The sequence below is a fragment of the Mesoplodon densirostris genome, chromosome 3 (assembly GCF_025265405.1).
Source record: "Mesoplodon densirostris isolate mMesDen1 chromosome 3, mMesDen1 primary haplotype, whole genome shotgun sequence".
In the NCBI taxonomy this organism is placed as follows: Eukaryota; Metazoa; Chordata; class Mammalia; order Artiodactyla; family Ziphiidae; genus Mesoplodon; species Mesoplodon densirostris.
The window spans coordinates 45,268,564-45,340,652 of NC_082663.1; the positions used below are offsets into that span (position 1 = coordinate 45,268,564).

Below are 72,089 nucleotides of genomic sequence, written 5' to 3' on the forward strand. Positions count from 1 at the left end.
ATGAAAGTGTGGGGCTTCCCTGGTGGCGCAGTGGTTGAGAGTGCGCCTGCCGATGCAGGGGACACGGGTTCGTGCCCCAGTCCGGGAAGATCCCACATGCCGCGGAGCGGCTGGGCCCGTAAGCCATGGCCGCTGAGCCTGCGCGTCCGGAGCCTGTGCTCTGCAACGGGAGAGGCCACAACAGTGAGAGGCCCGCGTACCGCAAAAAAAAAAAAAAAAAAAAAAAAAAAAAAAAAAAAGTGTGTATAATGAAATACCCAATTTACAGAGGACATGAAATCTTTGATAAGTCAGAGAAGCAGCTGGCTCAAAAAGCATACCACTGATGGAAATTATGGCCAAAATGGGTAAGGTCTACAAGTGACTAGATTATTCTGCTCCCACCCACAAGGCTCTCCTCCCTCCCCTAAAAGACTAAAGCGCTATGCTCTTATATGGCGTTTGGCTGCCCTCTTGGCTGTATTCAAAACACTGGTCCTTGTACCTCCTTTGAGGGCACTTCTGTGTATGTGTCCACCAGATAGCCCTGCACATTAAGGAAGAAATGTGGTTTTAGATAAGCAACTGAAGGAGAGACGTCAAGGTTTTTATCCTCCTCTTGTCCTTGTACAAAATCTGGACATTATGTGCAATCTGATCACTGCATATTAAGAATGGAACTACAGAGAGAAAGCTCTGGTCAGAGCAAGTGAAATATGGGGACAAACTTGTGAAATTAGGCTAAGGTGAGATATTTGGCTTGAAAAGATGAAGACTTACGGAAGATATTTCTAGAGTCTACTAAACTATGAATATTATGATAAGGCAGACTAGTTTACTATAAATATATTGTCAAATAATAACATCTGATCAGATTTCAGATTTCATGTCTTCCTAAATGACAACAGTTACTGAGAACCTTGTTTGAAACATAAGACATTCAATAAATACTTCCTGAATGAAACTAAAAGTACGTACAATCCCCACTTTGGGATAACTAGAATTTTATTATAGATGGAAATTTATTTTAGAGGAGTTAAAGAAAACTTATTTTATCTACCAATTTTATTACTTACCTATCAAATATCTTATTTACTACATCTAAAACCAACTTAACAGTGGTTAAATATCTACCCATGTGTTATAGCTTAAGGATTATTAAATAAAAATCTATTTGTGGCAAATACTCACACGAACCAAGAAAAAAAAAAGATTTCCAGATTTTTATTTCTGGAACTGTACACCAGGTATTAAAGTACAACAAATACAAAATAATGCTCAAAAAAATCAGTGTTTATGTACAAATATTAAAATCAATGCAACAATAGCAACTTCCTCTTGAACATCTGATACTAAAACTTGTTCTGATTGTCACTAATCAATCTCATACTCACAGCGTACTTATTTCAAACTGGGACAACTGGAATCACTGGTCATCTAAGAGGAGTTTTTTTTTTTTTTTTTTTTTTTTTTTTTTTTTCTTTTTTGCGGTATGCGGGCCTCTCACTGTCGTGGCCTCTCCCGTTGCGGAGCACAGGCTCCGGACGCGCAGGCCCAGCGGCCATGGCTCACGGGCCCAGCCGCTCCGCGGCATATGGGATCCTCCCAGATCGGGGCACGAACCCGTATCCCCTGCATCGGCAGGCGGACTCTCAACCACTGCGCCACCAGGGAGGCCCTAAGAGGAGTTTTAATATCTACCATATTTAACAATAAAACTAAGAGTTTCCTCCTTTTAGTGAAAAAATTAAGAACTTTTTAAAAAACATAGTAATGTCAATATTTTTATAAATTATTTCAATTTCCATTTGTAGACAATGTGCTTTGAAACTCTGGGCAAACAATCTCCTTGGTGGTCAGGTTTATTTGTTGGTTTACATTCAAAGTTGAAGTATTCACTAGAGACTTTGGTTAAATTAAAGAGTATCACTATGCTCTATTAGATCTGACGTTCTCAAATATTATGACCCTCAATTGTAAAAATTAAAAAGGAAACAATTGCACAATTCTTTGACCTAATTGTACACACTTTAGTATTGTTTAAACAGTATTCTACATCCTTCAAGTAAATTCAGCAGTTGACCATGACAAGAGGAAAACTAAACACTGAAAAAGCTAGCATGGAAAAGTGGAGTACAACTAACAAAAGTAAAGTATTGCTATAATCACAGCACCAGTTTCACTTCTAAATGAATCCGCTGTCCTCTTCAAACCCCCTGTACATAAAAGACACATCAGCCAACCCTGCAACTGCTCACCATGGATTTTTGGTTTGTTCATACAAAAATAATATGGCAAAGGAAAAAGAAAAAAGAATTTATCACAGTTTGTTATAAGAATTGTGCTTAACACTTGATAATAAAGGCATTACTGTTTCTTCGTATGACTGCAAATCAGTTATTTTCACGCTCTCAAACGCAATTCTTCTAATAAACAGTAACAAATTCTCTGTCAAGATGCTTAAACGGAAAGGAAAAAACCCAGTAAATCCAGATTTAAAAGGAAATTCAATAAATAGCTATTTTACATGAATAAAGTCATAGTGGTACAATTCATGAATGTCACATCAAGCATGCACAAAAATGGTATTATACATGGAGGAAGCAGTCAGAAAATATTTAATTAGATCTAAAAAGAGATGAAGACTTTACATATATATACAAAAATCTTGCAAATTATTGCCTCATTTTAACAAGGAATTAAAAGTAAACGTTACCAGCTAGTTAGCGCTCTCTAAGAGGCTAAAATCAGATTGGCGTTTAAAAATCTATTAAACTAGCTGGAAATTAGTTTTCTCTCATATCATTTCTGGATTTTGGTCAAAAACCTTTATTTAAATAACTAAAGTGTCCATTCAACTTGCTGATAATCAAAACTTTAGATAAGAAACACTGTTTCCATCTTATATCAAGATCCCAGCAATGCATAGATAAACTGAATATATTACTGCATCAGCTATTGAGAATGGGCATGTTCATTTAAGTGCAACTGGTATTAGCATTCAGTCATCTTTGTGTAAATTATTTTATACAGACCAGCCGCTGTAAACCCAGAGTAAAAATTAAAGTTATAACAATGGAAGATTATGGCCAGTATCTTACTAAATTATAGGTGTATTCATTTTTAACAAAAGAAATTAGGTTCAAAGTTTAGCACGACACCACAGCAATAAGAAGCTGACAACTTGGAAAAAAATATCTGAAAGCAACATAGAACCCAGGCTACCCATTATTTACTGTGTGCATACAGGAATGCTAGACTTTAGATGTATAAATTAGAGACTGACTTTAAGTTATTAATTTAACTACTTTTCGTCCACTGTGCTAAACTAGCTTTTATAGTAAATGTGCTAATGCGTAAACACTTCAAAGCAATCTTCATTAAAATGCTGCAAAGAAAAGAATACACATCATCCAAAACTAAGGATGTCATTGCAGTTCACAGTTTGTATAATAAATACCCTCCCTTTCCATCACTACTAAGGTAACTACATTCTATCTATTCATCAGCACAACCTTGAAGCGACTTATACTTACAAATATCAGCAATGTAGCCAAACATTTAAGTTTCTGAAAAGCAAGACAACTAGTAGAAATTGAAAATTTTAACTGACAGTGCAAAAAAAAAAAAAGTAAAATTCTGTGTTTTAACTGAACTATAAAAGCAAAGCTTATCACATCCTAATACTGCATTACATATTGTTTGAATTCACCTTATAACTTAAAGATGCATGTCTATACAGCAAAAATGGCCTAAGTTTAAGACAATGGCTTCTCATTCACAATGTTTGGAATAAAAATAAAACTGAGTTTGAGATGCAACTGAACGTCAATCACTTTTTAAAACTTAAAGTGGTAACGTACCATTCTATTTCAGATAGGAACTCACATTTTTCTTGCCAGTAACTGTTCAAGCTAAACAGAAAAGTTTAAATATACTTCAAGGTTCTACTGCATTTTATGTCTAAAATCTAGAAATCCCTCCTAAATATTAACACTTTGAACTGCACCGCTATAAAAAAACTTAAGAGGTGTCCCAAAATGTAAACCAATGAGTGGCAACATCCTAGGCTTTGTAGACTGTGCCCTGCAAGTCAACTGCCTCAGGATAAACTAAATTATCAATGACTGGTATGATTTTTATGATTACAATCTTGATAATGGTGGACAAAGCCCCATCTAAATACCACACCTTCAAATGCCAAACTTTTAGCCAATAAATGAAGTTACACAGAAATCTTCCGGCAGTAAAATGACCAATTCTGTGTAAGGTAGCCCTGGTCTAGAATTCTGAAACAGGATCCAAGCAAGCGTCTTCATAATTTGCACGCAGTTCCTCGTGCTGGCTTCCATAAAGATGGACTTGCTGTTTTGTAAACTGAAGTGCTCTAGTTGAACAACATGAGAGAAGTTTCCATTTTTAAAAAAATCCTTGCATGTTTGTGCAGTTTAAAGAAACCTACCCCTGCTTTTATTTAATTAAGAAAATAAAACCAAAAAATGCTACATTGAGCAGGGATCAGGATCGGTACCTGTAAACATTGTTATTCCACTGCATCCATTACGGCAAAAGGAATTTACATGAATAGAAGCCACTCCATTCAGTTCAGAACATCTGTGCTGGTTTTGAGCTGGTGGCCTCTGTCTACAGGTTTTAAAATTGGGAGTGAGGGCAGTGGGGAACAGAAAAGAATAGAAAAAGAAGGGAGTGGGGAAGAGGTACTGGGGATGAGGAAGAGATAAGCAGAGCTTAAAGCTGCACCACAGAGTTCAATCTTAGTCCCCAACTCTGCTGATCATAGTTCATTTCCACATTTATGGATTGAAAATGAAAATACTCTTGATAAATCAAGATATAGTTCTATACATACTGACATCACTGATGTCATACTGAAAAAAGTTCAAACTTCCAGTGAAAGACTAAGCAAACCTGATACTTTCCTGGTACTGGTACTGCACACCCACTGTTTCTGGGCCCCTCACTCCGATCACTCAGAATGCAGGGCGGCATGCTGATGCAGAGCGTGGGCGCTGAGGAAACCATTGGTCTCGTTGGCAGACAGACTGCCAAAGTCAGCCACAGACACGGCCATTTTGGCACTGGTGATGTGATGTGTGTGATTTTCAAAGTCCACACCCAAATTATTTGCAGAAACCTCATTCATAAAGGATTCAGGAACAGCAATGCCCATTTTCAATCTCTTTGCTGGTCTTTCTGACTCTTCACTGCACATGTTCATGGGGTTTAGCTCCGAGTGATAGAATCCAGTCTCAAATAAGTTAAAACAATCACTTTCCCCGTTGCTGGGCAGGGTGAGTAACTCCTCTGTTCCAACAGGCACATGATTGACTTGTCCACGAGGCGTGCTGCCCAGTGGAGGAAAGCTATCATCCAAACAACTCACATCCGCTGGATCGCAGACGGTCGCTACACTGCTGGTCAAAGCTAAAAAAGAGACAGAAAATGGTTTAAGTAAGCAGTCTGACATCACGCCACAAAGAGAATATAAGTTTGCCCCAAGCTATGGTAAAAAATGCAAAAAGATGCTCATGTTACCTGTCAAGTCACTGGCAGTGAAAGAATTGAGAATATTCAGCTGTTGATCAGGAACAGGCTCAGGTCGGTTAGATGTTAAGGCTGAAGAATTTACTGTCCCACCCAGAGCTTCTGTTTCATCTACCAAACGATCCATATAGTCCCTAAAAAACACAGCCCAATAATTTTATGACTGCTTATCACAGTTAAAAACAAAAATCCCAGAAGTCAATCCCACAGTACTTACGTAACTCCAGGGTGATGGTTGTATCGTTTCTTTCCAAATCTTGTCTGTTGAGCGAAGTAATCATAACGTTCCGATTTCTTCCACATATAGTAGAATGCTACACATTCAGCAACTGTTCTAGTTCTCACCTAACAAAAAAAGTTGTATTTTTAAAAATCAACATATTCTATGCATTTTTTAATAACTATTTTTTTACAACCCATAGGTCTTATTTTCTATCTTCCCAATTATGAAATTCTGAACTTTTTATTAGTGAACTGTCATTACATTTACACTATTTAATAATGAGACTGCCTTCAAAAGCCCAAGGCTTTTTATTTAAATCAGAATGTAATAATAATAATAAATGCGTATCCAGAAATTATCTTACACCTTTACTGAAAATCTTAAAACACTGACATCCTTTACTTTTCTTCACTGAACTTTCACTGTGATTCTGACTGTAGCAGGGGTCCTTCTTAACCCTGAGGGATCCATGAATGAGCTTCACTGGGATCTATTAATTCCCAAAATTTCCTGCAGGTACACTTTTCTCGGGGGAAGGGTGCAGCTTCATCAGATTATCAAAGGGTTCCATGGCCCCAAAGAGATTGAGAACCGTCTGCAAAGGGATCAGTACTCTACCGCATCTGGAATTTAAGATGATTGCCAGATAAAGGCAGAATTTTTTTCCTTTAACATGCACTTGGCTCTTAGCGCCAACAGAGTTTGGTAAGAAGAGCAACAACAATAAAATTTGAGCCTCATTCAACTTGGCTCCACATGCAGACTAGGGCTCTTCTAACTATATATAGCTAAAGGTATGAGTTCAGATGTACAGACAAAATTCTGTGTCTTTACCCAATAAACACTTTCTCCCCTGCTTAATCAGTACCCAATAAGGAAGTTTCAGAATCTCTATCCTGATTAGTGAGCATGTTGTGATATAAGATCATAATGTAGGAACAAGCTTTTTTAAACCAAGAAATAAGGCATACCTTTCAATAAACACATTAGCCATAAGTCTTCAAAAAGAATATAGGCTTCTTGGGAACAGAGACCTTTCCTGTCTTATTCACTGATGTATCTCTAGAGCTTAAAATAATATCTGGTAAATGATAGAGCTTATTTGTGAAATAAATGGATATATTTCATAAATTATTGCAAAACTGAGGTTTTATTTTGACTTAAAAGGGCAACTGTTTCATCTTTCAATAAATTAAACACTTAATCTCATCTGTGAGAAAACAATAGGTTTTCATACATACAAAAAAGCATTGAAGTATTCAACATCATACTGGAAGATCTAGCTAAATGCAATAAGAAAAGAAATAAAAGGTATACAGATTGAGAAGAAAGAAATAAAACTGTCTGTTCACAGATGAGATGATTGTCTATATAGAAAATCCTAAAGAAGCAACAAAAAACCCTCCTGGAACTAATAAATGATTATAGCAAGGTTGCAGGACACAAGGTTAATATGCAAAAGTCAATTGCTTTCCTATATACCAGCAATGAGCAACTGAAAATTGAAATTAAAAACACAATACCATCTACATTAGCGCCCCCAAAATGAAATACTTAGGTATATACCTAATAAAATACATGCAAGATCTATATGAGAAAATCTAAAAAATTCTGATTAAAGAAATCAAAGAAGGTTTAAATAAATTGAGAGATATTCCATGTTCACAGATAGGAAGACTGATTATTGTTAAGGTGTCAGTTCTTCCCAACTCGATTTATAGATTCAGTGAAATCCCAATTAAAATTCCAGCAAGTTATTTTGTAAATACTGACAAATTAATTCTAAAGTTTATATGCAAAGGCAAAAGACCCAGACTAGACAACACAATATTGAAGGAGAAGAACAAAGTCAGAGGATAGATACTACCCAACTTCAAGACTTACTATTAAGCTATTGTAATCAAGATAGTGTGGTACTGGTGAAAAGATAAACAAATACATTAATGGAACACAATAGAGAGCCCAGAAACAGACTCACACAAATACAGTCAACTAATCTTTGACAAAGGAGCAAAGGCAATTCAATGAAGGAAGGATCATCTTTTCAACAAACAGCGCTAGAACAAGTGGACATCTGTATCCACCTTTCACAAAAACTCAAAATGGATTATAAGACCTAAAAGTACACTACAAAACTATAAAAGCTCCTAGAAGATAACACAGGAGAAAACCTAGATGACATTGGGGATAGTGATGACTTTTTAGGAACAACAATATAAGCACAATCTATGAAAGAAAAATTGATAAGTTGGACTAATTAAAATTAAAAACTTCTACTCTGCAAAAGACACTTAAGAGAATGAAAAGACAGGCCAAAGACTGGGAGTAAATATTCAAAAATCATACATATTTTTTTGGACTGTTATCCAAATTATATAAAGAACTCTTGCAATTCAACAATACGAAAACAAACCACCCAATTAAAAAATGTGCTAAAGACCCTAACAGACACCTCACCAAAGAAGATATATAGATGGCGAATAAGCATATGAAAAAATGACCCACATATGTCATCAGGGAAATGCAAATTAAAACAAGATACCACTACACATTTTAGAATAGCCAAAATCCAAAACAATGACACCACCAGATACTGGCAAGGATGTGGAACAACAGGAACTCTCTCATTCATTGCTGGTAGGAATGCAAAATGGCACAGCCACTTTGGAAGACAGTTTGGTGGTTTCTTACAAAACTATCCATACTTGCTTAAAGAAAAAGAGAAAACAAAAAACAAAAAACCATTGTAAAGCAATTATACTCCAATAAAGATGTTAAAAAAAACCCAAAACAACAACAACAAAATATCCATACTCTTACCATATCATCCAACAATCACACTTACTGGTATTTACCCAAAGGAGTTGAAAACTTATGTCCAAAGAAACCCCTGCACACTGATGCTTACAGCTGCTTTACTCGTAATTGCCAAAACTTGAAAGCAACCAAGATGTCCTCCAAATGGTGAATGGATAAACAAACTGGTACATCCATACAATGGAATATTATTCAGTGATAAAAAGAAATGAACCACACTAAGACTCCATGCTCCCAATGCAGGGGGCCCACATTCGGTCCCTGGTCAGGGAACTAGATCCTACCTGCTGCAACTAGAAGTTCACATGCCGCAACTAAAGATATCGTGTGCCGCAACTAAGACCAATATAGCCAAATAAATAAATAAATTTTTTTTTTAAAAAAAAAGAGAGAGAGAAATGAGCCACAGAAAACATGGAGGAACCTTAAATGCATATTACTAAGTCAAGAAGCCAACCTCCAAAGGCTACATACTGTATGATTCCAACTATATGACAAGGGATTTTTTGATCAGTGAAACTATTCTGTATGATACTACAATGGTGGATAGGCGTAGTTATAACAACACAAAGAGTGAACCTACTGTAAACTATGAACACTGGGGGATAAAAACATGGCAAAGTAGATTTACCAGTTGTAACAAATGCACCACTCTGGTTGGGGGGCTGGTGGGGGGAAGCCATGTGTGGGTGGGAGCAGGAAGTACATGGGAACTCTCCATACTTCCTCCTCAATTCTGTTGTGAACCTAAGACTGCTCTAAAAATAGTCTATTATTTAAAAGTGCATGTATATTGTAACAGTTTGGGATAATTAAACCTCATTAAAATATGCTTTGCTTATTCTTTCTTTTTGTCCTAAGGAACATAGGATTCTAAAATATTTAGGTGGATAGGTCAATATTCTATGCCTATTGCTTCTTTTTTAAGTTTATTTATTATATTTATTTGTTTTGGGCTGTGTTGGGTCTTCGTTGCTGCACGCAGGCTTTCTCTAGTTGTGGTGAGTGGGGGCTACTCTTCCTTGCGGTGCGCAGACTTCTCATTGCAGTGCCTTGTCTTGTTGTGGAGCATGGGCTCTAGGTGCACAGGCTTCAGCAGTTGTGGCACATGCGCTCAGCAGTTGTGGCACGTGGGCTCTAGAGCGCAGGCGCAGTAGTTGTGGCGCACGGGCTTAGTTGCTCCGCGGCATGTGGGATCTTCCCGGACCAGGGCTCGAACCCGTGTCCCCTGCGTTGGCAGGCGGATTCTTAACCACTGCACCACCAGGGAAGCCCCACCTATTGCTTTTTAAACTAGATTTTACATTTCAGAGCAGTTTTGGGTTTACAGAAAAATTGATCAGAAAGTAACAGAAATGGTAATAGCAGGGGAGCATTAACAAGTTATAGCTTTTATTCCCTACCCTAGAGGCTCATAAATTAGTTGCTTGTATTCATTGTAATTACTAAGCAATTTCTCTATACTAATTTGCCTAACTTACCTTATTCTTCTGTATAAGATGAAAATCTTTTCCAAAGAGCATGAGTGCGTGTTCAAAGCTCCGGCATTCTTCTTCTGTCCATGCGGTCATTCCTTCTAAAGAAATTTTAAAACAAAATAAATTGGCCTCAAAACTCTTATATATACAAATGACTGAGTTACTTTCAGTATGTTTTCCTAATAAAAAGGCTATAAACTTCTACACACACACACACACACAGACAAGTTCTTTATGTGGAGATTTTAGTTAGTAATCTTAACTAAAAAAATCTGGAATACCAAAATACAAACAACTGGTTTTTTTCCTCTGCATGATGAGACAAGAATTTTATATTTTTTTCTATAATTCAAGCACATTGTTTTTCTGATTTTTTTAAGCAATGAGCATTTTTTTTAATTAGGGGAAAAAAAAGGTTATTTTCTTTATAGAAAAAAAAGCCTTACTTTGGTCTTATGTCAAAACCGTAAGTTCTTTTAATTAGAGACCATAAATAATCAACACATATTTATTTAGAGTCAGTTTGCAGAGTGCTATACTGTAGGAATATAAAGGGAATAAAAAACAGCCCATGCTCTCAAAAGACTAAATCCCATTCAACTTCCTGGCATATGTCAATGTTGATGAATCAAATCTACTTGGGGCAGAGGAGACTTGAAGTGCCTCACAATGGGGACCAGGTCCCCAAAGCCATTAAGAGTAGCCCATCACAAAGGTGAAAACTTTGTTCAGAGTTTTGAGAGCTTAAAGTAATTTTTTCAAAGAAGCAGCTTTTACAAGGAAACATTTCAATAGACTATCTCACCTACAAGTTTAAATGTATTGTTTCCAGCTTTTATATTTTTCCAAGTCATTTATATAATATTAGTAAGCATTATTTCACTCTACATATACTTAATGAAAGCTATGGTGCATGCAATTGATTTATATAATGACAAAAATACTGAAATTAAAGTTAACCATTTTCCTTGACACACACAAACCAAAACCTAAGCACTGCAAAAATGTTATTACATGATTACTAAACATACACTTCTTGCAATAAATTGAATGGAATATATTATACATATTTCTTTTTTTTAATCTTTAATCTCCTTTTCATTTCCTGTCTGGTTTAAGAAAAAGAAAAAACAACTTTTTTCCCCCAATGAAATCATAAAATCATTCTTATTAATTACTTTGGATATATTGTCATCTCTGGGGTCTGCTTTGTTCTGGAGGTGACAGGGGGGTAACTAATTTGTATTTGAACAATCTCTGGTACGTCTAAAAATAGAGGGCAAGAAAAGGAAAAAATTATTTGCTATGAAGATGAAAATAGATCTTATACAAAAGTGTTATAGGATTGCTCTGTCCTTTATACTTTGCTTATTCTGATCCCCAAATGACCATCCCCTATCATTTCCCTCTCTTGATCCCAAGTGTTTCTTACCTTGAGAGGCCTTTCCGTTGCAGCAGTACCTTTCAATTGCTTCCTTTATATTATGGTTACACTTGAGAAGTTCATATAATGCCTTAGGGCAAGGGGAAAAAAAACTATTCAATAAAACTTACCAAAAGTTCATACTTAAAAAAAAAAACCCAAAAACAAACAAACAAACAAAAACAGGTGTATTGTAAGAGACCTGACAAATACTAGCTGAAGTGCTCTCTAATTTCAGGACATTTGAAGCGTATGTTTGCCCAGACATTTAATCTACGTAACTATCCTGTAGATTGACTCTGGTATCCGAAGAGTTTGTTCATTCTGATTCTACCTCTCAGAAGTCATCTACCAGTATCATTCCTCACTTTTTTTTTTATTGCCAGGCCTTCTGAGCTGGGAGAATATCCCTATTTTAGATGATTATTTCTAGTAGGGAGAAGTCGAGAATTATGGTCTTCTCTCTTGATAGCACCTTCTGCCTGCCTTTTAGAGTTTTAATAAAAGAGAGTAGCAGCAGGCCTGGAATAGAAGGATGGATATTTTAGTGACTGGAGTTTATAGTTATTTCCATCTACTATGGAAGATATCATTTTTTAAAAATTAGAATTTCTTCCCATTAAACCTGTTTGGAATTTTGAATATACTAAATAGCAGCTGACAGAACTCAATTGAAAGTTAAATAATAATCCACCTTCCTAAGTAAGTTTCAAGAAAGGCAAGGATATTAGTAAACCTATTAATACATCAATAGGTTAATAATCAATACATTAATAATCAATCATTAAAAACAATCTCAACAGCTGCTAAAAAAGCTTCAGATAAATCAGTACCCATTTCTATTTTTAAAAAGACAAAACCTGTAATGGTTATAAGTAGATGGATACTACCTTACTATAAGAAAGACAGCCTGTATCAAACCAAGGCTGGTATTATTCTTTTTTTTAAATTTTTGGCCACACCCCGTGGCATGTGGGATCTTAGTTCCCTCACCAGGGATTGAACCCATGCCCCCTGCATTGGCAGGTGGAGTCTTAACTGCTGGACTGCCAGGGAAGTCCCAAGGCTGGTATTATTCTTAATGTAAAAACCTTACATGTATTATCTTCCATCAAAAGCAGGCCTCAAACCACTGTAACTACCAAAAGTCTCTGAGAGTTATAGCTAATGCAGTAAGACATATTCTAGGAATAAGAGATATAATAATGGTAAGGAAGGAACAAATGTATAATTCAGTAATGACTTTAAAGCTAGAAAACCTAAGAGAAACAACTGAAAAATCATTATACTAAATTAAATAGTAGCTTGAGAAAAAAAAATTTTAATTTATATTTCTCTAAATCAACAATATACAAATACAAATATAATAGCAATCCCATTTACAACAGTGCTAAATACTGTATTTAAAAATAATGAGGAATTAATTAGATGCATGTTATACTTAAACAAGCAAAAACACTTGAGTGATTAAAAAAAAGTCAAATACATAGAGAATCAGAACATGTTCTTGAAGTAGGTTTTATGTTTTAAAGGTACTAATTCTTCCAAAATTAATTTATAGTTTTAATGGAATATCAGTAGAAAAAGCCAATGGGATTTCTTTTTGACAGCTGACAAAACTACTTTGAAGTTCAGCTAGTTTGACTTCTCTATGTTATTCAGAAATTCAAGTTTGAGTCCACCTATCTCTGGGCACTCATTAGTTGGGATTAGCTAGGCTGGAGATAGAGTGAAAAGGTATATGAGAGGGGCAAACGACGTCAGAGAGAAAAAACCCTAATAGGCAATACTTCCACCCTTAACCCACACACCATCAGGAGCGTACTCCATCTACAAGCACACACAGTATTTAACGAATGCTCCTAAAGCAAATTTATACACTCTTTTTTTTTTTTTTTTTGCGGTACGCGGGCCTCTCACTGCTGTGGCCTCTCCCGTTGTGGAGCACAGGCTCTGGATGCGCAGGCTCAGCGGCCATGGCTCACAGGCCCAGCCGCTCCGCGGCATGTGGGATCCTCCTGGACCGGGGCACGAACCTGTGTCCCCTGCATCGGCAGGCAGACTCTCAACCACTGCGCCACCAGGGAAGCCCTATACACTCTTAATAGACATAAACTTTAATCACATCCTGAATAAAATTCAAGAATAATTCAAAAAATAACTTTAACATAAAATCTAAAAGTCCGACCACAGAGAATGTTTAAATAAACAATGGAACATACAGACATCAAGAATGAAGTATTAAAGAAATCTCAATGGCAAAGAAAATAAGACTAAGTGATTAAAAGGATATAACATGGTAGATAAAGTAAAATATATGTGTGTGTATACAGAAAAAAAAGGCCAGAAGACATGAAACAATAGAACGGTCATCATCAGGTCTTGGGATTTTTTTTAAACCAGTATTTTCCAAGTTTTAAAAATCAGAAAGAGACAGCCAGTTCATATGTGAGAAATATTTGAATCAAATATAAGAAAATCTAGAAGATACAATATCAGTTAGCTGCTGTTTCAACAAAAGTTGATGTATACCTGTTCATTGTCCCTTGTGTGTGTTCCTGCAGAAATCCTGTCCATTATTTTTTCGTTTCCAGTTCTTAATGAGGTCTCAACAAGGTACTCCTTAACTTTGCTCTCCAAAACCACACCAGGACGCCAAAGTAATTGGTCTTCATTTTCATACACTGCTAAAGAAAATCCCATCAACACATTAAAAGTAGTGAACACACTTAGAGATGTATACAAAACTGTTTCTCCTCTTCCTATACAAGTAACTAACTTTGAGGACACTAGTAATTTGATTGTCTGGCAAGCTGAGTCTTTCATTAGTAAAGGTTTAAAACAATTTTTTTTTTTAACTTTATTAAGGTCCAAGTATTCCAGTCACTAGAGCAAGTAGCTTTTTCGGTGATTGGATTTACTAACAAGTTAGAAGGCTTTCTATGCCTAGTAGTCTAATATAAAACCTGGTAGTGGGGTCTTACATTCTTCTAATGAGGGGGTAAAAATAACCTGTGTAAATTCTTTAATAACCTTATTGTAATTTTCTCTTAAACTCCCTAAATGGCTCTATGAAAATGTCTACAGGTTAAAAATTGCAAACAAATTAAAACAAACAAAAATAAATAACAATCAAAATATCTGCCAATACTGAAATACCTAGGAGAGATATATTTTTCCTTTACTGATTTCTTCCCAAAAGGTAAATTTTTTTTATTTTAAAAAGGAAGCAAAAAAAAAATAAAAAGGAAGCAGACTAATTAAAAATGGGGGGGCTTCCCTGGTGGCGCAGCGGTTGAGAGTCCGCCTGCCGATGCAGGGGACGCGGGTTCGTGCCCCGGTCCGGGAGGATCCCGCATGCCGCGGAGCGGCTGGGCCCGTGAGCCATGGCCGCTGGGCCTGCGCGTCCGGAGCCTGTGCTCCGCAGTGGGAGAGGCCACAGCAGTAAGAGGCCCGCATACCCACAAAAAAAAAAAAAAAAAAAAAGGGAAAAAATGATAAACAGTAAGATAAGTAAACTTTCCACCTCTTAGAGAAGCTGATATTTAATAAGCGAAATGACACTAAAACAAACTATATTTTATTAACACAAACACTGTTGCCATACTGAAGGTTTCTACTTCACACAATAAAGTCATACAGATAGCCCAAGTATTTATCCCATTGCTTCAACTGCAATCCATCCTTCAATTGTAAAATAACTACTAAATATAGCGAATAAAAGTAATTTACTGAGAGCTCACTATGCAGCAGAGACCGTGGTAAGTGCTTTACATTCACAACTGTTTAAGGCAGGCATTTCTATTCCCAATGAGCAGGAAAGTTAAAAATAAAGTGTGCCTGTGAAGCAATAAGACTGACTTTTGAGGTAAGTTTCTGGAACCAGTTTCATAAAGAAACTTTGCTCAAAACTGAAATAGGTAATATAGTTTGAGTTTATTCCCTCAAAAGATAGAGAAGGTATACGTCCCTTTCTGAAGGTATAGAACTGAGAGAATATTACCTCCGCTATGTTTCATCTAAGGACCAGCAGCTGCTGAGCATGTACTTTGCCCATGGCCAAATCTACATGTTTCCCAAGTTCGGCTAGGAAAGTGTACCTGGATTTTTACTTCCCACCACCTCACCCCTCCATATTTTCAGAACCAGCTATAGTTGGAATCTACCAAAAATGTGAGGAAAACTGATTACACTTAGGTAGGGGTATATAACAAAAGCAACAGAATCTTTACATTCTACCACCTTATCTTTCAGGGCTGGGGCAAGAGAATTTCTTCTAGCTTCTTTTTTCCTTAAGCGTTTCTTCCCAAGAGGATTATATTCCTAATGTTCTCATTATCTCAGGTGATAGGATGCTACCAACTTCCACTGCAGTGGGATGTAGGCCAAAGAGCTGCACTTTAAGAGCAGCTCCACTATTTTAACAGGTGCTTCGCATACTGAGTAAGAAGCACTGTAAGGGGCCAGGGCTGGGGGGAAGGGGGGGGGTAGTTCTCTGAGTCTCATGGTTAATTAATCTCATGACACATTACTCCTAAGTCAGGCCTAATTCTTCCCTGACTACAAATCTATCTTTATACTCACAGGATGAGCATACAATCAGATATTTAAATAAACATATTGAGCGGTAATTTGGCTTACCAAATATTATCAAAATTAAAAGGCTTCCTTACCTTTCTCATTACCAGCATACTCTCCAAGATAAGGTGGAATCTCTGCTTGATATTGTAAACCAATCATTATTTCCTACAGGAAAATTCAGAAGTAAAAACAACTTATTACAAAAATAAATACTGAAAAAAAATGTTCCAATTCATTAATCAGTTACTACAAATATAAAGTTATCTCGCAAAATTATCATAAATTATTTCAGAAGCGTTTTTAAAAGCTACTTTAATCCAAATGGTCTACTAAATTATGATGGTAACTTAACATACCTTCCTCAAATCTTCAGGTGAGTTACCACTGTCTGTTTCAACATCTTCAACCTCTGATTCTTTATCTCCATCACACGTAGTATTTGCTTAAAAGAAGAAAGTTAAATTTTAAAAAAGGGTTTTGTTGCCTATTTTTGCAGCACTTGAAAGAGTGCCTGATATTTTATATTTTACTTATGATAAAAATCTGTTGAATAAATGAGATCAGCACACATATACTAAACCTCTTGTACTATTCTCACATTTTGAAACTAGTCAAAACAAGACACTGAAAACACAAAGAAACTGCACAGTATCCTTATAATTATCTGGTGTACGGTCATATAGTTTGGAGAGGCAAGAGGAAAACCACTATGGTCCCCTTAAAAAAAGAAGGTAAAGCACTAGATTAAACTGATTACATTAATCCAGAGTGAGACATACACAAAGAGCTGCACATTGAGTCCATAAAAATTATCTTTTTGCACACATATGTGTATGTGTATTGGAACTTACTATCTGAACAGTTCTTCTACCATAAAAATACCTGAGAAATAAGCAAGATTGCATATAAGAAAATATTTCAGTTCAAAGACCTTTTAAATATTACTGATCTACATTAAGGGATAACACCAAGAACTAAAAGAAAAGGATTAAATAAATCACTAAAAATAAAAAATACTTTTGGAGCAACTGATGGTAGTTTTCAAACTGACGGTAGTTTATCAGGAGAGTAAGAGCCTTTTAACAGAAATCCAAAAAATGTCTATAAAATTTCATGGCTGAACTAAGATTGGTTGCCATAGCAACAGATGAGTCTTGGGAAAGAAAACTGCCCTGCAAAACCAAGCAAATGCTTTTGTTTTTAAAGAGCATATTAGCTTATATCTCCCCCAATAAAAAAAGGTTATAATCTTGTTCAGATTATAATAGTATTTTATTTCAATTAAGTAAAACACTCAGATATTCTCACATAACTACTGAATGTAACAAAATGTACTCAAGCTACAGTATCAGTGCTACTACTGATCAGTAATGATTGGATTTCTTACATCGTAAAGGTCTAGGGAAGAAATCGGAAGTTTCATGGGAAGTCACAGATGGTGTCAGATCATCTGCAGAAGACTGAGTTTCCTCATCATCACCTGACAATAGGTCTTTTGCTATTTCCTCCTATAAGAATAGGAATGCAATGCTAGGGTTAGAAATGATTACATTCCATCAATTTTGAAAAAAAAGTCTTTATAACATTATTCATAAACATTATGGTATTATAATACAATTAAGAACTAACTGAAGTCTCAGTTTTGAGAAAAGTAAATTTGAAATTCTCCTATAATTTACTTCACGTACATAATTAGTTAATAACATTTACTAATTATATATAATATTGATGCTATATTATTATACATTTATGATATAACAAACAATTTGCTTAATTTGTGGGTATGTAGAGAACTTATCTGAAGTGGTAGACTAATTTTTAGTGAATTTACAACAAAAATAATCTTACTTCTAAGTAGTTAAAAATTAAACTCACTTTCTGCCAACTTAAATAACTAAAAGAAAACAAAAAAGTCTCCAAACTCCACTCTTCCGATAATTTTTTAGAAGTCCAACTAATGCACCACTCCGACTAGTGATATAATTTTAAAAGAAACAGTTCAGAATTAATTTTTATGTAAGTATATAGCCATCCTTGTGCCTGGTAGGCACTCAATATTTGCTGAATGACTATGGTCATTAAGGTTTTGGGTACATTAATATCACATTTAATTGAAAAGTGGGAACAACATAACTCACAGGAAGGTGTGGAGTCCTCTCCCTGCCTGAGACCTGAAAGATGAGGAAAGTTTCCCAGGGATCTGTTAGCAGAGACCATGACTGAATTCTCCTTGGCAGGGGCTAGGCCTCCCCTACAACCAGCCTATGTTAAAGACGTATCACTGAGGCCTTGGCTGCTATGGTCTCTTTCACTCCCAGAGCCCAAGAAAACAGAACTTCTCTCCATCCACTCCATGCGTAAGCCAGATTGGTTTGAAAACTTCTGGGGGATTCATTAATCAATGCATTCAAGTGTCCACAGGATCAGAAGAAGTTAGGGTAAAATCTAAGTTTAGATAGAGTATGTCTACACAGGAAAGATAAAAAGTTATGGAAGAATACTCAAATATGCAAAGTATTATGAAGCTATTACTACTTTTAAAGTAGTGAGATCAAAGCCAAACAATATTCAAATCAGTCACCAAAATGATAAGAGCAATGCATCCATAAGAAGTTCACAATTCAGAATTATGAAATGCTTTAAATTAAATAAACTAATAAAAACAGTCAATGGTAACAGATCTGGAATTTTTTTCTACATGCTTGTACTCACTTTGTCTAGTGTCATATCTGGTAGTTCATCTGCAAGTTCACTTGGGGAGCTATTTGCACTGGAATTTGCAACTGCTGGAATTGTAGGTTCATAGCCATAGAATGCCAATAAATCTTCTAGAGGCATGTTTCCTTCCTATTCAAGCCAGAACACAAACATGAACTCAGCAGATGCCACAATGCTGAACCTCAGATAAACCTTGATGCCATTAATGTTCATAAAGCACATTATCAACACAGCAGTACCAAATCAAAACCAAGTTTTAGTTTTGCTTTTTGTAACTGTATCCAGAAAACAAGATCAAACACCTAGAGCTATAATTAATATATGAACAAAAGTCTAACAATTAACATCTTAGTTTTCATTTTCCAGCATTATTTTACTTTTTAAAAACTTCCTCAAATATTTGCCTGAATGCAGACTTTTTTTTTGCTTTTATATTACTATAAAGATTCGCCTTGAAAACACTTCCAATTAATCAGTCAATAACTTCACATAATTTTTAGCTTGTTTCCTTGCAATTAACAGTTGACCACTTGGTTTATTCTTCACGTTATTTAGAAGATACCTAATGAGAAAACCTTTGCTGAACATTTACTAACACTATTATGTTTATATATTAATGTTAAGACACAGTTATCCTTTGATATTCCTACTACTATATCTATATTCTGTACCAGTTGTTTTTTTCCCACAACTGTCTGATGAAGTTTGCATTACCACCGTCTTACAGATGAGAAAATTGAGGCTTAGTTCTGGGTTCGAATCCCAGGCCCCCAAGTTCTCTTACTGGCAGTGCTGCTTTGATAAAATTACAGACTCTGGCTGCAGGGCTACCTGTGTTATGAATACTTATGCCATGCCACATAGTGGCACCCAGTCACTGTTTTTTCCCTCCACTAACCTGAAAATAAGTGCTATATTTCCTTTTTTAAAGTATTTTAATTCAACCACTAAAATGCATAGAACTATTTATAATTATCATTTAAATAACTTCAAAACCATATATTCATGAACTAGTTAATTTCTTAAATATTTTAAAGACGTTTATGTCCATCTATTAAGAGATTCACTTTTAAAACTAGCTTACGGTTTAATTTTCCCTTTAAAAAAAAATATCTAAGTCATGAAGCACACAGCATGAAAACATGAAAGCAGAGTATGCAAAGCATGCCTACAGCTGATCACAAAGTGAGCTGAGGAGAGCCAGTGATGGCTCCCAGAGAGCCAGCTGGCTGCCCACCAGGGCCCACAGGGGACACAGGTTCTGGGGGTCCCTAAGAATTTGCCTTCACCTTTGCAGTATAGAACTCACATTTTTCACTATGCCTGAATGAAACAGATTCATGTTATGAGCTTAGAATAAGGTATATGACAGAATGCTAACTTGTGAATTTGCAGTAGCAGACATGCACCTTTCCAATGACCATGCCACTCATGAAATCTTTTCAGCTTGGAACTGAAATCAGTAAAAAGCTGCTTTGGGAGCATGGACAAATTCAGCACAAATTAAGGTGGATGGTCAGGATGGACAGAAATTCACCCATGCCACGGGAAAACCTCATGAAGTATTCTTCTCCCAAATGAAAGAACCCCTCGAAGGTGCCAGAACCACATTGAGAGTTTCTCCAGTCCTGCTCCTTGCAGAGTCCATGCAGCCCATTCCCTTTGGTTCACACTAGTTGTAAGAGGAGACTGGTTACAGCCTTTGCCAACCACCTGTTAGCAATATTTCTCCAAAACTTTACAGTTTCAGATTCCCTCCATGAACTGGGGAGATGGCAACTTTCACTCATCATGCACTGATAGTCCGCCTTCCCATCAATACAGAATTTACTGAGCTCTAGGTACCATCTGGAGGACTACTGGCTACGGGTAAAGAAATAAAATTTCCAAAAATAATAAAAAGAAATCCCTGCTCTCAAGAAATTCAGTCTTGGTGGAAGGAACTGATAAGCTAACAATTGTAAACACTGTGATAGCTGCTTTAATCAGTTCTGGAATTGGTGCTATGAAATGGTAGGTACAGAGAAGGGAAGACCTATGCTCCAGGAATAATAGTATATGGTAGGGAACTATCACAGAATAGTATATGGTAGGGAACTATCACACAGAGGACAAAGACTGAGCTAAGTCTTGAAAGATGAAGAGGCTTTTAACAGATGAGGGTTGTGTGCTAGGGACTTGTGGTTCATCGTCAGAAACACTGACTGAGCAGTGACTCTGCCAGGAGCCCACTGTGCCAGGTGCTGGTATGAAACACAGGTCTTGCCCTTCTACAACTTACAGACTAGGGGGATACCAACAATACTCAAATACGGAACTGCCAGTTAAGATGAGTGCAAAAGAAATCACTAGGGTCCTGAGATACAGAATTATGTGGAGAGCCTACTGTCATAGGGTTACAGAGGAAGACACTGAATGACTTCAGCTGAGGCCCGAAGTCTGAGAAGTGACCAATCCCGTGAGGAGCATTCCAGGCAAAGGAAACAACACACTTGAGGCCTGAATATGGTTTTCCACTAAGCCAACGGCCAGAGCACAGAGAGTAGAAGGAAGAATGGCTCAAGAGGAGATTAGAAAGACAAGCGGAGGCAGATCACAAAAGGCCTCATGGGAAAGAAACTTGGACTTTACATTCCCAGGGGAATGGGAAGCCATTGGAGAATTATAAAACTGGAGTGACATGACTTTATTTCTTCTTAAATCCTGGGCAGCTGTATGAAGATAAGTTTGGGGAGGTGAAGAGAGAAGAAAGAAGCAGGGAGACCACTTAGGAGTTGCATGCTGGGTTAGGGTAGTGAAACAGACATGGAGAGAAGTGAATAGATGAGATGTATTCTGAGGTGGAATCAAATGGGCTAGTGGAGTAAAAGGGAGAAAGAAGGACAACTTCCCAGATTTCTATCTGAGCAACTGCCTATCGTGATAACTTTTACTGAGATAGTAAAGACTAAAGTAAGCAAAGGTTTATGAAGGAAAAAAATTAAGAGCTCTGCAGAGGGACTTCCCTGGTGGCGCAGCGATTAAGAATCCGCCTGCCAATGCAGGGGACATGGGTTTGAGCCCTGGTCCGGAAAGATCCCATCTGCCGCAGAGCAACCAAGCCCGTGCGCCAGAACTACTAAGTCTGCGCTCTAGAGCCCGCGAGCCACAACTACTGAAGCCTGCGCGCCTAGAGACCGTGCTCCGCAACAAGAGAAGCCACTGCAATGAGAAGCCCGCACACCGCAACGAAGAATAGCCCCCGCTCGCCGCAACCAGAGAAAGCCCGTGTGCAGGCAACAAAGATCCAACTCAGCCAAAGATAAATAAATAAATTTATTTAAAAAAAAAAACCCAAAATGTTTGAGAGGAGGAGAATACGGTGAATTTCATAATTTAAAAAAAAAGAGTTCTGCAGAGGACACAAAGTTAAGTTTGAGAGGACTATGAAACATCCAAGTGGAAAAGTCAAGTTGGCTAAGAGCCTGGAGCTCAGAGGATCAGGCTGGGCTAAAGATATAAATCTGGCATTCATTAGCATCTAGATGATATTTAAAGCCACAGGAGTACATGAGCTCATTCAGGGAGAGAGTAAAGTGAAGGGGATCTATGCTTTATTAGAAGAATTTTCAGATATATTACCCTATAGGCAATGGGACACGTCTGGAAAATTTTAGATATGATTTGTATTTTGAAAAAGACATCCTAGGGGGAGTAGAAGAATAAGAGCCTGAACTAAGAAGGGAATTAAAGAAAATGTTTCTTGACTTACGTGAGAGAGGGAATGCAGGTAACACAGGAGTCTAAGTGGATTGCTCGTTTCTGGCCTGAGAAGGTTAAATAGCTATAGCATCATTATAAGACCAAAACAAAAGACAAACAAACTTAAGGGTAGAGGGTGGGACAGTAGATGATTTAAGGTGAAAGTCGAAGCACTGGGCTTGAATGAGTTATCCAGAAGAGGAATACAGAGTGAGAAGACAAAAGCTAGAACCCTGGGGGATACCATCAATCAAAATGAGGGTAAAGAAAGAAAAGTCCATAAATACTACAGAGGGAAACACCAGAGGGAAGAAGTAGAACTAGGAGAAAATGCAGGATTATGTAAATTAAGAAAGAAGCAAGGGCGGAGAAACCACGGATGGTCACTTGGGTCAAATATCAAAGAGAGATCAAGCAAGATAAAGCAGACATGAATTCTCTGTATCTGTCAATCAAGAATTATTGGTGACCTTACAACCTGTTGGGAGAAGCAAAGCTGAGGACTGAATGGGAGGAGAGAAAGTGCATACACTATAAAAAGAGAATGTTGAAGGGCAACACAGGGTCAAAACAGAATTTCCAAATGTGGGAAATATATGAGTAGGAGGCCTTACTGGAATAAAAAAATAAGTAGAAGAATAAACTGAGGGCTAAAGGGGTGGAATCTAGGGACTAGCTTGGGAAGATAGTGTGGAAGATACTTTTGGGACCGGAGAGAAGGAAGGAAGAATTAGCATAAAAGTTAAGTTTGCATGTGTGGGGCAAACAGGAGGTTCTGGGTAGTCATTCATGAAAATCCTACTTTCTCTACAAACATACAAGCATGATCATCCGTTGAGGGAGAAGGGGACCATCTCAGTGGAAACCTCCTTAATACAGTCAGAGGATGACACTGTAATGACCCCTAGAAGGGGCTGGTGCTAGAACACAGAAATTATCTGTACTAAAACTTTAAAGCAAAACTGGAAAAGTTTAATCCAGTCTCTGAAGCACTTTACAAATGAGCTTTCTGTTAGAGCCTATTAATAAAGCACTTAGTCCTTTGAAGCACAGAAGAAATGTTTTCAAAATTGAATTAGCAAATCTCAAAGTCTCTGAGGATCTGTGGTGGCTAGATCAGTTTAGAAGTTTGATCTAGCACCTTATCCCAGGGATGAGGATTTTTCTCTTCTACAATATTTCTCAGGCATTTTGTTGAACCTTTTTAAATTTCAAGGGACACATCTGAGTCCAGTCACACTTATAAATGAACTGTTTTGTAAGTCAAAGGATTTGTAACAGGAAGAGCGCAATATTTAGAGGCAGAGGACTCCCTAATTGCTAACTACTACTGTGGGCACATCACCTAACCCCTCTCACCTCTATTTCCTCATCTGTAAATAGAAAAACACATTATTTCATTAATCCTATGATGCATAACCTCACATATCAGAAATCAGGATGCAGGTCATTACCACTGTAGAGATTTCTCATAGTAATGTCCCTCCCTGCTCCCATCTATGCTATTTCTAAATCTATGGTACATCTTACAATCAACAAGGCCTCTGAGCCAAGGAAATAACGTTTTATACTTGTCTGACACACCTGATGGTGTTGCTGAATGGGTCAAATGACATTGTCTAAGTGAGGTACAAATTAATTTTCACATAACACCAGTCTGGTATCTTATAATACAGGATGCAAAACAGCATACATATAACTTTTTTAAATGTTTTAAAAATAAATCAATAAGGACCTAGACCAAAGTCTCATTTCGCAATGCATATCAGAGGAGAAATCTATATATTAATAAAGGCAGAAATGTAAATTACTTTTTAAAAAGTTATAGGTCTAAATCTAGGATTATTAAATTAAAACCTCTCAGGAAACAGTAACATGAATAAATTAAAATGTAGAACGATATAACATAAACCTTATTTTAGTATGGTTAATAACTAAAATCTTGTCACATAATCTATTCTCTATACTTACCAAAGTGCTACTGTAAGAAAACTGATTTTGTACCGCTCTTATTTTCCATAACATATAATGTACTAAAAATTTGTAAGTACCAAAGTAAAGGCCATATGTATAGACTACAAACTATCAAATTTATTTACTATGAGCATAACAACTTGTAGTTTTTTAAAACGTTAACACCAAGGCTCTAAGACTGTTACCATGTACCAACACCTAAAACACTGTTCCAATAATATAAGATTAATAGAATACATTATTTTAAATTGTATAGAAATAATTTCAAACTTCTTCTAAAAATAAAATGATCCTTACTCTTTATAGTTGTGTCTCTATCTACTGTTTCTTTTCTTTGTTTTCATGTTTCATTAAAACATCAATAAAGAACAGAGACCACATCGACACAGTTATGCTTTACTGCAGATAAGAATCACAGTTCAGATGAAGTGAGCAGTCAGTCACTCTTAGAAACAGCTCCTCTTGTCCCTTGCTCAATGAGAGAAGGATTAGCCTTCTGAGCAAGGACACAGCTCTTAGGTCTTCACTAGAATTTGTTTAACAATCACCTGGATTTTTGTCTCAATTTCCAAGAATGCGACAAAATGCCAAGAAGCAAAACTGCCTAAGTACAGAAAAGTTGAAACATTTAAAGGCCTGTAATTTTTCAGAATCTACAAATTCAGTGACAGGTGTCATTACAAAGATTTAATTACTGGAGTTTACTAAACAAAATGAAAATCATAGCAATAGAAACTAGGTATTTCTGTGAATAACCAAGCGAGTAACTCTTTGCTGTTGATTATTTCGCTATATCTTCCCTAATTTTCTTTTAAAACTCACCACACAGATTAAAGCAGCTATTACTATAATCTCTGGAAGAATAAAACCTACAAATCTGAAAAACAAAATTTTACCAGCCCATAAAAATCTCTACCAGATTACCCATACTCAAGTAGTAACTACGTTAACACATTAAATGAATTTTAAGTTCTTACTAGTTTGCTGACAGAACGTCTATTCGTGTGGTTAAAGCACAGTCTGGCGCATTCATATTCTTTTCTTATGTCACGCTGTAAATAGACTGTTGTCTCCCTATCTTTAACAGCAAACACATAATTAAGGAAGGTACATTATGAGACCACCTGGGACTTTTTTTTTTTTTGCGGTACGCGGGCCTCTCACTGTTGCAGCCTCTCCCGTTGCGGAGCACAGGCTCCGGACGCGCAGGCTCAGCGGCCATGGCTCACGGGCCCAGCCGCTCCGCGGCACGTGGGAACTTCCCGGACCGGGGCACAAACCCATGTCCCCTGCATCGGCAGGCAGATTCTCAACCACTGCACCACCAGGGAAGCCCCGTCACCTGGGACTTTGGACCAAGCCCACAGCAGTGTCCTGACATAAAAAACTACAGAAGAGAAGTATGTATTCTAAGAAGCCTTCCATGAACTTCCACGAGGCTAAACACCTTTTACTAGACATAAATCCTTTCTCCCATAGCTCTCACTGCTTACTGCTTTCATAGTTCTTAGCAGAGGACATCAAAAAAATCTTTGCTCTCATTTGTCACCCCACACTAGACCATAAGCTCCTGGAGATCAGAAACATTGTCCAATTGCACATTTTTGCAATCCCAGGACCCACCACAGTCCTTGGCTTAGTGATAATGCTAGCTGGATTATAATTCTCAATTATTCTAGGCTACCTACTCATAAGAGGTAGAAACAAATTCCCTGAATAAAGTCAAGGCAGAGCTTGAGACTCTTGGGTATCTTTTCTCATCAACAGGCAACAACTTATCATCACCCCTGAAAGAAGTGATAGGTAAGACTTTTCTTCTTGATTATTTCCTAACAATTTTATCTCTATATTCCCAAATCTGTTTGGCTTTTACAGGAGATATATATATATATATATTAATGATTAAATCTAACCACAACCATGTTGGATTAATCTGCCAAAGGAATAAACATGTTTAGAAGATTTCAGGTCTACAGGAGCAAGCCTGGGGTCTAGGCCCTGAAGACTCTGCTTCTGTTTCCCTGTGTGTTAAGATGAAAGAAGAATAATAGCACAGCCCTGCCTCACAAAGATAGCAGAAGAGACTACTTAAGAAAGTGCTTTGTCTTCTTCAAGAAAAAGAAGTACGAAAACTCAGTATTCTTCCTGAAAACTTTTGTTATTCTGGGCTGATTAGAAATTTGCAAATAAGGTTAATTTACAGATAAGTATAATCTTTTCAAGGAACCCCTCTCTCTGTAGTTCCTGGTATAAATATATGTTTAAAATCCAGTTCATTTGAATTTATACTGATTTGGGGTTTTAAAAGTTATAAACTACATTTACCTTCCCAACTTTCTAAAAGATGACTGGGTGGGGAGGAAACAGGATATTACTAATTCACATTTAAAAACAGAGTAAAACTTTTTCTCTCTCCATTTTCTTATAGTAATCTATCAGATTTTAAGTTTCTTGATGGAAAACTTCTCCCTGTATCTACTGCAGTGCTTAGTTAAACTCAAGTTTTCCCCTCAGTAAAACAGTGTGATATAATGCAAAGAGGCTGGGCTAGGATTCAGAACTAAGTTTCCTACAGTTCTCTATATCTCAATATTCTCATCTGTAAATGTACCTAGTTCATTGTCCTGGTATAAACTTAAAAACAGGTTAACAAACATAAAATAATTTTTAAAAGTTATATGAAAATGTACTTATTAGGCTATCCTTCAAAATAATAAGAAAATCAGTAACTTTCTGCACAAGTTAGGTCAAAAGGAACTACGCTGACACTATTTTTTTAATTGAAGTACAGTTGATTTACAATGTTGTATTAGTTTCAGGTGTACAGCCAAGTGATTCAGATATTTATATATATGTGTGTATATATATTCTTATAAATATGTGTGTATATATATATTCTTTTTCAGATTCTTTTCCATTATACACTATTACAAGATACAGTTCCCTGTGCTATACAGTAGGTCCTTCTGATACTATTTTTATTTCAGGTAGGTTATAAATAATTTATAATAGAATGTCAAAATCTTTACCATAAGTTTGTATTAAAATACTAAAGTAAAATCCTTTACCTTTTCTAAGTCTTCAATTTCAGAACTGAAGTTTTTACCCTCATCCATCATTTCCTCTTCTTCAAGAGTTCTTTCATCATCATAGTCATGGACCAACATCTCAGCAGTGGGGTCAAAATCATGATCCTCAGAAGACAAAGACCCAACTGGAAGGAAACAAACTGAATCACTTTACAGGTTCACAAGGCTATTTACAAAAGAAAATAATTTGTGTTCTACCGCCAGTTCCTTGATACACTTGTCTAAAAGCAGCAGAAAAATGTGAGAAGGATTATGAAAGGAAGACTTCACAAGAGTCTTATATAGTGAGGCTAAAAGCTTCAGTAGAAGGGAATATTAACCTTACTCAAATTCTAACCCTCAAATAAGGTTCAAATAACAACAGAAATGTGGTTTTTAGAACAAATACAAATTTCTGTGAAGCAGCTATACAGCAATTCAGTCTTCAAAAGCACTACCTCACTTTTCATGTCTAAAACAGTATTTCAAGCTCCCCAGCATTAAACCATAAGAGCATGCTTTTCTTTGGACTACTAATAAAGTTCTTAAGGTTATGTGAAGCGAATACAGAAAATCATATCTAAGAGCTTTGGAAGATGTATCCCATTGCAAGTTGTTTTGGTCAATTCCAACTTGTTTATAAGATGGTAATGCTTGGCAATTCCCTGGTGATCCAGTGGTTAGGACTCTGCACTTCCACTACAGGGGGGATGGGTTCGATCCCTGGTTGGTAACTAAGATCCTGCAAGCCACGTGGTGTGGCAAAAAAAAAAAAAAAAAAAAAAAAAAAAAGATGGTAATGCTTTTTAATGGCAAATCTGAAGTCAACAGGATACCCTGAAAACCAAGTTGAGAAATGAATACTATCCATAATCCCGAGAAAATGAAGTCAAATTTATGAAAAACAGGATTTTCTCCATTTGTTTTACTCTACTACGTAATTTAATTAGATCACTCTCAGAGCTGGCAAGGAAAGAAGTATTAGAATCTTGGACTGGAGAAAGGGAGAAGTGGAAGGAAGCATATTCAACACAAAAAGTTTGCTGTGTTTTTAGTTAAGCTATTTAATATTTAAACATTTTAAACATTTAAGGACATTAAGATCATTACCAAAACACTGAACTAGACCAAAGATTTTTCACTATGGAAAAAACCACAGACAATTCAATGTTTTTGATTCTGAGTTCAGAGAACTCTAATCATTAGCCCTAAAAATAATAAAATTCCTATGTGACTCTATTCTTTAGGAGGTTTACATTATGTTATTTTTTGAATGCTGAAAGATATTAACCTGCTCATTTTAAAAGCCTGTTGAAGTATAGGTAGTTTAAATTAATTTTAGAGAAAGATGAATATTTGTTAAATAGCTGAAAAGCAGAACAACCATTACAAATTTTCTTTGAGAAATTCCTGGAAACTTTTGGGGTATGCCAAAGTGTAAGGTATGAAGTAGATGGTAACTCTTCTACCTCCTTGAAAGCAGAGCTCTACCCTCTTTCTAATCCACGTATCACTGGGCACACTTTTAAGGCTTTCCCTGAAAGAGGAAAAGTGTTCATTCAATAACAGCCAGAAACAGAAGGGCCTGAGGGTCTACTCTTGGCTTTGTCCCTGGCTTTCTGGGACCTGAGGCAAGTCATTTAAACCATCGGGGCCTGGGTCCAGTTTTTCATTTATAAAATTCATAGGGTTGGTTTAATGACCTCTAGTCTCTTCTGGTTCTAAAATGTTCTTAAAAATTGGCTAATTGATTATAAACAAGTTATAAGTTTGTTTAAACACTAAAACCACACTTTTTGCTTTTTATTTAGATTGCAACTTCTTAAAAGCAGACAGTGATGCAAAATGGAAAAATTCCATTATCATCCAGATGTTTGGCATCATGTATATAAATATTCTTTCCCTGAAATCAGCTATAACAAAGAAATGTTTGTCTCAAAATTAGAGAAACTTAAAACAATTTTTAAATGTAAAGACATAGCTATTTTCAAAATAGCCACAAATTTCTTCTACTTGGTGTTAATTATTTTATAATACCTTAAACGATAATCAAGTGAGACATTAAAGGTTGACTCAAGACACGAAGTAATACGCAATGAAATGGACTCTAAGGCAACATGTGGTAACAGAAGACTTGGGAGCCCATCCAGACTCTGCTATTAACTAGGTAACTCTCGGTAGAGTTATTTAGAAGTCTCCTCAAGTGTAAAATAAGGGAGTTGAACTAGTTCAGAGGCACTTTTCCTGGAGACTACGAGAGGGAAAAGAGGAAGCCAAAAGGGGGCTGGAAAGAGAATAAGAAACTGAAACAAAGCTGTCCTTAACATTTCAGCACATGAGGAAAGGTCTCTGCCATAGATGGGTTTCAGGGGTTCCACAAACCCCAAGTTATATGCAATTATCCATTATGTGCAGAGTTCTGAAGACAGAGTCCCTTGCTTTCATCAGATCCTGACAGGGGTTTCTAACACCAAAATGGTTAAGAAACACTGTCCTAGATGATCTAATGTTGTCTCACCTCAAAAATTCTGTATTATCACTTTTCTTTGCCAAACTCAGAAAGTATGTGTTTCTTTTAATTAGGATAGCTTTACGTAACTCTCAATTTTGAATTTAATACAATCCACAGACACTTCCCAATTATGAAAAATGTATGAGACAAAATAAGAGGAGATGGAGAGTCAGGATTAATGATCAATATAAGCACCCCCAAAGTTCTGACAAATTAAAGAGACAATTTCTCAGAAAAATTAAAATGTAAATTAAACTGCTAAAGTTAGTGGAAAGTTTGTGACAGATTTGGGATTAACCGTTTCAGGCTTGGAGAAAAAAACACGATATGTGAGAATTAAAGATCTATTACTTAAAAAGAACGTTTGTCAATTAGCAGCTCTGTAACAAAAGTATTTTTTTCAACATGCCAGATAAAAGTGAGAAAAGAGTATAACTGTTCCTTCCTCCAACAGCTTAATTACCAAAATGAACACTGAAACCTCTTAAAAACAAATGATGAAAAACTCGCAAGACAAATTTTTGTTGGAAAAATTGAGCAATAGATCTTTCGGTCCCCATCACCTTTTGGGACCCACTGAAAAGTAAGAAAACGGGACAAACCTGGGCTCGAACTTCCAAAAGAAGCCTAGGAGAGAAAAGAAAACGTGCGGTTAGATCGCGCAGCCAGGGAAAGAGGCAGCGCCGGCAACAGGGCGCAGAGGAGGCGGAGCCCAGCGCTCCTCCGCAGCTGCCAAAAGTGCAAGACGTAGCTTCGCTCCAATCGCTCCCGGCCCCTTTCGGGCCCCTCTTGGCTGCCTCGCCTTCCTCCCCGAGTCCGTAATGTACAAACTCGCACACCGGGGACGAAGCCCGTGTCTAACTGGCAACTCCAAGACTCCGCTTGGAGCTCAGCAAGTTACAAAGTAGAGAAGCAGAACCCAGAGCAGTCGGCTCACAGCATCGGTCCCCCATACCCCGGCATCTCAGGAGTCCCCAAAATCCCACCTGGCTCTCCACGGCCCCAAACAACAACTCGCAACCTAACACCCTTTCCTGGAAGGGACTCGCCCTGCGCATCCAGTCCACCTCCTGGGGCCCGGTAGCCCAATTCCTGGGCTGTCCTCTGCCCCCGAGCGTAGCCAGCTCTCAACCGGACACTCGCCCCCAAACCAAAGCTCAAGCTCCCCCCCCCCATACTCTCTCCGGCGTCCTGAGACGCGGATCCGCAGTCCCAGAGATGCTGGTTCCTTCCAGGGTGTTCAGTCGCTCCCCGGGCCCGCCAGCGAGCCCCTCGCCCTAGCGGGCTCCTGCCGAGGGGCTTCTGCTGTGCCACCCCCTCCCCCCAAGCTCACTAGTCCCGGGGCACACGGCCAGGCCAGCTCCGCTCGCCCTGCCTCCCCCCTTAAGCCCGGAGAAAAGTGGGGCTACCAAGAGTCCGTGGAGAGAGCGTCGAGGGTCTTGGTCCTCCCCGTTTACCCACAGGAGCTCCCGCACCTCCCGGGCTGCAGGGCGGGGAGTCCCGCTCGCCTCTCGAGAAGCCCAGCGGCCGCGCATCCCGCTCGCCTCCGCGCCCGGAGCAAAGTGGAGCGTGAGGCTCCTTCGCACCGCAGCCTGGACCCAATGGGCCGGGGTCACAGAACACTCCTCCAGCAGGGCAGTGGCGCAGCCCGCTCCCCGCTTTGCAATCCGGCCGCGGAGGAGGGGGGGGATCGGCCGGTTTCCACCCACCCCGGCCCCAGGAGGCGGCGCGGAGGCTCCGGCGGCCCGCGTCAGCTGCCCGGGGGCACGGCACGGCGGCGTCCGCGGGCCGGGGTTCGCTGCCGCCGGCCGCCGCCTCCCGTCCGGCCCCATCGCCCGGCCGTGTCGGGGCAGGAGCCGCCGCGGCCTAGTCCCGGAGGGAGACAGCTCCCGCGCCCGCTCCCGCCCCCCGGCCGGCCCCGCCGCCGCCCGTCGCCGCCCCGCGGCCCCGCGCCGCCCCGCCGCCCCCCGTAGGGCCGCGGGAAGGGCCCCGGATCCCCCGAGCCGGCTCGGGGACCGCGGGAGGCCGCCGGGTACCCGCTCCAGCCCGGCCGCTCCTGCCCGGTTCCCCTGCTCACCTCCGCCATATTGGTACCTTTAGGGCGAACGAGCAGCGCCGAGCCCAGTCCCCGGATGGGGAGCCTGAGCCAATAGCAGCCGCCGCCGCCGCCGCCGCCGCCGCGGTCCGCCCGGCACCCGCCCGGCGGCGGAGGCGGCTCGGCCCCTTATAGGGCAGGGCGGCCCGCGACACCCCCGGCCCGCTCGCAAGCCCACCCCATCCGGCGCCCCTCGCCGCGCCCCGCGCCCGCTGCGGGTGCCTCGACCGGCACCCGCGCTCACCCGTCCTTCCCCTCTCGGCTGGAGTAAAGTTCCTGCCGAATTGGAGGCAGACGGGGGACGGATGGAAACATCGGTGCAGGACAGACCCACGTCCACCCAGTCGAGGCCCAAGAACCGGCCGGGGCGGCTGCGGACCGACCGACAGACGCTCCGGTCCGGGAGGGCGTTGGGGAGAGGGGCAAGAGACTTGGAGGGACAACTCGACAGACTTCCCTAAGTAAGAAGAGAGGAGGTGGTGGATGGCCGAGAGGAAGCCCTGAGAAATGGAAGAAGTGGCTGATGGACGGCAGTGTCAGTCCAGAATGAGAGGACAGCGACCAGGCATTTTGCGGTTTCCCCTAAGAGACCTGCAGGAATGGGGGATGCAGATCAGCGTACACCGGCCCATGGAGTGGACGGTGGAAGTGGTCATTTGCCAAACAGGCTCTGGAAGATAGTGACAGTACGGAAGAAAAAGCAAAAGATCAACAGGGCAAAGAAGTGATAGTGAATAGAGTTGCACGATTCAAAGAAGATGCTTATAAAATACAAACTCTGCACGTTCGGGAAAAAAAATTAGAACAGTACTAGAGCTTGTTAATCGCCAAATAGGGTGATAAGGGAATAGGGTTGATCCCAAATAGGGATGACCCAGAGGTACACACTTGATAGACCTGTGGAAGAGCAGGAATACTCAAGGGCCTGAAACTGACCCACCTCCCACCTCCCTCCCAAAAGGTCAAACATTTGCTTAGGGTCAAATGGGAAACTAGACCTGTGGGCAAGTGAATGGGTTGAGGATGGAGGACAAGGTTTAAGAGGTGTACCTTCTCCTAGGCATGTCTTATGGCCGTTTGGTCTTCATTGGGAGACCTAAGTCTAACTCCTGGCAGTTCCCTTTTCACACTGAACAACTCTGAGCAAAGTACACAAAAATATTCACCAACAACTCGTTGGTAGCCCACAGAGGTAAATCCTGCAAGAAGTTCGAGTCCGTATTCCTAGTTGCCTTGGCACACAGATGTCTTGAGGCAGGAGGCCAGAAATAATATGTATGGAAAACAAAGTAAAAAAAAAAAAAATAAGGGGAAAAGAGAAGTCGACTGTAAGGTCCTGGATAAGTGAGATGCAAACACAATTAGAAAAGTATAGCAGGGCCCTATAGAAACTTGGAGAAGAGTGTAATCTCAGACACCAGAGCTCTTCTATCAACTATTGCTAAAATGTGTAATATTAAATAATAGAATTGAGGTTATTTGCCGTAATCTCACAAATTGAGAGACTTTTTAGAAGCTTAAACTTTCCATTCTTTTAGTCCAAACATGAAAGGTCTGGATTTTAATCCGAGGTTGCCTTCGATTCTCCCCTCCAACGGTGGAGACTGGATTATGGATAGGAGGGGAGAGGATTACTTTCAACCTTTTTAAGCAAGGCATCTCAAAATTAAAGTTATTCCACTGGTGAGTTATTTATTTATGGAAATTTTAGGAGAAAAGTCACCTCAACCATTTCAAAACATCATAAAGACATGGACAATTACACTTTCCCTGCTGTGAAAGATATCTTTCGACATTTTGTCCAGTCAAATAACTCAAAAACAGCTGAACTTTGAAACCAGAGGGCTTGGCACACATTGTATGTACTGTCCTCAATGAGGCGTTTAGAGTTTTCAAAGTAAAAAATGGCTTGAAATTAAGTGATTAGAGAAGTGGTAGTGAACACATCCCATGGACAGAGCCATTAAACAATGCCCTGAGCTGGACCACAGGCCACGCCACCACAGAATGGGGTTGGGATCGAGTCATGAAGAAAGTGTCTCCAGCAGCCTGTCTTGTCATACTTAACACTAAGGAGAAATGTTTCCTTCCTAGCAAAACGTGGCTAATCCAAACTATAAATGTGGCCTTAGGTTCCATTTTGCCCTAAGAAATATACAGACTCCTGCACTTGCTTAAACTTAGTAGAGTGTCTGCAGATTGTGTTTTTATTAAACTATAAAGATTTTGCATAGGCCCTTGTAATTCTGGTTGCTTATATTCTCTCCAACCTAGTATGTAATTCATGTAGTCTATGTCCAGGCTATTAAATAAGGATTCATAGAAAGACAAGTGAAGCTAAATTAATTTGCAGATTAAGAAAATAGAGCCACTTGCCACTCCTAATCCCCAGAGTAAAAGTATACCACCCAGTCTTACATAACACATTCCTTTTATGATAAAGTGTGTAAAGTCTACTGTTTGTACATGGATCTTTCATTCTTTTTGATGACAAGGCTTCTAGCAGTTGGTACAGATAAAAAGTCCCCTTGTTCTAGGGAGTTGAAATAAAAAATTACTTTTTACCGTTGTTATTATTATACACAACAGGTGGCATTATATAGAAAGTAAGTCCTATGCTGGACACTGGGCACGACGGGATCGCTGTAAAAGTTCTTGTCAAAGCTTACCGTGTAACTGAGTAATTTTTATACATGGTGGATGGGAATCAGAGCAAGGAAAACTCGAAACTGAAACCACAGTAACACCTAAGGAGAACCAAAACGTAATAACATCCTCCAGCCATCTTTAGAAATGAAATAAGAAAAGATTATAAATGTATGATTTAAGATGTCTTACAATAAATATATACAATAAAATAAGAAAATATATGTATAAAAAATGAGGGCCAGTGAAACTAATTAGCCTAGGAGATTAACACCAGAGAAGAAGTTAGAACAAGAATATGCAGGTAATGAGGTGTGATACACAACATGAGAGTTAAACCATAAATTTGGCTTTCTGGAGCTAAAGCAAAAAATAAAACATAAATACAATCTTTGCTTGATTCTCACTGTCCTTGATAAGAAATGTACAAATTCTTCCATGGAAACAAAGCTTTTCAGAACCTTTAAAGAAATGTCTTGCCTGAGCTACATAATAATGTAGTACTGTAGAGGACAATATCCTCTGCCAGATCCTCAAAGGGCACTGGTAGGGTTTGCAACACTGTTTCTTTTAGTGACCATCCATGAAAGTTGAGGGCATCCTATAAATGTATGACCTACTGAAAGCAGTTTTAACAGGGCCACGGTTATGCAGTACAAATATTTAGCTTTCTACAGATTCCATCTAACCCAAATAGACTATCCAAAGTTAATGTCTCAATCTCAAGTGCCTGTGCTAGTCAGGCAGGTGCAACGAACAAGTGAAGCTGGCCATTGTGATGACTAGAGTAGGGGCAATAGCAAACCAGTAGACAGTAACCCTACCGGAATGGAGCAGCCACTAACTCAGTCTCAGCAGACTGGCTCTAGCCTTGTGAGAATGTGGGCCCAGTGCTTCCAGGCATTCTCAATTTCCAAGAACATCTGGAAAGCCAGATTTGTATGTGACGTCTCCTGGTTTTTAAAATTTATCAACTAATTTAAAAAAATGTTCAACACAATGTAGATTAAATAAACCACGTTAAATAAATCACGTGAACTGTGAGCTTCCAGTTTGCAGACTCTTAGAATCTCTTAACCTTACCTCTCAACGTGGCTTCAGGTAAGACTGTAATACCAACATTTCAGCTCACTATCACATCAAACTTCTTGCATTTTTCTAAACATATCCATTTATCCTGTGTGAAACTCAAATATTTCTTGACAGAATGGATGGCTACTCTCTGAGAAAGCTAATTCACTGTAGTAAGCTTTGCCTAAACAAAGATTGTTAAGAGAAGGGAGATGGTCTATGTAGTTATTTAAAAAAGAAAAGAAAAGAAAAGAGCTTTCACAGAGACAAAAAAGAGAGAATGAATCCTCAGTTCATTACAAAGAAAAAAAGAACCTGGTCCACTGATATGAGAATCTACTGGACCCATGAGTCAAGGATGTCCTTGAAACAAGATGGACATTATCAGGCTAACATACCTTTGTAAGGCAACCCAATCGTAAGATCTTATAACAGTAATGTCTTTTAATTTAAGGGCCATTCTCAAGAGAATTTTGAATAACTGTATCCCTTTCCATATATCCAAGTTGACATCTAATTTTTTTATTATAAATGTAAATAGGTGCAAAGGATATATTAATACTTTCCAACATATTGTAATGGTGGTCATTTAAAAATAGAGGTAGGGACTTCCCTGGTGGTGCAGTGGTAAAGAATCCACCTTACAATGCAGGGGACGCAGGTTCGATCCCTGGTCAGGGAACTAAGATCCCACATGCCGCAGGACAACTAAGCCAGCGCGCCACAACTACTGAGCTCGCTCCCCTCAACTAGAGAGCCTGCGTGCCACAAAACTACAGAGCCCACGTGCCCTGGAGCCTGCGTGCCACAACTAGAGAAGAGAAAATCCGCACGCCACAACTAGAGAGAAGCCCATGCACCAAAACAAAGAGCCTGCACACCACAACAAAAGATCCTGCAGGCTGCAACTAACACCCAACTCAGACAGAAATAAATAAATAAATAAATAAAATAAAATAAAATAAAAATAAAGCTGTTATATAACACTACAAAATGTATGCAATGGAATCTAAATACCATAGCAATTTGATATATCCATCATTCTATAAAAAAGAACATAATTCTTCTTTAACAATAGGAAATTTTACATTTCTTTTTCCCCTGGAATTCATATTCTCATTCTATTTCCTGCAAAGAATTTTATCCCAGTGTAATATGCTTTATGCCTAGAAGTCATGTGTTGATACCCCATTATCATTCTCTGCCACAAAAATATCTCTATAAATTGACACTCAAAATTAAATAATTTTCCTCTACAATATCAATACAATTATTAATTCATAATTGATCAAAATAATATAAATGTATTAAAAGTTTTGATTAAATCTTATTGAACAAAAATACAAATTACATTGGAAACCAATCTCTTAATAAGATGAATGGAACCTTAAAAAAATTAGTTCATGTACCTATGGATGAATATTTCTTAATGCTAGAATAAGAGTAAGTTTAACATCAATTATATTCTTTTTATTTGTATAGAAGTAAGCTCTGAGAAACCATATTCCTATGATAAGAAGATAGGAGTGGAAGGGTTTTATTATTAAGCCATCACTCAATGCTTTGAACTCTTTAGTAATATATTATGTTGTGATCTGTCAAACATTTTTAATGATCTTACACTGATATTTTGATTGTCTTCAGTTTTAATGAAAGCAAAGAATTAAAAGCTACCTGACTTGCAAAAGGACTTGTTACCCTGCTCTTATAGTCCTGCACTATAATCACTTTAATTCTGATGAAGAATACCAGAAAAGACTTTGCCAAGACTTATCAAATGACTCTTAATTGTAACAGTTATTTTTTTTTTCACTTAGAAGCACCTGTTTAACCCAACACATACAGAAAAGGGAGGGAAAATGGAAATATTCTTAATTTCAATACTTTGTTCCGAATACCGTATTTTAAGTAAAATTTATTTATTTTTATTGTGTCACATGTTTTACATATGTTTTTGTTAAAACCTTGGAGCTGTGAATTTAGCCCTTTCAGTTTGTGGAAAATGTCTGCCATAAACCCAACTAGCAAAGACTGTCTTCTTTGTCAAACCAAAGTGCCAGGTCAGACTTGCTTTCTTTCAGAAAAAGCCTGACTTCCTTTTTCGGTCTTAATGAGCATGTTATATCTTATTTTGAGGCATGTTAAAAACCATTAAGAAATAAATTACAAACCATGTACCATAAGATATATTACTGAAAGCAGGCAATTCAAGATTAAAATGATGTAAGATCTAATAGAGTTATTCATTTTATAATAAGTTAAAAAAACAAGACTAATCAATATGCAGTTCCTCATCAGTTTATCATTCAATGTAATGTGTAGCTAAAAATCCATAATTTATTTATAAGGAATATGATAAAAGGCATAGTATTCCTTTGGTAAACATGTGTACATGTATGTATTGAATCTTAGTATTTGCTTTGGGAATAAAAAAGAATTATCAGTAAAAAATCAGAAATACTCCATTAATTTAATTTGCATTCAAACTTTTCTTATGTATTTGATAACAGAGAAAGGTATATGCTACTAAAAATAATCAGTCCAGGAGTTGGCCTTTCATTTCATTTTTAATAGGAAGTGGACAAATATTATAAGATGAAATCATACAAGGATCTTTACCTGTAGCTTTTATCTAGTGTTCATAGAAATGAGGAAGTCTCTGAAAACATTTCAGTTTCCTCTCAAAAACATGGCCTACAGATGATTATTGAGACTAGTTGAAAATACTTGCTTAAATTTAAATAGTTTTTAGTATTTCCTACCAATTCTTTACTCTGCTCTTTCAAGAACCCTCCTTCAAGAGCAATGCATTCTTTGACAATGGTCAAGAGAGAGAAGAAAGAAAGTCATTAAATAAAACTTATTCTCCCTCTTACTACCTACACTCCACAACATAATGTCTGATATCAGAAAATCCCAACAAAGAGAGAAATACCCCATTCCTCACACCATGCTTAACCTTTAACTAAAATTATATTATATAAGACAGAGAGATTTAACATGCATTAAAAATGGCCTAAAAGCTTATTATATGTCCTTTATTTCAAAAAATATATTGTGAAAATTTCTTCTTACATCTTATTAACTCTAGTTACATTAAGAAAAAAAATTGTTATTTCTCTAAGATTGACCAAAACAGGTTGAACAAAACAACCATAAGTACTGACAATTGCTTTGTAGTTATACATTGTACTGTATTAGAATGGAAGCTAGAGAAAGTTCTGAAAAAGCTGAACTCAACAACTTCAGAATTTTAGCAAAAAGTAACTGGGGCAACCAGCTTGGAGAACTGGGTTTGAGATGGAACACACAGGGCAAGGATATAGGGACTTCTCTTGATGGAGGAACATTGCCACTTCCCAAGGAAAGTATTAGCAGAACTAATTTAACGGCTGCATAAATTATCTTGAAGAAAGAATGCACAACTCAAGGAGTGCCAGTGACTTTGCTCTCCATTCCCCTCCATCAATATACTCTGGGTTTACCTTGAAATGGGAGACTCCAATCTTCTGTACTCTTGGTTGGCTTCTCACAGTGTGAACACCTTGCTGCCCTGAGTATAATTCTGGTGTTTAAAGATACATACATATATTTTTTTGGTACAGTATGACCTATAAATACAAGCCATAGTATTTAGGCTTAAAGTATAGACACTTTCCTAAGCCAGTTCAATTTCTTCTAAAATTATTATCATGAAATGTTTCAGGAACATCAAAATATATGCTATTCAAATAGTTTTTCCTCCTTTTTCATTTAGTTGCACAACCAAATGTAAATACAGTGTGATTCCACATTACATGCATTTATTGAGTACCTATAAATTTTTTTTTTGGCCGCACCGTGCGGCATGTGGGATCATAGCTCCCCGACCAGGGACCGAACTCGTGCCCCCTGCAGGGGAAGTGCAGAGTCTTAACCACTGGACAGCCAGGGAAGTCCCTTGAGTACCTACTAAGTACATATTTTTTCGTATAGTCTTCTTCATCATCACCTTGGAGGTAGCTGTTATTGTCTCCACCTTATAGATAAGGAAACTAAGGCTCAGAGTTCAAACTTATCCAGCTTTTTTTTTTTTTTTTTTTTAGCGGTACGCGGGCCTTTCACTGTTGTGGCCTCTCCCGTTGCAGAGCACAGGCTCCGGACGCGCAGGCTCAGCGGCCATGGCTCACAGGCCCAGCCGCTCCACGGCATGCAGGATCCTCCCGGACCGGGGCACGAACCCGTGTACCCTGCATCAGCGGGCGGACTCTCAACCACTGTGCCACCAGGGAAGCCAAACTTATCCAGCTTTTAAATGACAGAGCTGAATTTGGGCTCAAGTCTGCTTGAATTTAAAGCCTGAGCTCTTTTCTTCATATTAAGATGTTAATGAGTGAACCAAGAACCATTAGAAAACAAAAAGATAGTATTTAAGTGAAATCTTGATAATTTTATAAACGAGACTAAGAAATCTCTCTTGGGAAAAAACAAGTGCTAAACTAAGGGACCAACTTTTAGAATAACCTGTGAAACTGGATAAAAGAAAAATGTGTATCAGATCAACTTATTGTAACAATACAGTAAGGAAAATAATCTGAGTTATACAGTACTTAAAAGATGATAAGCGGAGGGCGCAGAGACCGTGTCCGTCTCAGTCCATTGTTTTGCAAACATCTGGCCTAGCATACTGCTTGGCACACAGTGCATGTACACTCAGTAGATATATTTGAATGAATGAATCAGGATCTAGTTCAGTGGTAGCCACTTCCTTAGAGAGAAATGACCTAAGGTATACAATAATGATGATAATAGGTAATGAGTCCTAATGCATCATTAGGAACAGTATTACAGAGGCAACAGTCATTCACTTATTAATCCGTTTACAAACCATTTCCATCCCTGGACTTTGGTTAGATTGGGACTGCCCATGTGGTACACATACCAGGAAGCCCAGCCACAGACACCAGCCCTCTGACTTCACTGTGCAGTCAGGCAGCCCTACTGCTCACTTGTTCTGACCTGTTGTGGTTCTTTCTCCTTCCTGCACCTCAGATACCCAACTCTCCTCCATGTCATACCACAGAGTAACGTCCCACAGGGATCCCTTACTTGTGTGACTCACTGGGACATGCTTCTTTGGCTTTTACTCTCAACATCTCCCTGAGACCTCCACTCACCCATAACTGAAAGTTTTTCCTGGCCCATACTGGCTACATCAGCTCTACCTGGCCTTCCATCCAGGAGAAGAAGGGACATATGATCTCACTGTGCTGGGATCTATAAGGAGATTCATAAGTCTACACTGCAAAACAGCTCTCCTCATGCACTAACTTGTATTTCAACTTTTGAAATACTTATGCCCCGACATTTAAATTTGCACACAAATGAATCCACCCCACCACTGGGTGGATTTCTCTCCAAAATTACCATGTCAAAGTTGTACAAGAACAAGCCTATACTTTGGGAGAACTTCTCTCAATAGAAAGAAGGAATTTTAGGAACTGATTGTATCAGAAACATCTTATGTGCTGTGTTAGGGCCACCATAACATAGTACCCCAGGCTCGGCGGCTTAAACAACAGAAATTTATTTTCTCACAGTTCTGGAGCTAGAAGTCAAAGACCAAGGTGTCGGCAGGTTTGGCTTCTCCTGAGGCCTCCCTCCTTGGTTTGCAGATGGCTGCCATCTCATCGTATACTCACATGGCCTTTCCTCTGTGCACATGTATCCCTGGTGTCTCTTTGTGTGTCCAAATATCCAATTATAAGGACATCAGTCAGATTGCATTAAGCCCACCCTAATAGCCTCATTTTAACTTAGTCATGTTTTGAGAGGCCCTATCTCCAAATATAGTCATAGCCTGCAGTACTGGGAGATTAGGACTTCAGCATATTAATTCGGGGGAGGGGGGAAATGATTCAAACCATAACAGGCGCCCCCTCAGATTATTTCCACCCAATCTGCCTCTCATGCTTGCAGCCTCCACTGTGGATGACCAATTCCATGCACACAGCTCCTGCTGGTATCTGGCTTTTTCTGCCATTTCTGCACTCAGACAATGAATAGCTGCAAAGCATGGAATCTGGCTTCCTGAGTGACTGTTAGGGGGATTGGATGGTGTAAGCCAAAAACGTGGAGGTTTGAATTCCATAGGAGGCAAGCTTAGATGAATGGGGATGTGGGAGACTGCAGGGCGCCAGGCAATTAAATTCCCTTTCCTCCCTCCCTTGGGTGGATGACTCTGGGGCACAGTTTCTCCACCCAGCCTGTCCCTGAGATGTCCAGTGGTTGAGCAGATGTACTTGCTGAGTGACTTGCTGGGTCTCCTGTGGCTTTGTCAAGAAGCAATGACCGGCATGGTTATGTATCACTTTGCACTGCTTCCCATCCTTCCCTCTTTCTTCCCTCTTGCTACCATGGCTTTGCACTTCCCCAAATCATCATCTCTTAATCCTTGTCTCAGGCTCTATTTTCTAGGGAACCCAGGATAGAACACTGGCATACTTGCCAGCTGGAAAATGAGACTGAAAAAGCAAAAACAAAAACAAAAACACAACCCTCTTAATTAAAGACAAACATTGACAAGGAATCTTGGGGCTGATTCTGAGCTGAGTACCATGTAATCAATAACATGCTCCTGCATTATATACATCATGTTCAGAGGACTCATCACTCTTTATGAAATATGAGATTAGAAAGTGTATCAGTTGGTTCCAACTGGGAACCATTCTAAGATTTAAAACAAAGGAAATTAATCCATGAATTGGTTACATAGGCCATAGGTTCGGCTGAGATGCCAAACAGAGGACTGTGAAGCAATCCATAGATTTGCAAAAGCAGAAAGTGCTACGCCTTCTAAGCTGGAAAGACAAAAGGAAGAATCAATGTTACCACAGCCCAGAGGCCAGTCACTGGGGGAAGCTGGTACTCCTGTATGCTTGACTAGCTACAGCTGACAGCTGTGCTGGAGATGCAACTAGGCATAGAGAGAAAAGGACAAATACCCTGGTTTTTCTCTTCCCCCTCCAATTTCCTGCCAGTGCCTCCCATTACCTGAACTGGGAAGAAGCCAGCTGACCCAGGAGCCTGGGAAATGCAGCCTGCAGGAATTGGTGCCTGTCATATGGAACAGTTCAAGGGAAGGATATAGAGTGAAATTAACAGCACAGGGTAAGGACTGGCCCAGAAAACAAGAGAGGTTAACTGGGAGAAGTTGTTAGAAGGTCAATAACTTGGAGAAGTTGTTAGAAGGTCAATAACTTTACAGGTCAGGGTACTGTACCTTAGGGGAAAAATAGATATGTAACACAGCTATAGCATAGTGGACATTGGAATAAAACAGCCCTGAGTTCAAATGTTATTTGCACATGTGACCTTGGAAAAGTCATTTAATTTATCTGAACCTCAGTTTCCTCTTGTCAATCTGTGTTGTAAACCTCTTAGAAACGATGTGTAATGCTTTAGAATTGTCCCACTGAGGGGTGAGGAAGTTGGAATTTTATCCACTAATTCCCATCCCCATTGAAGGTCACTCCTGGCATTCACTCCTGGGCACTTTTGGCCTGACCTTCCTTCAGGAGGGCCAGGCCCACTGTCTCAGGTAAAGAACAACCTTAGGCAGAGAGATGTGGGAACCAGGTGTGAACAGGTACTGTCCAAAGACAACTCCAGGGTAGACTGAGGAATATGGATCAAACATTGGCAGTATCTGTTGCTGATATATAACTGAAAAAGATCTGGGGATCATAATGGACCACAATCCAGCCTTAAATCAGCACAGTTGTGCTTTCATGTTTCCCTAGACCAGTGCTTTTCAAACTTTTCTGACCAATATCCACAGTTAGAAATATAATTTTACATTGTGACCCAGTACACGTGTGTTTGTATACTTATATATAACTTAAACAAAAGTTTCATTAAACAATATTTATTCTAAGTAGCATGGACTCTGATATCTTTTTATTTCATTAGACTTTTTTAAAGAAAGGTTGCAAGTCACAAAATTGATTTCATGACCCTCTAAAACCCTCAGTGTATTTTCTTAGCTACTCTAAGTGTGGGCTGCTGCCGTGACAAGTTAAGAAACTGGAGCCAGAATGTAAATAAACTTTGTTACTATGCACTAAAGTCATTAAGCACTAAATTCAGCTGACATTTTTTCATAGCAATATATTCTCAATGAAGGAAGCAATATGTGTTGATTCATATTTTGGCTCAAGCTCCTTCTCTAGTCAGAGACCAACAGTTCATGGATCCACACTTTGAGTAGTACTACCCTAGACCACACTTGAATGGGGTTTAAAAAATGGCTTGTTTTAAGGGTAAAGAAAGAATTTTTCTAACATTTGCCCTTCTCTGTTGTTAAAAGATCCCTAGTCCTCCAAAATCTTCCTCAGTTTTTTCTTGGGGTCTCTAAGGGTCATCTCTGATGATGTCATCAAACCACATTTACAGATGGTCCCCACCCTCTCCTTAGTGCTGAAGGCTAGAAGCGAGGGTGAAGACGACTGCCCACCCCCTCTGCTCACCCCTGCAAGAAGGACCACGTGGTCCATATGCTCCTGGTTCCCTGTCCCTGTTGCCATCCAGCCTATAGGGAAATGAAATTCGAGTTCCACTTCTGTGGACCAGAAAAGGAGGAAAACGGGGTCCCACACTGCAACTGTGGGCCCCTTCTCCAGGCAGCAGGTGAGTTCTGTGAAGCTACTATCTTCCAGGACAGCAACCCTCAAACTGGAGGATGCTAGGGCAGTGGGCCTCAACCAGCAGCAATTCTGCCGCGCCCCCCCACCCCGCCTGGCCCCTGGAACATTTAACAATATCTGGAGATGTTTTTGGTAGTCAAGCTGGGGCGAGGGGGTTGCCACTGGCATTTTAGTAAGCAGAGGTCAAGGATGTCGGTAAATATCCTACAATCCACAGGACAGTCTCCACAACAAAGAATTAAATAACCCAAAACACCAGTAGTGCTGAGACTGAGAAACCCGACCCCCAGGGTACATGTAGGCTTCCCAGGGGTGAGGAGGCAGATTGTTCTAAGCTGATTGGTTATTTAGCTTCAATTCCATTTGTAATCTTTCCTAAATTTGGTCTTCCATGGTCTGCCAATTCTCCTTTCCCACCTCCCTTTTTTTTTTTTTATGGTATGCGGGCCTCTCACTGGTGTGGCCTCTCCCATTGCGGAACACAGGCTCTGGACGCGCAGGCTCAGCGGCCATGGCTCACGGGCCCAACCGCTCCGCGGCATGTGGGATCTTCCCAGACCGGGGCATGAACCCGTGTCCCCTGCATCGGCAGGCGGACTCTCAACCACTGCGCCACCACGGAAGCCCCCCACCTCCCTTTTACAATGACCCTTTCCCCAAATCCCAAATAAACATTCCCAGGTATAAAAACTTCCAAGACACCCCGTAAGGGACAATTTGAGTCTACAGCTCCCTCCTGTGAGAAGGAACTGTGAGGCAGTTCCCTGGGTGCACAGCAAAAGAGCTTCATAAAAACACTAAAGCAGCAGCATCTTGTTTCGTGCAGGTGACAAACTCCTGCAAGCCTCTGAACCTTATGCAGCCATCTATATGTCTTAGAATTATAATCCAAAAGATAAGGTGATCGAAGGGAGACATATGAACACATTTATATTAATTGATAAATGAAGCCATATTTTTTTTTCCGACCGAAAATTCAATCTGGTTAATGGGTCTGACAATGAGGACTGGCTTCGCCATTTCAATTATACAGCATATATTTCCATAAACTAAATTGGCTAAATCTGCAGACCAAGGTACAATATACAACGTGCCAGAAATGACATCTTTTTCAATTATTTAGATTTATAATAGAAATATTTACATGTTAACTTAAAAATGTGAAAGGAGGGTGACACTGTTGGTGTGAATGTAAGCTGGTGCAGCCAGTGTGGAAAACAGTATGGAGGTTCCTCAAAAAACTAAACCGAGAATTAACACATGATCCAGCAATCCCATTCCTGGGCATATATCCGGACAAAACTATAATTCAAAAAGATGCATGCACCACTATGTTCATAGCAGCACTATTCACAGTAGCCAAGACATGGAAACAGCCTAAATGTCCATTGACAGATGAATGGATAAATAAGATGTGGTACTAAGATTAGGAACAAGGCAAGCTTGCCCACTCTCACCACTATTATTCAACATAATTTTGGAAGTTTTAGCCACAGCAATCAGAGAAGAAAAAGAAATAAAAGGAATCCAAATTGGAAAAGAAGAAGTAAAGCTGTCACTGTTTGCAGATGACATAATACTACACATAGAGAATCCCAAAGATGCTACCAGAAAACTACTAGAGCTAATCAATGAATCTGGTAAAGTAGCAGGATACAAAATTAATGCACAGAAATCTCTGGCATTCCTATACACTAATGATGAAAAATCTGAAAGTGAAATTAAGAAAACACTCCCATTTACCACTGCAACAAAAAGAATAAAATATCCAGGAATAAACCTACCTAAGGAGACAAAAGACCTGTATGCAGAAAATTATAAGACACTGATGAAAGAAATTAAAGATGATACAAACAGATGGAGAGATATACCATGTTCTTGGATTGGAAGAATCAACATTGTGAAAATGACTCTACTACCCAAAGCAGTCTACAGATTCAATGCAATCCCTATCAAACCTACCACTGGCATTTTTCATGGAACTAGAACAAAAAATTTCAAAATTTGTTTGGAAAAACCAAAGACCCCGAATAGCCAAAGCAATCTTGAGAACGAAAAACGGAGCTGGAAGAATCAGGCTCCCTGACTTCAGACTATACTACAAAGCTACAGTAATCAAGACAGTATGGTACTGGCACAAAAACAGAAAGATAGATCAATGGAACAGGATAGAAAGCCCAGAGATAAACCCACTCACATATGGTCACCTTATCTTTGATAAAGGGGGCAGGAATGTACAGTGGAGAAAGGACAGCCTCTTCAATAAGTGGTGCTGGGAAAACTGGACAGGTACATGTAAAAGTATGCGATTAGATCACTCCCTAACACCATACACAAAAATAAGCTCAAAATGGATTAAAGACCTAAATGTAAGGATAGAAACTATCAAACTCTTAGAGGAAAACTTAGGCAGAACACTCTATGACATAAATCACAGCAAGATCCTTTTTGACCCACCTCCTAGAGAAATGGAAATAAAAACAAGAATAAACACATGGGACCTAATGAAACTTCAAAGCTTTTGCACAGAAAAGGAAACCATAAACAAGACCAAAAGACAACCCTCAGAATGGGAGAAAATATTTGCAAATGAAGCAACTGACAAAAGGTTAATCTCCAAAATTTACAAGCAGCTCATGCAGCTCAATATCAAAAAAACAAACAACCCAATCCAAAAATGGGCAGAAGACCTAAATAGACATTTCTCCAAAGAAGATATATAGACTGCCAACAAAAACATGAAAGAATGCTCAACATCATTAATCATTAGAGAAATGCAAATGAAAACTACAATGAGATATCATTTCACACCAGTCAGAATGGCCATCATCAAAAAATCTAGAAAAAATAAATGCTGGAGAGGTTGTGGAGAAAAGGGAACACTCTTGCACTGCTGGTGGGAATGTGAATTGGTACAGCCACTATGGAGAACAGTATGGATGTTCCTTAAAAAACTAAAAATAGAACTACCATATGACCCAGCAATCCCACTACTGGTCATATACCCTGAGAAAACCATAATTCAAAAAGAGACATGTACAAAAATGTTCATTGCAGCTCTATTTACAATAGTCCGGAGATGGAAACAACCTAAGTGTCCATCATTGGATGAATGGATAAAGAAGATGTGGCACATATATACAATGGAATATTATTCAGCCATAAAAAGAAATGAAATTGAGCTATTTGTAATGAGGTGGATAGACCTAGAGTCTGTCATACAGAGTGAAGTAAGTCAGAAGGAGAAAGACAAATACCATATGTTAACATATATATATGGAATTTAAGGGAAAAAAAGGGTCATGAAGAACCTAGGGGTAAAACAGGAATAAAGACACAGACCTACTAGTGAATGGACTTGAGGATATGGGGAGGGGGAAGGGTAAGCTGTGACAAAGCGAGACAGAGGCATGGACATATATACACTACCAAATGTAAGGTAGATAGCTAGTGGGAAGCAGCCACATAGCACAGGGAGATCAGCTCGGTGCTTTGTGACTGCCTGGAGGAGTGGGATAGGGAGGGGGGGAGGGAGGGAGATGCAAGAGGGAGGGGATATGGGAACAGATGTATATGTATAACTGATTCACTTTGTTATAAAGCAGAAACTAATAAAAAAATAAAATAAAATAAAGATGCTATGATGATCCATGTTAAAAAAAAAATGGAGCTGAAGGAATCAGGCTCCCTGACTTCAGACTATACTACAAAGCTACAGTAATCAAGACAGTATGGTACTCGCACAACAACAGAAATATAGATCAATGGAACAGGATAGAAAGCCCAGAGATAAACCCACACACATATGGTCACCTTATATTTGATAAAGGAGGCGAGAATATACAGTGGAGAAAAGACAGCCTCTTCAATAAGTGGTGCTGGGAAAACTGGACAGGTACATGTAAAAGTATGAGATTATTCACTCCCTAACACCATACACAAAAATAAGCTCAAAATGGATTAAAGACCTAAATGTAAGGCCAGACAGCATCAAACTCTTAGAGGAAAACATAGGCAGAACACTCTATGACATAAATCACAGGAAGATCCTTTTTGACCCACCTCCTAGAGAAATGGAAATAAAAACAAAATAAACAACTGGGACCTAGTGAAACTTAAAAGCTTTTGCACAGCAAAGCAAACCATAAACGAGACAAAAAGACAACCCTCAGAATGGGAGAAAATATTTGCAAATGAAGCAACTGACAAAGAATTAATCTCCAAAATTTACAAGCAGCTCATGCAGCTCAATATCAAAAAAACAAACAACCCAATCCAGAAATGGGCAGAAGACCTAAATAGACATTTCTCCAAAGAAGATATACAGATTGCCAACAAACACATGAAAGAATGCTCAACATCATTAATCATCAGAGAAATGCAAATCAAAACTACCCAGTCAGAATGGCCATCATCAAAAAATCTACAAACAATAAATGCTGGAGAGGGTGTGGAGAAAAGGGAACTCTCTTGCACTGTTGGTGGGAATGTAAACTGATGCAGCCACTATGGAGAACAGTATGGAGGTTCCTTAAGAAACTACAAATAGAACTACCATATGACCCAGCAATCCCACTACTGGGCATATACTGTGAGAAAACCATAATTCACAAAGAGTCATGTACCACAATGTTCATTGCAGCTCTATTTACAATAGCTCGGGCATGGAAGCAACCTAACTGTCCACCAATAGATGAATGGATAAAGAAGATGTGGCACATATATACAATGGAATACTAGTCAGCCATAAAAAGAAACGAAATCGAGCTATTTGTAGTGAGGTGGATGGACCTAGAGTCTGTCAAACAGAGTGAACTAAGTCAGAAATAGAAAAACAAATACCGTCTGCTAACACATATATATGGAATCTAAAAAAAAAAAAAAAACTGGTCATGAAGAACCTAGGGGCAAGATGGGAATAAAGACACAGACCTACTAGAGAATGGACTTGGACAGGGTGGGGGAAGGGTAAGCTGGGACAAAGTTAGAGAGTGGCATGGACATATATACACTACCAAATGTAAAATAGATAGCTAGTGGGAAACAGGCGCATAGCACAGGGAGATCAGCTCAGTGTTTTGTGACCACCTAGAGCGGTGGGATAGGGAGACTGGGAGGGAGGGAGATGCAAGAGGGAAGAGATATGGTCACATATGTATATGTATAACTGATTCACTTTGTTATAAAGCAGAAACTAACACACCATTGTAAAGCAATTATACTCCAATAAAGATGTTAAAAAAATAAAATAAAATAAAATAAAAATGTATGGATAAAAAAAAAGATGTGGTACATATATACAATGGAATACTACTCAACCATAAAAAAAGAATGAAATAATGTCATTTGCAGTAACATGGATGGAACTAGAGATTATCGTAGTAAGTGAAGTCAGTCAGAAAGAGAAAAACAAATACCATACAATATCACTCATATATGGAATCTAAAATTTTACACAAATGAACCTATCTATGAAACAGAAACAGACTCTCAGACATAGAGAACAGACTTGTGGTTGCCAAGGGGGAAGGAGGTGGGGGAGGGATGGATTGGGAGTCTGGGGTTAGTAGATGCAGTCTATCATATATAGAATGGATAAACAAGGTTCTACTGTACAGCACAGGGAACTGTATTCAATATCCTAAGATAAACCATAATGGAAAAGAATATAAAAAGAATGTACATACATGTGTAACTGAATCACTTTGCTGTACAGCAGAAATTAACACAACATTGTATTATAAATCAACTATAATTCAACTTAAAAAAATGTGAGAGAAAGGGTGATAGAAGCCAGAATAGAGGTTACCTATGGGTAAGAGAGGGCAGGTATCAATAAGAAGGGAGCATGAGGGAGCCTGCTAAGGTGATGGAAATGTTCTACGTCTTGATCTTGGTGGTGGTAACGTGAGTGTATAAATACGGAAAAATTCACTGAGCCTTACACTTAAAATCTGTGTACTTTAGAAAAGTTATATTTTAATAAAAGCAAGAAAAAAGTAAGGTTTTTTTTTCAAAATTCTTTTGTGAGAGTGTTCAAGCAAAAAATGTTGCAGACTACTGCTTTAGGAGAATAAGAAGACTAGATTTTCCTGGGTTTTGCCTTGTTTTCCTATAGCCATGGTCTAAAACATGTCTCTTCTGTCCTCTATCCTCAAGACTCCTTCTTCCTAACCTGTCTCATTTGCTTCCCAAGCCCTTCCACTAAGCCCCTGGAAGTTATATTCTGTGATCAACACACCCCTACACCATGAATCACTTCCCAGGCATTTCCCTCCACCACCTGCCTTAACTGAAATCTACCTCCTCTCCTTGACTGCCCCTCCTCCAGGATACCATCTTTTCAGACTGCACAGACCTCAGAGTCAGGAGGGGAGGTCTATGGCCTTGCTCTTCTGATAGGAAGCAGGGTGCTGCACCCTCTGAGAATCCTAGCACTCAGTCATACAACGTTCGCCCCCGTCACTGTCATTTACTGACTGCCTGGCCAGTGCCCTTCACCCACCGAGGATGTGGTGTACACACAGCCTTCTCTGCCTCGATCCCTGCTATTCTCTTGGTTACATTTACACTTAACAGAAGATTTCAATTTCGATAAAGTCCAGTGTATCCATTTTTTTTTAATGGTTGGTGCTTTTGTAGCCTATGTAATTTTTGCCTACTCCAGGTTTTCAGAGGTTTTCTCCAATATCTTTTTTTCAAAATATGTTATAGTTTTAACTTTAACATTTAGGTCTATGATCTAGTTTGAGTTAATTTTTATGTATAGTGTGAGTTAAAGGTCAAGGTTAATTTTTTCTATATGGATATATAGTTGTCCCAGCACCATTTGTTGAAAAGCTTTCCCCATTGAAATAACTTGGCACTTTTGTCAAAAATCAACTGAGTACAGTGGTCCCTCTGTATCTGTTGGGGGTTGGTTCCAGGACTCCCACCCCTGCTTATATACCAAAATCCACAGATGCTCAAGTCCCTTATGTAGAATGGTATGGTATTTGCATATAATCTAAATCCTCCCATACACTTTAAATCATCTCTAGATTACTTACAGTACCTAATATTGATACTGTAAATGTTATGTTAATAGTTGAAAATACAATGTAAATGCTTTGTAAATTGTTACTGAAGTGTGGCAAATTTAAGTTTTGCTTTTTGGAAATTTTTGGAATTTTTAAAAAATATTTTCGATCTGGGACTTCCCCGGTGGTCCAGTGGCTAAGACTCCACACTCCCAATGCAGGGAGCTCGGGTTCAATCCCTGGTCAGGGAACTAGATCCCACATGCTGCAACTAAGAGTTCGCATGCCACAACTAAAAGATTCTACATGCCACTGCTAAAGATCCTGTGTGCCACAGTGAAGATCCTGCATGCTGCAACTAAGGCGTGGCAGAGCCAAATAAATAAATAAATATTAAAAAATTTTTTTTGATCTGAGGTTGGTTGAATGTGTGCATGTGGAACCCACCAATACAAAAGGCAGACTGTACTCTGCGGTTTTACATGAGGGACTTGAGCATATGTGGATTTTGGTATCCTTAGGCAGTCCTGGAACCATTCTCCTGGATACCCAGGGATGACTATATATATAATATATATATTCAACTGGATCAACTGAGATATTTATATTACATTATATACATTATATATATATATATATAATGTCTATTTCTGGGCCTCATATTTTGTTTCATTGTTCTATATGTCCATCCTTAAGACAATTCCACACTGTCTTGATGACTTATAGTAATAAGATGTATAATAAATCTTGAAATCAGGTAGTGTAAACCCTTCAACTTTGCTCTTTTTCAAATTATTTTAGCTATTCAACATCCTTTGCTTATTCCATATGAATTTTAGAATCAGTTCATCAATTTCTACAAAATGCCTACCAATATTTTCACTGAGATTGCACTGAATCTACAGATCAATCTGGAAAGAAATGACATCTGAACAACAGTGAGTTTTGCAATCCACGAACATGACATATCTCTCCATTCATTTAGGTCTAACTTTCTTTCAGGAATGTTTTATAGTTTTCAGTGTACAAGTCTTGCACATCCTTTATTAAGCTTATCCCTAAGTATTTTATGTGTTTTCAAGACTATTTTAAATGACATTTAAAATTTTTCATTTCACCATTGGTTGTTGCCAGTATATAAAAACTTAAATTTTATATATTGACCTTGTATCCTACAACTTTGCTGAACTTATTTATTGTTTTAGTAGCTTTTTGTAGCATCTGTAGAATATTCTATGTTCACAAATTTGTCATCCATAGTTAAGACAGTTTACTTCTGTCTTTCTAATCTAAATATCTTTCTCTTTTTCTTGCTGTAGTACAATGGCTAGGACCTCCAGGACAATGTTTAAAAAAAAAATGCCTTAAGAGTACTCATCCTTCCTTGTTCCTGATATTCCTGGGGGAAGGCATCTTATTTTTTACTGTTGTGGTTATGAAATATATTCATGATTTCTCTGACACTCCTCCCTTCAAAAAGTGGAGCCTTAATATTCTCCTCTTGAATGTGGGCTGTAGTTAGTGACTTGTTTCAAATGAATAGACTCTGGTGGAAATGATGGTATGTGACTTCCAAAAGACCAGGTCATAAAAGACATTGTGGCTTCCTCCTTGTTTTCCCTTTCTCTTGGATCACTCACTCTGGGGGAAGCCACTTGCCAAGTCGTGAGAACTTTCAAGAAGCCTTTTGAAGAGATCCATATGGTAAGGACCTGAGGCTTTCTATAAACAGTGAGTAAGAACCTGAAGCTTTATCCCAACAGCGTCATGAATGAACCATCTTAGCAGATCCTTCAGCCCTAGTCAAGTCTCCAGATGACTATAGCCCTAACTGATGTCTTGAATGCAACCTCATGAGAGAATCTCAAGCAGAACCACCTTGCTAAGCTGCTCCCAAATCCCTAACCCTCACAAATTGTGAGATGATAAGTATTTATTGTTTAGGCTGTTCGTTTTGGGGGTAATATTTTATACAACAATAGATAAATAATACAGTCATTAAGTATCATAATGTTTCCTGTATATGCCCTTTACCATCATTACCTTCTATTACTAGTTGGCTAAGATCATTTATTGTAAATGAGGGTTGAATTTTGTCAAGTACCTTTTCTCCATACATTGAGATGATCATATGGTTTTTCACCTTTATTCTGGTAATATGGTGATTTTCAACGTCTAACCAACCTTTCATTCCTGGGATAAAATGTTACTTTATCATTCCCACTCTACAATACATTCACCTTGTTGAGCACTAAAAAGGAATGAACTGATACATGCAACAACATGGATGACTCTCAAAAGCACTCTGGTTCCATTTATATTAAATTCACGAAATAGCAAAACTAATCTAGAGACAGAAAGTAAGTCAGTGCTTACCTGGTGGCAGAAAGTGGGTGGGGATTGACAGCACAGGGCAGGAGGAAATGGTGATGGAAATATTCTGTATCTTGATTATGGTAGTGCTTATACAAATTTATATTTGTAATGGTTATACAAATGTATAACTCATTAATCAAGCCCTTAAAATGGGTGCACTTAAATGTAAGTGAATTTCACCTCAAGAGAGTTGATGTTAAAAAGTTTATACTTGAATTCTGTGAAACTAAACAGGTTGAGAATGTATTTCCTTGTCATGCCCATTAAAATAAAAATGCTAAAATAGTAGGTCTAGGTTATCTTTAAGCATGGTTATCTGTGTTACAACTAAAGCTAGCAATTTGGTTAATGACCACAGTAAAAGAGAAAACACTGGCCTAGTTAATGGATTTAATCTATTTTCCAAGTCTAAATGGTTGTTAAGTAAAGGCTACTGCTGTGTATAGAATCATTACTGTAGGGAAGTGTACTCACTGGGCCTATTTTCCTAGGGTGAAATTCAAATATGTTTGAGAAATCCAAACCCAAGTCAGTTTTCCAAGGGAGAAACCTCTACTTAAGTGATCTCAGCCTCAGAATAAAGGGTTAAACAGAAACACAATCCATGACTTTTCTGATGGTTTTTCTCATTGTGCTGAAAGCATTTCTTCTTTAGCTGCGATAATCTTGATATCTGTCTCACCCTGAACTAGGACTCTTCAGCCTGGAACACATAGAAATGGTACAAACGGCAACACTTGTTTCTAAATAAACCAGCCATAAAAGAGAAGTTGTTGATAAGAGGAACAATCAACATTATCAATTGTAAGTTACTGTCAGTAAGAACTGTGATTTTTTATAACCAAGCCTAATGCTGACCCTCCTCTCTCTTATCTTTGCATTTGCAGAAAATGAAAAGACTGGAGGAAATGAGAGTCTACCTCTAAATTGGTAATTGCACTGGCCATGCTCTCATCCTTGTTACTCTCAGGCTGGAATTCCAGAATAGCTGCTGCCCCCAAGTCAGCCCCTCCTGCACCCCTCAGCTTGTCATTCCAGCAACAAGAGCAAAAGAGAAAGAAAAGGGCTAAGATAACTGTCAGTCACATTCAACTTTCCTCTTTCTCTACTCTTTTATTTTGAGGGTAGAATCTGAGAACCTCACTATCTGCAACCCCTTTTCCTTAAGTTGGGGAAGCAAGAGATAGTTAAGCCTCTGTGATGGAAAATGTCTTTTGTAGGAAAATGTGAAGAGCCCTGATATCAAGGAAGTGCAAGACAACTGAGGTCAGGAAGCCCAGGGGAAGCCAGGAGTCAATAGCAAGAACTACGGGGACCATAATCCAAAAGACAGATAACTCTGGATGAAGATGTGAAAAAATTAGAACCTTCATACACCACTGGTGGGAATGTAAAATGGTGCAGCTGCTTTGAAAGGCATCCTGGCAGTTCTCAACAGGTTAAACAAAGTTACCACATAACACAGCAATTCCACTCCTAGATGTATATCCAAGAGAAAGGAAAACATGTGTCCATACAATAATTTATATACAAATGTCAGAGCAGCATTATTCATAACCACCAAAAAGGGGAAACAACTCAAATATTCATCAACTGAAGAAAGGATGAACAAAATGTTGTATATCCACACAATGGAATATTACCTGGCAATAAAAAAGAATGAAGCACTGATATAATATGGATAGATCTTGAAAACATTATTCTACATGAAAGAAGCCAGTCATAGAGGATCATATATTGTATAATTCCATTTAAATGAAACCCCCAGAATAGGCAAATCTATCGAGACAGAAAGTACAACAGATTAGTGATTGCCTAGAGTAGCAAGGGGGAACAGGCACATGGAAGGGTTGGGGGTTGTTGGCTAAGTAGTACAGTGTTTCTTCTTGGGGTGATGAAAGTATTCTAAAATTCATTGTGGTGATGGTTGCACAACTCTAAATTCACTAAAAGTCATTGAATTGTACACTTCAAATGGGTGAATTGTAGGGCATGTGAATTATATTTCAATAAAGCTATTATAAGAAAAACAAAAATACCCAAAACATACAGGGGACCAGGGCAGGAATGGAACACCCGGAAATTAGCCAGAGGGAAAGAGGAAGCAGGCAGGTGGCCTGAGGCAGTTCCTAGGCCGCACTACAGTACCGCTGCTGTCGGTCTGTATTTGCTACAACATGAGGCATGGATGGGATGAGCTGAATTTAAAGGGCCAGGGATGGGCTAGACACTACTGTACAGCAAGCTGCTGTCTTTTTATGGCAGACGACTGCTTCTATAGTTGCTATTAAAAATTGCCAAGGGCTTCCCTGGTGGCGCAGCGGGTGAGAGTCCGCCTGCTGATGCAGGGGACACGGGTTTGTGCCCCGGTCCGGGAGGATCCCACATGCCGCGGAGCGGCTGGGCCCGTGAGCCATGGCCGCTGAGCCTGCGCGTCCGGAGCCTGTGCTCCACAACGGGAGAGGCCACAACAGTGAGAAGCCCGCGTACCGCAAAAGTGCCAAGAGGCTGCTTCTGTGTTCAGGTCTCTTTAGGGGGCAGATGGTGAGCCCCATGTTCGTTTGTTTATTTAGGTCCTCGGAGTCAGGAAGTTGACTCACTCATACTCAGTTTAAGACATTTTATCCTCTTTGATCCCATATAAGGCCTTTGGTGGTGGGTATATTCCTTTATATTTATTCCTTTTTACTCCTATATTCTACCCAAGCAACCATTCTAGTGGGCATAATGAACATCTTTTGGATAGTATGTGCATACTTGCATATTGAGTGTTACTGATTTGTATGCAAGTATTCTTAAATTTAGCAAATATTATTGCATTGGACAGCTCATTCTGGTTCTTCTTTTTTCTCCCCCTTTTTTTTTCACTCAGCACACTGTTTTTAAGGCCTAGCCATGCTGTTCGGTGTACGTCTTTGCTTCTAACTGGTGTGCATCCTCTACATGTTATCAAACTTCTCTCCTATATGTGACTAACATATAGGCTGCCTTCCTCTCTCCTACCCCCAGTAATGTGTGGCATCCGTGAGAAAGCTCCTCACAGATCTCCAGCCACAGGCAGGGTAACTGAGCAAAGGCCCCAGCTGCTGTACTCTGAAATCCAGCACTGCGTTTCACCTGAGGTCGTGTTTCCCACGGGCTGCTCCCAGCCAGTGACTAAGTGCAGCAGGGACACTAAGACAGGCCCATTCCTGGGAGACATGGGATTCCTGTCACAGCTGATTTGGGCTTGAAGACTTCCTGCTGGACTCAAATAACCTTCCCTAGTTTGTACAGCAGTCTAGGACACTTCCACCAACAGTCCTTCCCTCTCTCCTTCACTTGGGATCAGACTTGCAACATGGTATGACAGTCCTCCCAACCCTCCCCATTTTTGCTCACAGGCATACTCCCTAGTAAAATCTTTGTACATTTCATTGACTTAACCCACATCTTGGCATCTGTTGTTTGTAAGACTCAGGCTAATCCATAATGCTGTATCAAACATCCTCCTACGTGTCCCCTATTAAGTTGTGTAAAGATTTCTTGGGGATGTACATCTAGGAGGGAAGTTGTTGAATCCTAAGGTGGGACCAGATTGCTCCCTGGAGGGGCTGCTCCCATCTGCATTCTCAACAGCAATACATGGGATTCCTATATCTTCTCATCTCTGGCTCTCTGTGGCATTACCCACTCATTTCTGTCCATCTAACAAGCGTAGAGTAGTATCTCTTTGTTGTATTAAATTTCTTTTCTCTGATTGCTAAAATTACCGATCATTTCTTCATATGCTTTTTAGTCTTTAGGAATTCCTCTTCTGTAAATTGCCTGTTACATTCTTTACCCATTTTTATCTTGGGATTGCTTTCTTTTCCTTTTTGGTTTTAAGGAATTTCTTGTATATTCTGGATACTGAGCCCCTGTTGATTTTAGGCTTTGCAAACATCTCACAATTTACCATCCAGTAACTTTGTTCATGATATCCTTGACTGAACAGAAATCATTCATTTTAATACAAGAACATCTTTGGGGAAGGGGAGAGCTGTTAACATATCACATCATGGTCAAAAATTTGAACCATGGTCAGAAATATCCAGACTTCATTCTAGGCTCACCATCTCCTAGATGTGTACATCTAGGCAAGTTACCTCTCTTTCAACTTTTCATCTCTAAAATGGGGATAATATAAGAGAATACCACCCACCTGAAGCAATTGGGATAAATAGATCAACTTAAAATGGAGAATCATAAAATGCCATACCTATGTTAAACATTTTCTTTTAACTTAAAACATACAAATATGTATTTATTTATACATCTTTACATAGAGCATAGGCTTTTTCTTTGGCTATACTGCACATCTTTCTTCTTACCTAATCCAATCCACAATGCATTGGCAATAATTTCCAGTTTGGGATTCTTTAAGGTATATCAAGAATTTATATCTTCTATATTTTTACAAGTTTTTTCTACCTGTTACAATTATTCTTACCCATATTTAATCGACAGAAAATTTTTTTTATAATACCTTTCCAGAGCATTCCACTTAATTTTCTTAGGAACAACTCTTCACACTCATATCTAATGTTTATGTACTAATTAATCAAATTGCACAATTGTAACAAGCACAATAGGCACAAACAGGTTTGAGAACAAAGATAATTTCGTAAGCATATGACTCAACATGGGGGAGCAGAAGTACACAGGCAAACCAGAGTCCTTAGCTATAAATATTCCATGTGTCCTCGGAATTCATCCTTGTGGGTCATGGAGGAAATGGAGAGCCCAGGAGAATCTGATGAGTTATTTTAGTGGATTCTGCTTAGGAGTTTCCATTGTTATGTCTTTTGGTTGGCTGTGCTGAACACTGCACCTGGCACCTCGTAAGTGCTCGGTAATTGTTAATCATTATTAATATTAAACTAGTGGTTCTTTTTTTTTTTTTTTGCGGTACGCGGGCTTCTCACTGCTGTGGCCCCTCCCGTTGCAGAGCACAGGCTCCGGACGCGCAGGCTCAGCGGCCATGGCTCACGGGCCCAGCCGCTCCGCGGCATGTGGGATCTTCCCGGACCGGGGCATGAACCCGCGTCCCCTGCATCGGCAGGAGGACTCCCAACCACTGCACCACCAGGGAAGCCCTAAACTAGTGGTTCTTAACCCTGGGCAACCTGTCTCTTGCTCCTGCCACTCCGTCCCCCAGCCCAGGAATATTTGACAATGTCTGGAGACTTCTTTGGCTGTTTCAACTGGAGAGGTGGTCTAGTGTCTGGTGGAAAGGTACTAAATAGGACAGTCCTCACAACAAAATGTCAGTAGTGCCCAGGTGGAGAACCCTGTACTAGACTATGCACTTCAGGAGAACAGTAACCACATAGGTATTTATTCACAATTGTATCTCTAGTACTTAACATCTCATGGTCCATAGTAAATAATAAGTATGTGTTGGAGCATGCATGCAAACTGACTAAATGAGAGAGAAGCCTTTGAGAGAATTGAGGGCACATTCCCAGAGTCGGGGCCCAAGACTTCAAAGGGGCACAAACAGACCCCTTCCCAGAAAATTAATCTAGACTACTCTATCATCGACATGTATACACTACCAAATGTAAAACAGATAGCTAGTGGGAAGCAGCCGCATAGCACAGGGAGATCAGCTCGGTGCTTTGTGACCACCTAGAGGGATGGGATAGGGAGGGTGGGAGGGAGATGCAAGAGGGAGGGGATATGGGGACATATGTATGCATATGGTTGATTCACTTTAGTGTACAACAGAAACTAACACAGTATTGTGAAGCAATTATACTCCAATAAAGATCTATTAAAAAAAAATCTAGACTACTCTGTTCCTGATCCAGCTTCTGCATATTACAGCTGGTCAGCTGTAGTTGGTTTGACCCTCATCTGCTTATACTGTTTTTGCCTGTCATATCTACCCACTAAGAATTTTATTATTATTCTTTTGGTAGTTGATCTCTGGTTAGATACCTGAACTTTGCTCTAACCCTGAAATTCAACGTTGGTCCACTTCTCTGGAGAGCCCAGCCCTGCCATCCACTAGTGTTCAGCATCTCACCCTCCTGCCTGGCACCTGAATGCTTGCTTCAGCTCTGCCCCTGGCTGTGAGGAGATTAGATGAAGGGAGAACACAGTTATTATAACTGGTTAAAGAAAGGTCCTGAATGAAGAGAATAAAAGAGGTCTGGCCCAGGGAAGCAGAAGAACTGTGTTCTCACCCTGGTTCTTCTGCTTATCAGCAATATCTTGGGTAAAATCTCATATTTACTTTTTCTTTACCTCAGTTTTTTCATCCATAAAATGGAAACAATAATGCTTTTCAACCTATTTTATAAAGTGGTTTGTAATAAAATGATAACATGAAGATGATTTTCAGAAAGGTTTACAAATAACCTAAAAGCCTTTAGTAACTGTCAAAGAAACCAACTTTAAAAAAATGGATATAAATAAATATAAATATATGTATATTTATAGACCACATCCCCACGCCCTGGCATTTTCCCAGGCAGGCAGAGAAATGCTCTTCCCATTTCACAGATGGGAAAACTGAGTCCCTCACAGGTTAATGTTTTGCATAGTTCAAACAGCTGGTATGTTCCAGAGAGACTGGGCCGGGACACAGACCAATGCTGTTTCAACTAAGATACTAGGCTACTAAGCAGGTCCTTTGAAGACATGTGAAAATGACTTTGATAAAGTAATACAAAACAATCACATTATAAAAGGGTTTGGCATGAAAGGAAGCTGCACAGCATACACCCTAAGGATACTTTTATAGTCATGTCCCAGATGTAAAATTGGGAAACAGTGAAACTATGCAGCTAGTTGTCTTTTTTTTTTTTTTGGTTTGAAACATTCCACTCAGAGAGGATTTGCACGTGGCCCTGAAATTTCTCTGCTCATTCAAGTTTTGGCCACTCTTTCTGTGGCATGGATCTACAGAACAGCAAGTGCCATAACCTTTAATTCACGCATGACTGTCTCCTGTGTCACTCTGTGGGATTCAGCCAGGCCTGACAATACTCACGGATGGATAGAAGGAAAGGAGGCACCAGGACTTGGACGCATCTCTGTCCAGCGGGTCAAACACAAGGGAGGGAGAGGGAACCAGCAGCTGCGGCTGCAGGGAATTCCAGTTTTGTGCACACTGCCGGGGCGGGTGCAACTGGAGAAAGCTGAGCAGGCGGCTGAGAAGGAAGAGGATCCCAGCAAGCATGTGAAGTACAGGAGTGGGGCATTCAAGGTGGAGCACCCTTAGAAGTCTGGGACACCCAGCCAGGAATCTGTCAGCACTGGGGATATTTGTGATTCTGATCCCTGGGATCTGGACTGGCGAGGCCAAGGGAGGCTCCTGTTCTAAGAGGAGACGGGGACATCACCAGGTTATTGAGAACAGGCTCAAATACAGAAGCCCAGGCTCAAGACATGGGGCCTGTGAAAGAAGATGGAGAATTCAGGAACAAATTAGGCACTGCTTATGGACCTCTACAGGGGTTGCTCAGCTGGAGTAGAAAGACTGCTCTCTGGGGAGAGAAAAAGGAATAAACCAGGCTCCAGACTGGACAAAGCAGGAGGGAGCTGTCAGCTGTCAGGAGGCAGTGGGACCCTTGATCGCCTCTGTTGCCCCACTGTGAGCACAGTACCCCGCATGCTAGAGTCTCTGGGCTGCAGAACATTCCCGTCTCACCTGCTGCCCCTGGAGTAGCCCCATGGGTCATACCGCAGAGCTATTACTAAAGAGATAAAGGAAAACTTGGGAAACGCTCTGGGTTGAGATTTTAAATATTAACAGTATTCTCTGCAATTGATTCTCAGTCGACTTCTTTGCTCCCTGGTGCCACCTTGCACCTGCCACTAGAGCTCCTTCTAGGTAGCCAGCCCCGACCTCCTAAACCTGTGAGCATTCTCTTTGAACAAAGCCCATCAGAGGTGTCTAAATGGGAGAGAGAATTGGATGAAAGGAACGGGGGAGGGAAAAGGACCAGCTCTAACTGAAGTCAAAGTTGGAAGGAAACTGAAAAGTAAGCGGTATAAAGAGAGACTGCAGGTTGCCCTCCAAAGCATTCTGTGCTAGGATTGAGTCATCCTTGGGTATAAATCTTTTTGATGCTGATCTACAAAGGAACGAATAAATGAATGAATGGACAAATGAATAAATCAGTGAATGATTCAAAGAATCAGTGGACTGATAAACAAATGACTGATGAGGATAGGAAAATGGCAGTGTGCAACCATCACTATACAGATATGTGTCTGATTGTGTATATGTGTGTGTGTGTATGAATGAGGAAGAGTTCAGAGGGTTGATGGGTATAATAGGTACACAGAGGGCTACTTGGGCTCTTAGAGAGGGATTGGTGACAAAGTAAAGGGGAGTAACAAGACCTAAATTGCCTCAGAAACCCTCACCCCTCGATGGCAACAGATATATGTGGCAGCTGTATCCTGATAGCTGACGGTTGTCACGTTCAACTCTCTCCTTCCCCCATGGGATATGGAGCAAAGAGGGGCCCAAGTCAAAGGATGCTCCACTAAACCAGTCCTTTCTCTGACAAGCCCCTTATGTTTACTCCCTGATACTACAAAAAGAAACAGAATCACTCACAGATTTTATAACTAATGCTTTCATGCAAATGAAATCCTGTGCCTCTGAAAGACCAGCCAGCTACCCAGCATTGGCTAAAATAGTACTTGATGCACGCACTAGGCAGTGGAGTGGTGAAACTGTGGCTGTGAAGAGTGGGGTGACTTCCAGTTTGATTTTATCTAGCCAGTATATTGGGGAATAATGTATCCTAATGGCCTGTTGTGGATAACCTTTTCAGAATGAACATCAAGTTCTCAACTGATAGAGGGAGTGAGTACCAGGATCACCTGGAGAGCTTTGTTGAACTTCACATGCCCCAGGCATCCTAGCCCTGATTCTGGTATTTACTGCCTGAGACATAAGCTACTAGAGCACAAGGAATTAGATCTGAAGTTGTTTACACCCGACAGAATGCCTACCATGCAGTGTGGGCTCAATACATATTTTTATAATCATAGAATTTGGAGAGATTTGGTCCCCTCCTTGCTTGAAGTGGCCTTAGAGCTCAACCAGTGATCTTATTCAATGGCAGAAATTAGGTCCAGAGTAGTGAAGTGACTTGTCCAATATCACACGTCTAACTAATGGCTCAGCATGGCAACTGAAATTGCAGGAGAATTCAGAGAGGTTAGCATAAAAATGTATATTAACCAGTGAACATAATTGTTTTCTGAAAAGGGCAAAGCACCAGTTTTAGGAAATTGGTCAGATGGTCTGATTGAGGGAAAGAAAAGATATGCTAGGCTCACCCGTCAAATGTGGGGTGTATGGGCCATGGGTCTGTCTTATCTTTAGGTTCCTGCCCTCTCCCTCCTACTGCCAACCAAGCCTTGTCACACAATCCTAAGCCTACAAAGTAGAGTAGATGGGTATGGTTTATTAGAAGCATCTCCTGCAGCAGGAGAAAAGGAACCAGGGTCAAATGCCAATTCAGTGCTTCAAAGAAGATTCTCAGAGAGAGGTTCATTAATCTGGAACAATTTAGGTAAACTTCCATTTCAAGATGTGTAATCTCTATTATGAAAACTCTCACCACCATTAAAACATCTTTTCCTGAAGCAACAGCAAAATGAATATGGCTACCAATTTTAGTGGGGAGGCTACTTACTTCTATCGTCAAGAGCCAAGAAATCATTCAGCACTGAAACAGTTACTTCTTTTTCATTGGGCAAAGGTCAACATAAAAACCACAGCCTCGGGACCTCCCTGGTGGCACAGTGATTAAGAATTGCCTGCCAACACAGGGACACAGGTTCAATCCCTGGTCCGGGAAGATCCCACATGCCATGGAGGAACTAAGCCCGTGCTCCACAACTACTGAGCCTGTGCTCTGAAGCCCGCGAGCCACAACTACTGAAGCCCGCATGCCTAGAGCCTGTGCTCTGCAACAAGAGAAACCACCGCAAGAAGCCGACACACTGCAACGAAGAGTAGCCCCCTCTTGCCACAACTAGAGAGAGCCTGCGCACAGCAACAAAGACCCAAAGCAGCCAAAAATAAAGTTAAATCTTTAAAAAACAAAACAAAACACAGCCTCTGCTTTTAGGTTAATTTCTTTTCAATACTTCACACTCAAAGGATTTGAAACATAAATCTGCTTGGCTTTGAGTTGCTGGAAAGCAGGTTGTTATTTAAACAAACACCCCACCAAGAGTGACACTTTCCACGTGGCCACTAAGACACCACCTAGAGAAGATATTGATGAGGTGTAATCATCTTAGACTGTGCTTTGGCGCTTGAGCAGCACAGGGAACACTGATATGGAGGGGGTGCAACTTTGTCAAGTAAATGGCCCAGTCCTTTTGTTACCCTTTTGACAATAAGGGCACCTTATGAAACAGGGCTCTGTGAAGCACTTATATCATGTCTTAGGATTCTATCCATCCATTCAAATATTTTAAACCAACATCAAGTATTGCCATATGAAATATTTTAAACGTACATCTGTAATCCTGAAAAAAAATGTTTAGGAAGGCCTGTTCTTGGCCACTGTATTTCCAAAAATATCTCTTGCATACACCAACAATTGAGCACACAATCTGTGTGATCTGTGCCTTCAACCACTTGCACTGTTCTTCATCTTTGAAGCCTGCTGTTGAAGGGCATTCATCGCAAGGTCACGCAGCCTCCAAAGAGGATCGTTTGACAACGGCACACAAAGTCATCCACAGATGGAAGATAAGAGCCTTTGTAACTGTGTGGGGCCTGCATGGTTGCAAAACGTCAATGAGACGAGAGAGGTGTTACCAGGAGAGCACGGACTCCTTTCTGAAATTGAAAAATGAATACTACTGCCTTTTTTGCCCTGAGATAACTGATTTGTGAAATCCACCAGTCAACTGAGATTTAAAAACCTTCCAATGGTAAGACTTGCAGTATATACAACATTCTATGAGCTCTCCTAAGATAAATAAAATCATACCTGATTCCTCATATTTTCATCTAACTCTGGTGTTAATAGTTAAAATAATCAAATTTTAAGGAATTTTTTTCTAACCAAGTAATTTCTCAAACAAATTTGAGAATAAAAGGCTCCTCTACTAGAATGATTTGTACAGAATGTTAAATGGAGCACTTGGATTAACATGTATCTCAGTATTTAACTGCACCCTTCCAGGCAGGCCTCAGAGAGAGGAAAGTGTGGAAGAATGACAAAGAGTCTAATCTACCCCAGGATAGGCTTACATCTCACTTTCCAAAGAATTTCAGTTGTAATAAACTTTACCTGAAATTATTTTATGACAAGAGATTGTAATTCTAAGTAATGAAACTCAACATTTCCTTCTTCTGTTGCCCATGGTATAATGATTTAAAGTTGGCAAGCCCTCCCTTGGTCACACAATCTATGAAATTAAAATATGGCTGTGGTTTTGGTCAAGGCCAATGAAATCTGGCAACCCTGAACAACTTATAAGAATAAAATGTTAAATTAGCAATTCCAGGGACTTCCCTGGTGGCGCAGTGCTTAAGAATCCAACTGCCAATGCAGGGCACAGGGGTTCAAGCCCTGCTCCGGAAGATCCCACATGCCATGGAGCAACTAAGCCCGTGCGCCACAACTACTGAGCCTGCGCTCTAGAGCCCGCAAGCCACAACTACTAAGCCCACATGCCACAACTACTGAAGCCCGCGTGCCTAGAGCCTGTGCTCCGCAACAAAGAGAAGCCACTGCAATGAGAAGCTCACACACAGCAACAAAGAGTAGCCCCCGCTTGCCGCAACTAGAGAAAGCCCTTGCACAGCAATGAAGACCCAACGCAGCCAGTAAACAAATAAATAAACAAATAAATTTATTTTTTTTAATGTTTAAAAAAACAAATTAGCGAGGAGCTTCAAGATGGCGGAAGAGTAAGACGCGGAGATGACCTTCCTCCCCACAAATACATCAGAAATACACATACATGTGGAACAACTCCTACAGAACACCCACTGAATGCTGGCAGAAAACCTCAAACCTCCCCAAAGGCAAGAAACTCCCCACGTACCTGAGTAGGGCAAAAGAAAAAAAGAATAAACAGAGACAAAAGGATAGGGACGGGACCTGCACCAGTGGGAGGGAGCTGTGAAGGAGGAAAGGTTTCCACACACTAGAAGCCCCTTCACGGGCGGAGACTGCAGGTGGCGGGGCCGGGGGGAAAGCTTCGGGGCCGCGGAGGAGAGCGCAGCAACGGGGGTGCGGAGGGCAAAGCAGAGAGATTCCCACACAGAGGATCGGTGTCTACCAGCACTCACCAGCCCAAGAGGCTTGTCTGCTCACCCGCCGGGGAGGGAGGGGCTGGGAGCTGAGGCTCGGGTTTCGGGTTTCGGTCGGAGCGCAGGGAGAGGACTGGGGTTGGTGGCGTGAACACAGCCTGAAGGGGGCTAGTGCGCCACGGCTAGCTGGGAGGGTGTCCAGGAAAAGTCTGGAGCTGCCGAAGGGACAAGAGACGTTTTCTTCCCTCTTTGTTTCCTGGTGCGTGAGGAGAGGGGATTCAGAGCACCGCTTAAAGGAGCTCCAGAGACGGGTGCGAGCTGCAGCTATCAGCGTGGACCCCAGAGACGGTTATATGACGCTAAGGCTGCTGCTGCTGCCAGGAAGAAGCCTGTGTGTGAGCCCAGGTCACTCTCCACACCTCCCCTCCCGGGAGCCTGGGCAGCCCGCCACTGCCAGAGTCCTGGGATCCAGGGACGACTTCCCCAAGAGAACGCACGGCCGCGCCTCAGGCTGGTGCAACGTCACGTTGCCTCTGCTGCCGCAGGCTCGCCCTGCATCCGTACGCCTCCCTCCCCCCGGCCTGCGTGACCCAGAGCCCTCGAATCAGTGGCTCCTTTAACCCCCTCCTGTCTGGGCAGGAACAGACGCCCTCAGGAAACCTACATGCAGAGGCAGGGCCAAATCCAAAGCTGAACCCCAGGAGCTGTGCGAACAAAGAAGAGAAAGGGAAATCTCTCCCAGCAGCCTCAGGAGCAGTGGATTAAATCTCCACAATCAACTTGATGTACTCTGCATCTGTGGAGTACATGAATAGACAACGAATCATCCCAAATTGAGGAGGTGGACTTTGGGAGCAGCGGTATATATATATATATATTTTTTTTCCCCCTTTTCTCTTTTTGTGAGTGTGTATGTGTATGCTTCTGTGTGTGATTTTGTCTGTATAGCTTTGCTTTTACCATTTGTCCTAGGGATCTGTCTGTCCATTTTTTTCTTTTTTAATTAGTTAAAAAATTTTTTCTTAATAATTATTTTTTATTTTAATAACTTTATTTTATTTTATTTTATTTTATCTTCTTCTTTCTTTTTTTTTCTCCCTTTTATTCTGAGCCATGTGGAGGACAGGCTCTTGGTGGTCCAGCCAGGTGTCAGGGCTGTGCCACTGAGGTGGGAGAGCCAAGTTCAGGACACTGGTCCACAAGAGACCTCCCAGCTCCACATAATATCAAATAGTGAAAATCTTCCAGAGATCTCCATCTCAATGCCAAGACCCAGCTCCACTCAACGACAAGCAAGCTACAGTACAGGACACCCTATGCCAAACAACTAGCAAGACAGGAACACAACCCCATCCACTAGGACAGAGGCTGCCTAAAATCATAATAAGGCCACAGACACCCCAAAACACACCACCAGACGTGGACCTGCCCACCAGAAACACAAGATCCAGCCTCATCCACCAGAACACAGGCACTAGTCCCCTCCACCAGGAAGCCTACACAACCCACTGAACCAACCTTAGCCACTGGGGACACACACCAAAAACAACGGAAACTACGAACCTGCAGCCTGCGAAAAGGAGACCCCAAACACAGTAAGTTAAGCAAAATGAGGAGACAGAGAAACACACAGCAGATGAAGGAGCAAGGCAAAAACCCACCAGACCTAACAAATGAACACGAAATAGGCAGTCTACCTGAAAAAGAATTCAGAATAATGAGAGTAAAGATGATCCAAAATCTTGGAAATAGAATGGAGAAAATATAAAAAACATTTAACAGGACCTAGAAGAACTAAAGAGCAAACAAATAGAGATGAACAACACAATAAATGAAATTAAAAATTCTCTACAAGGAATCAATAGCAGAATAACAGGCAGAAGAACGGATAAGTGACCTGGAAGATAAAATAGTGGAAATAACTACTGCAGAGCAGAATAAAGGAAAAAGAATGAAAAGAACTGAGGACAGTCTCAGAGACCTCTGGGACAACACTAAATGCACCAACATTCGAATTATAGGGGTCCCAGAAGAAGAAGAACAAAAGAAAAGGACTGAGAAAATATTTGAAGAGATTATAGTGGAAAACTTCCCTAACATAGGAAAGGAAAGAGTTAGTCAAGTCCAGGAAGCACAGAGAGTCCCATACAGGATAAATCCAAGGAGAAACACATGAAGACACATATAAATCAAACTGTCAAAAATTAAATACAAAGAACAAATATTAAAAGCAGCAAGGGAAAAACAACAAGTAACACATAAACGAATCCCCATAAGGTTAACATTTGATCTTTCAGCAGAAACTCTGCAAGCCAGAAGGCAGTGGCAGGACATATTTAAAGTGACGAAAGAGAAAAATCTACAACCGAGATTACTCTACCCAGCAAGGATCTCATTCAGACTTCACAGAGAAATCAAAAGCTTTACAGACAAGCAAAAGCTAAGAGAATTCAGCACCACCAAACCAGCTTTACAACAAATCCTAAAAGAACTTCTCTAGGCAGGAAACACAAGAACAGGAAAAGACCTACAATAATAAACCCAGAACACTTAAGAAAATGGTAATAGGAACATACATATCGATAATTACCTTAAATGTAAATGGATTAAATGCTCCCACCAAAAGACAGAGACTGGCTGAATGGATACCAAAACAAGACCCGTATATATGCTGTCTAAAAGAGACCCACTTCAGACCTAGGGACACATACAGACTGAAAGTGAGGGGATGGAAAAAGATATTCCATGCAAATGGAAATCAAAAGAAAGCTGGAGTAGCAATTCTCTTATCAGACAATATAGACTTTAAAACAAAGACTATTACAAGAGACAAAGAAGGACACTACATAATGATCAAGGGATCAATCCAAGAAGAAGATTTAACAATTGTAAATATTTATGCACCCAACATAGGATCACCTCAATACATAAGGCAAATACTAACAGCCATAAAAGGGGAAATCGACAGTAACACATTCATAGTAGGGGACGTTAACACCCCACTTTCACCAATGGACAGATCATCCAAAATGAAAATAAATAAGGAAACACAAGCTTTAAATGATACATTAAACAAGATGGATTTAATTGATATTTACAGGACATTCCATCCAAAAACAACATAATACACATTCTTCTCAAGTGCTCATGCAACATTCTCCAGGATAGATTGTATCTTGGGTCACAAATCAAGCCTTGGTAAATTTAAGAAAATTGAAATCGTATCAGGTATCTTTTCTGATCACAACGCTATGGGACGAGATATCAATTACAGGAAAAAATCTGTAAGAAATACAAACACATGGAGGCTAAACAACACACTACTTAATAACCAAGAGATCACTGAAGAAATCAAAGAGGAAATCAAAAAATATCTAGAAACAAATGACAATGAAAACACAATGACCCAAAACCTATGGTATGCAGCAAAAGCAGTTCTAACAGGGACGTTTATAGCTATACAAGCCTACCTTAAGAAACAAGAAACATCTCAAATAAACAACCTAACCTTACACTTAAAGCAATTAGAGAAAGAAGAACAAAAAAAACCCCAATGTTAGCGGAAGGAAAGAAATCATAAAGATCAGATCAGAAATAAATGAAAAAGAAATGAAGGAACCGATAGCAAAGATCAATAAAACTAAAAGCTGGTTCTTTGAGAAGATAAACAAAATTGATAAACCATTAGCAGACTTATCAAGAAAAAAAGGGAGAAGACTCAAATCAATAGAATTAGAAATGAAAAAGGAGAAGTAACAACTGACACTGCAGAAATACAAAGGATCATGAGAGATTACTACAAGCAACTATATGCCAATAAAATAGACAAATTCTTAGAAATGCACAACCTTCTGAGACTGAACCAGGAAGAAACAGAAAATATGAACAGACCATTCACAAGCACTGAAATTGAAACTGTGATAAAAAATCTTCCAACAGGACTTCCGGGTAAGATGGCGGAAGAGTAAGACGCGGAGATTACCGTCCTCCCCACAGATACACCAGAAATACAGCTACACGTGGAACAACTCCTACAGAACACCTACTGAACGCTGGCAGAAGACCCCAGACCTCCCAAAAGGCAAGAAACTCCCCACATACCTGGGTAGGGCAAAGCAGAGAGATTCCCGCACAGAGGAGCGGTGCCGAGCGGCACTCACCAGCCCGAGAGGCTTGTCTGCTCCCCCGCCGGGGCGGGCGGCGCTGGAGCTGAGGCTCGGGCTTCGGTCAGAGCGCAGGGAGAGGACTGGGGCTGGCGGCGAGAACTCAGCCTGAAGGGGGCTAATGTGCCACAGCTAGCCGGGAGGGAGTCCGGGAAAACTCTGGAGCTGCCGAAGAGGCAGGAGACTTTTTCTTCCCTCTTGGTTTCCTGGTGCGCGAGGAGAGGGGATTAAGAGCGCCTCGTAAAGGAGCTCCAGAGACGGGCGCGAGTCGCGGCTGAAAGCACGGAGCCCAGAGACGGGCGTGGGACGCTGGGGCTGCTGCTGCCGCCGCCAAGAAGCCTGTGTGCGAGCGCAGGTCACTGTCCACACCGCCCTTCCGGGAGCCTGTGCAGCCTGCCACTGCCGGGGTCCCGGGATCCAGGGGCGGCTTCCCTGGGAGAACGAACGGCGCGCCTCAGGCTGGTGCAACGTCACGCCGACCTCTGCCGCTGGAGGCTCGCCCCGCACTCCGTGCCCCTCCCTCCCGCCCAGCCTGAGTGAGCCAGAGTCCCCGATGAGGCTGCTCCTTTAACCCTGTGCTGTCTGAGCGAAGAACAGACGCCCTCCGGCGACCTACACGCAGAGGCGGGGCCAAATCCAAAGCTGAGACCCAGGAGCTGTGAGAACAAAGAAGAGAAAGGGAAACCTCTCCCAGCAGCCTCAGAAGCAGCGGATTAAAGCTCCACAATCAACTCCATGTACCCTGCATCTGTGGAATACATGAATAGACAACAAATCATCCCAAATTGAGTAGCCAGGAGTCAGTGCTGTGCCTCTGAGGTGGGAGAGCGAACTTCAGGACACTGGTCCACAAGAGACCTCCCAGCTCCACATAATATCAAACGGCGAAAATCTTCCAGAGATCTCCATCTCAACAGCAGCACCCAGCTTCACTCAACGACCAGCAAGCTACAGTGCTGGACACCCTATGCCAAACAACTAGCAAGACAGGAACACAACGCCACCCATTAGCAGAGAGGCTACCTCAATTCATAAAAAGTCCGCAAACACCCCAAAACACACCACCAGACGTGGACCTGCCCACCAGAAAGACAAGATCCAGCCGCATCCACCAGAACACAGGCACTAGTCCCCTCCACCAAGAAGCCTACACAACCCACTAAACCAACCTTAGCCACTGGGGACAGACACCAAAAACAACGGGAACTACGAACCTGCAGCCTGCAAAAAGGAGACTGCAAACACAGTAACATAAGCAAAATGAGAAGACAGAAAAACACACAGCAGGAGAAGGAGCAAGATAAAAACCCACCAGACCTAACAAATGAAGAGGTAATAGGCAGTCTATCTGAAAAAGAATTCAGAATAATGATGGTAAAGATGATCCAAAATCTTGGAAATAGAATAGACAAAATGCAAGAAACAGTTAACAAGGACCTAGAAGAACTAAAGACGAATCAAGCATCGATTAAAAACACAATAAATGAAATAAAAAATACTCTAGATGGGATCAATAGCAGAATAACTGAGGCAGAAGAACGGATAAGTGAGGTGGAAGATAAAATAGTGGAAATAACTGCTGCACAGCAAAATAAAGAAAAAAGAATGAAAAGAACAGAGGACAGTCTCAGAGACCTCTGGGACAACATTAAACGCACCAACATTCGAATTATAGGGGTTCC

General features: G+C 40.1%; 1 protein-coding gene across 4 annotated transcripts; it reads right to left on the bottom strand.

Moving 5' to 3' along the window:
* Positions 1-1,543: 1,543 nt before the first annotated feature.
* Positions 1,544-32,230, bottom strand: MIER3 (MIER family member 3). 4 transcript variants are annotated; one of them, XM_060092906.1, is made up of 13 exons: positions 32,157-32,230; positions 30,682-30,706; positions 27,568-27,713; positions 18,779-18,913; positions 17,454-17,574; positions 16,423-16,508; positions 16,159-16,231; positions 14,018-14,169; positions 11,495-11,576; positions 10,066-10,157; positions 5,762-5,889; positions 5,536-5,678; positions 1,544-5,424 (listed from the first exon to the last, which is right to left on the bottom strand). In XM_060092906.1, the coding sequence occupies exons 1-13, from the start codon at positions 32,163-32,165 to the stop codon at positions 4,967-4,969; spliced, it is 1,650 nt and encodes a 549-aa protein (XP_059948889.1). In that variant the 5' UTR covers positions 32,166-32,230; the 3' UTR covers positions 1,544-4,966. The 4 variants fall into 4 exon arrangements, with proteins under 4 accessions (XP_059948889.1, XP_059948887.1, XP_059948888.1 ...); XM_060092904.1 differs by having other exon boundaries at positions 10,066-10,160; XM_060092905.1 differs by having other exon boundaries at positions 14,018-14,172.
* Between the last annotated feature and the right edge of the window lie 39,859 nt (positions 32,231-72,089).

What these genes read in the sequence shown, in the direction of transcription:
- MIER3 (XM_060092903.1), bottom strand. An exon ending in CTTCCCTAGACCTTTACGAT is followed by an intron (nt 16,509 to 17,453) that starts GTAAGAAATCCA and finishes TCTTCTTTTAAG; the next exon opens with CAAATACTACGTGTGATGGA. An exon ending in ACACAAGGGACAATGAACAG is followed by an intron (nt 11,577 to 14,017) that starts GTATACATCAAC and finishes CCTTGCCCTAAG; the next exon opens with GCATTATATGAACTTCTCAA.